Genomic DNA, 71,787 nt, shown 5'->3' with positions numbered 1-71,787 from the left:
GCCTTTCCTCTCCCACCCACTTTTTCCCTTTTCCTCCCCTCGTCAGGCAGGAGCTGCATTGCGTTGCCACATGGCCCATAATTCTTGGCGATATTGTGTGTCTTTTGTGGAGGGAGGCTGACAAATTGTGAAGAAATATTTAATTGATTTGTTTATAAATTTATTTTGTATCTTGCGAGAAATCCCAGGCTGTGAATAAAGGGTCAGGGAAGGAATAAACAAAATTTATAAGGTAATAGAAAAGCACCATCAAACAGTGAATCATGTAATTCAATCTAACAAGGAGGACTCCGCCAGGCCGGTAATAAAAAGGACTCACCAACAGCCTATAAGGCAGAAGACAAATGGGATCTGGAGAGAGCGATGGAAGAAGAGGGAGGGAGGGAGGAAGGGGGGAACAGCTACCCTTCAAAGGGGGTTCGGGTGGCAGCAGTCAGGAGGCACCCAAAGTTCAGGCTTGGCCAAAAAAAAAAAAAAAGGAGGTTCAATGCTGCAGGTGCAATTTTGCAGGGCAATATGGACGTTATGGGGGTGGCAGGGGGGACATGAAAAATGTGTGTGTGTGCGTGTGTGTTTTATGCCAGCAGGCAAGCTTGATGAGAGGCTAGTGGGCTGTTACACCGGGCCGGGAAATAAAAGCTTTGTTTTGGAAAGGCGGGGGGAAAAAAACCTTGGGTTACTGCTTGCTCTTTTTTTTTTTAAAGAGGGAAGAGGGAGGAGGGAGCCCTCCTCCTCCTCCTTTATTACCACTGCTGAGTTCCTCATAAAAGTCTCAGCCATAACTACTGGATGCTCCATCTCGGGAACAAATAAAGTCTCTCCCTCATTAAAAGGGGGTCCTTTCGGCTGCCCCTTCCCAGGTCTCCCTTTGGGCCTGGAATGATGAATGGGGCCGAGGGGGGGGGGGGGAAGGAGGGTGGCAGCAAAATCTGAAATTCCCCTCCCCCACTGTTCTGTAGGGAAAACGAGGCAGGCAGGAACTGAGGCAAGGCAGGTTGAAGCTAACACAACCTTTATTAACTGTATAACATGGCAAAATGTAAGGCAAACCTCGAACCAGCAAACAGCAGCATTTGACAGCTGACAGCCCTTTTTATACCAGAGCTGTCAGAGGCTGAACCAATAGAATGGCTGCATTCTCCCGCCAGCTGGCTGCTCCTGTCTCAACCAATCAGAGGCTGGCAATGATAGTCAATGGCGTCGTAGCCTCGAGGACTTAACACTCCTCCCAGTTAGCACATGCGTAGTCAGCCAAATACGCCAGCCGGCATTGGCTCCGCCCAGATCGCCTTAGTTCAGGGGCAGTGGCCAAAGGAGGAGCCACTGGTGAGAGTCCTGTGGAACATCAGTAGACTGCACAGCTAAGTCAGCGGTAAACTTGACCGCCACAGGACTGACCAGATTCTCAGGTAAACCTGGCAACAAGAACGCATCGGTGGGGGGTGTTGTGTGCGGCTCTGTCCGCGCTGGAGCAGCTGTGTCAATATTAGTTCCCCGGGGCAGGATTGTGCCTGCACCTGGTGTTGGTCTGCTGTGCTGGTGGCTCTCCATCTGAGCTGGTTGATGTGTCGGTGCCACATTCGCCCATCACTGAGCTGGACCTTATAAGAGTAGAGTCCAATGATTTGTCCGGGAAGCCACCTTGGTTTGGCCCCATAGTTTTGGGCGTAGACTGGGTCTCCCACATTAAAGGCCCATGTGGAGTTGCCTGTGGGGGGGCTTTTCTCTGCTGCATAACCGGGGTGTAGCCGGCCCAGGGTTGTCCGGAGCCAATGACCTATAAGTCGTTCTGCGGGACTTTGCTTGGTGATTGGGCACGGGATTGTATGCTGTGCCAGGAGGTATTGAGACAGTTTGTCGTGCCAATTCCCTTGCCCCAGGTGGCCCAATGCCTCCTTAGCTGACCAGATGGTTCGTTCTGCCAGTCCATTTCCGACCGGGTGGAATGGGGCCATCAGGGCGTGTTGTATGCCATGCTGGCCTAAAAACAACTGGAAGGGTGCCGACGTGAACTGGGGCCCATTGTCAGTCACCACCACGTCAGGCAACCCATGGGTCATGATGAGTCTCCCCAGCACCCTAATTACGGCCTCTGAAGTGGCAGATGGCATGAGTGCCAGCTCCACCCACTTCGAGTAGGCATCTACGAGGACCAAGAAGTTCTTCCCTAAGAACGGGCCATCGAAATCCAAATGGACTCGTGCCCAAGGAGCCCGGGGCATATCCCATTCCCTGATGGGCACAGAAGGGGGAGCCGGTCTAGATTGCTGGCATGACTAGCAGGTGGCTACCCAGTTTTCTATTTCCTGGTCAATCTTGGCCCACCACACGTAGCTTCGGCCCAAAGCCTTCATGAGCACAATGCCTGGGTGGGCAGTGAGCAGGCAACTTAAAATTGGTGACCTAAGCTTTGGGGGAGCTACCACCCTATTGCCCCATAACAAGCACCCGTTAAGGATGGACAGCTCATGCTGCCGTATATAATAGGGGTGAAATTCAGGATCTACTGCCCCTGTGGCTACCCCTTGCGCACCCAGTCCAAAACTTGGGCCAATATGGGGTCTGTGGCAGAGAGCCTGGCAATATCCTGGGTGGATACTGGCATGGCCAACTCTTCAATTAAGAGGACCGAAACTGTAGGAGCAGGGTCCAAAACAGTCGCTGGCAGAGGGCAGCGACTGAGGGCATCAGCGTGCCCCAAGTTTTTTCCTGGCCTATATTGTAGCTGATAATTATATTCCGCTAGAAAGACTGTCCATCTGGACATTCTTGGAGAAAAAATCTGAGGAGACTGGTAATCCCCCGCCAGAAGACCCAAGAGGGGTTTGTGGTCAGTCACTAAGTGAAAAAACTGACCATAAATGTAATCATGAAACCGCTTTACCCCTGCTACAGCAGCTAGGGCCTCCTTATCCAGCTGACTGTAACTTCTTTCAGCTGCTGAGAGTGTGCGCGAATAATAGGCAATTAGGGCTTCTGAGCCATTAGGTAGGATGTGACTCAGAATGGCCCCAATGCCATAAGGTGATGCATCGCACGCCAAAGTTAATGGGAGGGGATCACTGTATTGCACTAATAAAGATTTGAATGTAAGGACATCCTTAACTGCCCTAAAGGCTTGGGCTTCTTTAGACCCCCAATGCCAGGGCGTCTTGGAGTCCAGGAGCCTATGAAGAGGCTCTGCCAAAGACGCCTTATGGGGTAAAAAATGGAATATAAATTAAGCAGCCCCAGAAAGGCTTGCAGTTCAGCCTTAGAGGAGGGCGCTGGGGCTTTCTTAATTGCCTCTACCTTGGACGGAGTAGGGTGGATGCCTTTGGAATCAACTAGATACCCCAAAAATTCTACACTGGGGACTCCTATCCTATACTTTACTTGTTTGAGTTTCAGCCCCGCTTGGCGGAAATGGGTCAGGACTGCTCTTAATTTATTGATGAGCTCAGCTTGATCCAAAGCGGATATAAGCACATCATCGAAATAGGGTACCACCCCTGGCAGCCCCTGGAGCATCCTCTCCATTAGGCTCTGGAAAATACCTGGGGCTACACTGACCCCAAATTGCAAGTGTTTACATTTGAAAGCTCCCCGGTGCATTACGATGGTTTGAGCCATGGCAGTGGTTTCATCCACCGGGAGTTGCTGGTACGCTTGTGCCAAGTCTAACTTGGCAAAAATGTTTCCCTGGCCCAAGGAATGGAGCAGATGTTGAATCACTGGCACTGGGTAAGGGTTGGCTTGCAACCCTTTATTAATGGTGCATTTAAAATCTCCGCAAATTCTAATACTACCATCCTGCTTAATAGGTATTACTATGGGGGTCTCCCAGGGGGAGTGGTCTACTGCTTCGAGCACTCCTTGTGCTATTAATTTATCTAGCTCTAAATCTACTTTGGGCCGAAGAGCAAAAGGCACTCTCCTGGGTTTTAGACGTATTGACGCCACCTGGGTGTCCAAGTTAGAAGAAATGGGGGGTCCCATTATATTTACCAAGCTTGTTGTCAAATACGTCCACGAACTCGCTGGCCAGTGTGGCGAAGCAATCTGGAACAATGGAGTGGATGCCGGAGACGTTGAGCCCCAATGCGGAGAACCAGTCAACCCCAGGAGGCTGGGCAGATGGCCATCTACAATGATGAGGGGAAGAGGCTGCTGGAAGTTATTGCTGGCTATGGTGAATATGCCGCAACCCACAATGGGTATTGGCTGTCCTTGATAGTCTCTGAGGCGAAGTGGGCGCTGTCTGAGTTGAGCTTTGGTCAGGCTGGGCACTATCCGTTTGATAGTAGCCCAAGAGACCAGGGATTTGGAAGAGCCAGTGTCCACTTCCATCTTGCAGGGCTCTCCCTCTATGCGCACAGTCAGGTATACCTTATGGGTAGGCTTAGTCAGGGATGCATGGCTGATAGCCCAATCAGGGTGCTGCTGGTCACCTGTGATGGCAAAGCAATCTTAGCGGTGTTTGAGAAATCTTTTTATGAATTGTCTAGACAAGGCGCGCTCCGGAGGTGGGTCAGCGATTGGCATGGCCGCTCTGCAGACCTTGGCTAAATGTCCTTTCCTGTCACACCAATGGCATATTGCGGCTTTGAACCTGCAGACTGACCTTGCATGGTTCCCGCCACAACTCAGGCAACCCACCTGAGGTAAAAAATCAGCCTGAGTCCGTTTTTTCCTGGTGGCCAGTTTGAGGTGGCTAATCTCTTTTTCCTCATCCGAGAAGTCTTCTTCGTCATCTTCTTTGTGGTGGACAGCATGGCTCCTGCTGGCATGGGTGGCCAGTGGCAGAAATCTCTGAGTTTCTGCCGTGGATTTGTCCAATGTTTCATATGCAGTGGTTTCATCCATGGCTGCCTGAAGGCTCAGCTCTTTTCATGCCAGCAAGCATCGCTGAAGTCTGAGGTCTTTGATACCACAGATCAGCTGTTCTAACAGGGCATCATCCAGCACAGGAAAGTCACAGTGCAGGGCCGCTGTTCTGAGGGAAGCCATGTAATCGCTCACAGATTCCCCTACTCTCTGGGTCCTCTGCCTAAACACATAACGTCTGGCTATGCGCGAGGGAGTTGGAGAATAATGATTTTTAAGTTTCTCCAAAAGAGTCTCCCAAGGCATCGAATGGATGGATTGAGGGGCTGCTAAAGCCCTAGCTGTTCCAAACATCTCGTGGCCACATGCACTGAGAAAATATCCTCTTTTACGGCCACTGGACAAACCGGTGAAGTCATTTGCCTCCAGGAAGCACTCGAACTGCTTGAGCTAGGCGTCCCATGTTTCAGTGGCTGCGCTGAATGCCATGAATGCCAGTAGATTAGCCATCCTTAGAAGGACGGAACTTGAGGAATTAGTTTTGGAGTGACTTCTCGTCGCCTGTGACTTGAGATAGCTCTTATTAGTGACTTCGCTTTTCCTTTACCTCAGTCCTGATCCCATCCTCGGCGCCAGTTTTCTGTAGGGAGAACGAGGCAGGCAGGAACTGAGGCAAGGCAGGTTGAAGCTAACACAACCTTTATTAACAGTATACATGGCAAAATGTAAGGCAAACCTCGACCCGGCAAACAGCAACATTTGACAGCTGACAGCCCTTTTTATACTAGAGCTGTCAGAGGCTGAACCAATAGAATGGCTGCATTCTCCCGCCAGCTGGCTGCTCGCATCTCAACCAATCAGGGGCCGGCAATGATAGTCAATGGCGTCATAGCCTCGAGGACTTAACACCCACCGGGAGGGTGTGCATAATAACTATATTTTTATTGCACCTGTGTGTGGGTGGGTAGGTGGGTGTAAGTGTGTGTGTGTGTGTGTGTGTGTGTGTGTGTGTGAGAGAGAGAGAGAGAGAGAGAGAGAGAGAGAGAGAGAGAAAACATATTTTACTTCTCGTGTATCCCAATATGCCCTTCCACCTGAGAAGCCATTTTACTTGAGGGGAAGGGAAGATTTCCCCTCCCCCACCTGAAGGCAGATAGGAGGGCGACATTCACGGAGAGATTCAAAGGTCTCCGGGGAGTATTCAGGGAAATGATGAAATGATTTGATTCACAGGATTGTAAAAACCCCAATATGAGGTACAACTGCTCCCAGGTTTTCCCTCTACCACCTAGTCTGCCTCGGCAACTTCTATATTTACCAAATTATTTTATCTGGAAAAGGGTCTGGAATGGGGATGGGAAGCTGCTGCTCCTCCGTTGGAACCCTGGCTTACTTAATGCAACACTGCCTGGATGGGTTTTGTACCAATTCCTCAGGTTTTCAGTTGAGGGTTTCCCTAATCCTATCTAGGAATTAAACCAGAGGCTTTTTTGCAGGAAAAACAGGTCCTCTCCTGCCTAAAAAATTCTTCATTTGTTTGAGATGAAACTACTCGTTTCCATATTAAAAGCACTTCCATACGGGTACCATCATCATTTACCAATCTCTCGCTCACAGAGCCTGTCCTTTTGTTTTATTCATTTATCACATTTTTATCCCACCCATCTCCTCCACAAGCTGACTCTGGGCAGTTTACAGGTTATAAATTGAATAAAACATAATTAAAAAAAATAAAACAACACATAGCTATTGTGGGAACTCAGGACAAGCCTGCCAAAGGTGACCAGTGCTCCCTCTGGCTAACCCCATGCCCTTGTCCCCATCCTTGTTTTTGTCTTTCATGATAGGAAAGGATAAAATATGCAGGTTGCTAGTTACAAGGACTTTGGGGTGTTATTGTGGCTTAGTAGTTGGGGGCTGAGGGAGAGAATCAAGGCACCAGAAGATGGGGATTGGCAGGGAGATTGCAGCCCACCCCAAAATGTGGGCTCCATCATGGCAAATTTTACCGTTGGAACTGGGCTGCAACTAAAAGAAAATCTGCTCAGTTGTCCATCAGTTCTGAAGGTGTGGGATTATTGGGAGGTGATGTTAGCATAAGTAGAACAAAAGTCCTTCTAGAACTGCCCTAAATTAGATTAAGGCTGCAGATTTCAGAATAATCACTAGTTGGAATTTTCTGCATGCTTTTGCTGCTATCCAATGGAAATGGGGATTTTTACAGTCCAGATCTGCAGATAAATAAATAATAAATAAATAAGAAATACGGCTGGTCCTAGCTTTGAGCAGATACTAAGGTCACAATTTCATGGCATGCTCACCAGTGACTAACTGAAGAATTAACCTAGTTGGCTGAACCCTGTTGGCTGAGTTTGCACAACAGGTGTTGTGCAAATCCAGCCTATAAATACATTGCAGAACAGGTAGTGCATATGAATCATGCTTCTTACTCTTTAAATCTCACAATACTCAGAAAGATAAGTACTTCTGATGAAAAATCACATACCATAGGAATCGCAGTGTGTGTAATTGTGTATGATGTTACGCATTCCTTCTAAAATGTCAACACTGTCTAGCTATTTATCTGGTTGGGTTTTTTCAACATGAGTAATTGGTTGCTATCTTTTCAATCAATGCAACAAGCTAACAGGGACTAGACCCCTTGGAAAATCTATTCTCATAAAATACTCTATCTATCTATCTTTTCTTTTTATATAGATGTTTAACTGTTTCAGATACTGAAACATGAATGGCTTCGACCCAAGATATTTTTATGAGATTAAAAGTCTATGAGAAAACACACATTATTTGACTACACATTAGTACTGGTGCTGCCTAGAACTGAAGATGATACTGTAATAATAATGAATGCTAAGTAACATTAAAAGAAATGTTATTTGGCCCAGGATCTAATGTGAGTTTTTAGGCCTGTTTTAGGCATGAAAGCTGGTGGGGTGACTTTGGCCAATCATTCTTATTTTATTTTTATTTATTTATTTGTTTTGTCAAGCATGTACAAGATAATAGATATAAGTATATACAAGATTATGAATACATGAAATGGATACGAATAAATGGGATTATTAGGACAGGGACGGTCGGCACGTTGGTGAGCTTATGCACGCCCTCTTTACGGACCTCTTAGGAATGGGATGAGGTCAACAGTAGACAGTCTAAGTAAGTAGACTAAATAAGTAAGTAAGTAAGTAGACAATCTATGTCAACCCAACCAACCTCACAGGTTTGTTGTAGTGGGGAAAATAGGAGGCAGGAGTATTAGGGATGTTTATGCATTTTTTTCCTCTTGGCTCCGAATCCTCTCTGGAATAAATAACCTTGATTTCATAGGATCTGTTTCCCACATACACATACATAGATTTTTAGACCAGCCTTCCCTCAAATTGGGGTCATAAAAATACTTTGGGCCTTCAACTTCCAGAATTCTCAGCTAGGATGGCCAACCAATTCCGGGAGTTGCAGGATGCCAGGAGGGTTTAACCCAGTTACATAAACCTTCACAGAATTATATTTGTGCCAGTTGAACAAAACAAATAGCTATAATCAATGACCTTGGTAACCATATTAATTTTACAGCAGACCACAATTGTGAGGAATGGTTCTGGCACAGGAACTCAGTGGAGGAAGATTTGCCTATGAAGGTTGTTTGAAGCTTAATGGTGAGCAGATGCTTCTGTGCAGAAAGGTGTACTTCCAAATAAGGGGGAAACAGGATGTACGGTAGTAACAACAGCAGCAACAGCAAGAATAATTAATACTAGATTGGGAACTGAAGATTCTAGAACCGATAAGAGAAACTCTATAAAAGGTCAAGAAGTGGCCTTGAAATAAGACTATGGCATAAAGTGCATTCTATTTTACTGTATATCCATTGATCCATTTTTAAAATAGGTTAAATAAATTTGTTTTTCCTTGAATGATGAAGATGTAGTAATAGGAAAAATGTTCTCTGAGTAGTAAGGTGAGATATAAATTGAATAAATAAGAAGCCGTTGTAGTAGTAATATTACTAGTAAGGGTCAAGGCTTCTTAGCTCACTTCAGTAGTATTATAAATCACATTATTAAAAAAACCATGTCCCTTGCCTGCCCCTGCCCCTAGCCATTATGGAAAAAAACACATTTCTCTCACTCTGACTCCTATTTCATAATCACATCCCCCACACATCAAGCTGTATGGATGAAAGCTTCACAGCACATTTATTTCCCCTCTTCACCTCACTTCTTCGCTTCTTTAATCATTGTATATGTCTACAATGTAAACCCAAATCAATTTTACATCAGGTTAGTAATAATTAACAACTATCGAACCTTAGAATGGGTTGGTGAGTGGCTTGCAATCTTTTCAGGACTACACAGCCCAGGATTCCCTTTCAACAGGAGAAAGAAAATGACCATCACTTCAGAAATGTTTGTAAACATTTCTGCCTTCAAAGATGAAGGGGGGGGGGCATATACTGTATAGAGTATCCTTCTCCACTTAGTGGTATTCTTTTGTGGGAAGGAGAAAAATCCAAATTCTCAACCATGCTGACTCAATTCTGAAAATTGCAGTTCCAATATTATCTGGAAGACTGCAGGATGGGAAATCAATCAATCAATCAAGGGCAGCTTCATAGCTGAAAGAGCGAGTAAATGCTCATTGCCTCTTTCCCAGTTATAACGTTGCTATTTAAATTGGGGGGAATATGGAGGGCTGCACGTAATCAATCCTCTGACTGTAGTTATGCTGGCTGGGAGACAAGGAGTAGTGTAATCTTACAACATAAATGGAAGCCACGTCTTGTCTCAATCTCTAGACTTACTTTTGACCTCAAATATAATGGTAATGCTAATGAATAAACAAGTTGGTGAGATAATGTGCATATGACAGCTAATTACTCATGTTGTAGAAAATCAGATAGATAGGTCGAGTTTGCAGTTTGTTGCCGCTCTTGCTATTTGGCACTGACTGTACCAGCATTTGTTACTGGGGCTCTTGATCTTTGGATAGTCCTAGAGAGTGAAAGAATATTTGGCAAACGCAGTTCACATCCTGGTTTTCATGCTCGAGAAAATCTGCATAGTAGTTTCTTCACCTTTGTGCAATTACAGAATCTCTGGTGTTGAAAAGAGTAGTGATACTAACAGTTTGGTTTTCAGGAACTACTCTGCACATTTTTCTTATTGTATCAGTTACTGCATGGTTGCTATCTAATTCAGTTATATTTAGTTTATGTGGGGTTTGAGAAAAGTGTGCTTTCATTCACTATTATTGATCGATACTCCTTTAAGGCAAGCAAATACCTCTTTATAAAAAAAGAAGAATGTGTTGAAATGATTTCTCAACCAGAAAAAAATCTGAATGTGCCTTGCCATTCCACTAGTTAAGAATGATCTAAGAAGGCCAAATGGGGTGGGTTTTTTTTTAAAGCAAAACAGGAAAAAATCAATTTTGAAGTTACAATAAAGAGAAGGCACTAAAATCTAATTTGAACTTCTCTAAGCAAGGGAGGAATCTGTCATGTCAGTGTTTGTCCAACCTAATTTTTTAAAATGCTGGATCACAATTTTCTGTATTTCAAATCAAACTCTGCTTGTCTGTATGTGGTGAACTGCCTGTCTTAAGTGTTGAACTTCATCTGGATAGTATTACTATACAGAGTTGAAGAATGACAATTGAAATAGTCTGTTTTGAGTTCTTGCCCATTTAATTATTCTGGGTATGGGCTAATTGATATCTTGCCACATAAACTCACATACTACAAAAGACTTTGAATCTGTAGTTCTCCCCCCCTCCCCCTCCCCCTCCCCCTCCCTCCCTCTCTCAAATTAAAACAAGCTCAAGCATGGTGGTGGACACCTAAGCTATGTGCTGGGGATCCAGTTGATCCCCTATCAACTGGATCCCCAGCAGTATCTTCACGTTAGGATAGTGGAAACAGAAAGTTGTTGGGATCTATTCATGGCCCAGTTAGTTGCAAGAGAGGAAAACCTCCAGATCTAAGCCACGTTCAGTTTAGTCGCAAGGTATCGAAGTGGAAACTGGAAACAGTATTTGGAGAAAGCTTGTTGAGTTAGTCAGGACTACAATGTTTGGGGATGCCTTTACAGGCCCTGGTTTACAGTATTAAAACTGACCACATTAGAGCACCTTCTTACCCTAATGGAGGATGCATCTTCTGTAACCCCATCAATTTTTCCTGCCTTTCCAACCATGGATCCGATCAGGATTTTTGACATCACTGCCTTTGCCAGTTCCTTCCCAGATACCATAGGCTCTCCTTTCCTTTTCTCTATTCTTTACGCCCTGCAACCCCCCAACATTAGGAGTTAGTCAGGAATGGACACGCTGGCTCCTTAACAGCCCCTGATGGATGATACAGCAGGAACGATATTGATCACTTCTCATTAGAAAAGCTTTTTCATCACCCAGGCAGAGTGTTTCTCTGCTCCCCTGACAAATAGGAGTGTCACAGGGTACTGACGACATCATATATCCTTCTCCCCTTGTAGCCATCCCCTCCCACCTGAGGCAGAGAAAACAACATGCCAGAAAAACGCACATTGGGGTGCAGCGCAATTGGATGGAGGAAGGAAGTGTGGGTGTGTATGTGGGGGAAATGCCACTAATCAGTGGAACGGATGGGAATTCTACAGAATCAAAGGTGGTAATAGAGTAAGAAGGAGAGAACAGAGCATACTTTTAGTTTGGCTCAATGAGAGAACCAAAGCATTGAAAGATGACATTTTCCCAGGATGCACTAGAGGACAATGTGCTGAATTTACTGGATTTGGGGTAATGCTGTTTGCTTATGAAGAGGCAAACAAGTCTTAGAGGAAGTGAAGGTGAGGAATGATTAAGAGGTGAAGTTATGTATGTGTTTTAAGAAAAGAAATAGTGTTGTTCTTGAGGAAATTTTTTCCACAAGGATTACTGCAAATATGCTTGTCCACTGCTAGATTTCCTTCACATAAATACGTGACCTGCCACCATTTAAACAGCAATGGAGTTTGGCTTCCTTTATGAGATGGCCTTGAACGAACCTTTATTGCCTGATAAAGGAACAGGATTCAAGCCCGTTTTTGAATTATCCCATCTAGATTTGCTGCTAACTTCTTTTTCATGGGGCACCTTTCATTCCCTCTCCATTTCTTTTCTATTTATTGTTCTAGAAAGGGTAGCTGTAATCTGCCGTTATATCACCCCCTTTTAACCCCACGTGAAAGGATTGCAATGCTTTTGCTCGTGCCTTCAGAAATCAGTTCCATTCAAGGGGATATAAAGATATAGGATCCCCCACCCACATGTGCTAGTTGTTCCCAACTAGTTGTTTGAACTGCTAAGTTGGGAGAAGCTGGGACAAGTAACAGGAGCTCACTCCATTATGTGGCACTAGGGATTCAAGCCACCGAACTGCCGACCTTTCTGATCGACAAGCTCAGCGTCTTAGCCACTGAGCCACCACGTCCCTCTCAAGGGGATATACCTACAGATAAATAGGTTTGGGGTTACAGTCTGACAGAAAGACTCCTGCTTTTAAATGCAACTGACAGGTAAATGATTATAAAGTGACAACACGTATTCCAGCCCTCCTCAAGCTGACTACCTTCTGGATATGCATAGATATTTGGGAGGGGCAAGTGTCACAATGCACATACTTGCACCAGAGATTGGAAGCCAAACATGCATCATGACATTACCACATGCATGTCATCATTTTTGTGTCGTTGTGGTTTGCATGCAGGTATTGCTTTCCATTCCTAGAAATCCCCTTTCTGAGAATGTTTCCAAAGTTGACATTCAAGAGTTATTTTCAAGCTGAGGAATGCTGCTATGTTTTATTAAAGATGTCCTTCACTCAAGCGCCTTCTAAGAGCTGTTATAACCTGTGCTTCATCATCACAGTTGATGAAAACCGAGTGTGCTGTTCCAGCACCTTCTGGGATTAATAAAATACAAAGAATATAAAAAACCCTTACAGTACATAGGTACTTCTGCATTGGGATCTCATGGAAAGATCCTGATGATCTTTTTAATTTGTGCCACATTGGTACCCTGGAATCATTTTAAGTTCCATCAATATCTCAAGAGTAGTGACACTTTTGAACTTTGGTGCTGGAGAAGATTAGAATATGTAGCTGAGAATAGCACACATAGCCAAGAAAACAAATACATTCCTAAGTGAACCAATCAATCTGCAGTTCTTACTCAAGGCATGAAAATATCATACAATAGATGGCCTAATTCTCTGAAGACATTTTTAATGCTAGGAAAGGGGATAGAAAAGAGAATGAGGATAAGTAGCAGCAAGAAAAATGGACTCAGTTATTTATATTTAGCTATATCTCTTTATTTTTATAAATAGCTCAAGACAGTGAACATACATAATATTCCTTCCTCCTATTTTTCCAAAAGGAAAAAGGATTAATTTGAGAGAAAGAGTGATTGGCCCAAAGTTACTCAGCCAGTTTTCATGCCCAAATGCAGGACTAGAACTCAGTCTCCTGATTTCTAGTCTGATGTCTTAACCATCAGACCAAATTGGCTCCTTTTATTGTATCACCAACTATAGACAACAATGGGGACACTTTTGGAAGACCCAAAAAATGATATTGGGGGCAGTTTGTCCTGGAACTTTATGGTCGCTAAGATTAGGATCAATCAATATCCCAAGATCTTTTTCCCAAATTTCATTTTCAGTGGAACTGCCTGGTACAATTGATAATATTTAGTGGTGTGTTTTCAGAATTAGATTTTAAGTGTTTAGCTAGTGCTTTTTTTCTTATAGCATGTGATTTGGGGGACAGAGGAAAGAAAAGAAGTCTACCTGAGGCTACCTTTTCACTCCAGTTTACTTGGGGTTTGAACATAAAGAATGTACTGAGTAGCTATAGATAGGATCGCAAAAACATCTTGGCCAGTTCTCTCAAGTTCACCTTCAGATACTTTGGGATTCAGCTTCCATAATCTTCCAGCTAGCATGGCCATTAACCTGACTCTCAAAGGCTTACACTTTGAGCTGTTAAGTAGTGGTGTAATGAAGCAGGAACACTGGGAAGTGCAGAAGCTAATAAATTGGATATTACAATATGTATTTCTGCACTTTTGCTTCAGATTAAATCTATGACAAAGTATGTCCTTCAATTTTCAGGGGTTTTCCCTAATCAAAAAGACTTTTGTTTAATTTTTCAGAGTGTTTCAGAACCTACTTTATTCTTGCAAGGAGATGGAAAATGCTGTTGCTTGTGCCTTTCTTAAGCGGGTAAAACTCAAAGAGAACATTTCCCACATGATTCCTTTGGAATTTAATTGATTTTGTGTCTGAAGATGACCAGAGAGAGATGATTATATGATAAAAGAAAGGTTATGATATAAGGGGCATTCATACATAGTACTTGGTCACAACGTTAAGTTTCAGGAACCCTGCAAAGATCTGCGAGAATTTCTCTGAAATATTATTTTCCTTTAAAATATTTTTGAAAACCCTTCTTTTCAAATCAAACTGCAGAAGAATGGCTGGGAGAAAAGGGGCATTCTCCCTTTCCCCTCTAGCTAGACATGCAATAGATTTGCACAATTTTTATTTATTAAATTTATTTGCTGCCCATCTCACAACAGCCAAGTCTGGGTGGCTTACAACATAAACAATTGACTATCCTTGGGATGCAAGTCTCCAACGCTGTCACCTTTAGCTATTGCAGTACAGAATTTACCTCTAAGACTCTGGCCACTTTGTTTCAGAACAGATAATAAAAAGGAAGATACCTTGACTCGTTGCAGAACTGAATTATTCCACAAACTCATCCAATTCATTCTGTGTAAAGGCATTCTGTAAGGTCACCCGCTTGTTTAATGTTTAACCTATGGGGAGAACTGAATTTTGAATGTATTGATTTTGTATTGACTGGGTCCCAGGGTCCAATGTCCAAGCAAGTATGCTTAAGTGCCTTTCTCCTATTGAAATTAGTAGACTTCACTATACTTGTTTTGTGTTTCAGTGGCATTAAGGGACTTTCAGGCACACTGTAGTGATAAATTATTTTAAAGTTATATTCCTGTCTTCTCCCTCTTCCTAGTTTAGAAAGCAGCTGGTACATTCCTGAACCACCCAAATACCCAAAGAGCATGAGAACAAGTTAAATCAAGGAGCAGGCGTCCCTTGGCAAGCCCTTGACTCTGCTTGTAAATAAATCTGAATCTATTCTGAGAGAATTCTCTTACAAGTCCTATGTTTGGCACCCGTTTCTTATCATCCATATTCTCCAGCCACTGGATCACCCTTGTAGAAATTTCCCAGCACAGCACCTGGCCTCTCTAAAGCCAGCTGACTGCCCCTCCTGCCCAGCTCAGTTTCCATCTTATTCACCCCGGATAATTGCAGCAGCCATGAGTCAGGTTGTATTAATGATCTATAGATCCCAGGTCACCCATTGCGCTTAAGACTTGGATTGCAACACTCCATTACTATTGGCTATACAAGGGCAGAGCTTCCATCCGTATAGCCATAAATCTGGCCTTGTTGGGCCATCACTCAGCCCCACTCTCCCTGTCCATCTTCACCTGCCTGTGGGTCTTTTGTATTTTACATTTCTAATTAAATAAAATTACACACACAGACACCCGAGACAGACACACACTGGGAAAGAAAGGGCGGGGGGATAATGAATTCCTCAATGATTTGCTGTTATATTTTAAAGGGTCCATAAAAGCCAAGGGTGATAAAAATTGATTTTGTCGTTATCTGCTCCAGTGCTGGAACAGGAAAAGCTGTTCCCTCCTTCCCAGGCATGCTGGTTTCCCCAGCTGGGATTTGGCTATGGTGAGGGGTTACAGCAAACTGGGACTTACTGGTGGGAATTAACAGGCATGGCCGAAGCAGTTTTTCTGGACTAGGCCAGAAACACTGCTAAGGACTTCTCAAAATACCAGAGAGCAAAGATGGTAGAATGCAGATACTGCATAAATATGAACTGCACAGTTGAAAGAGCAAATAAATACTGAATAGAATGCAATGATTTGCTAATCAGAATTTTATATCTGCTGCTGCTGCCAAGGATGAGGATGATGGAGAGGATTCTAGATGTGCTAGATTCCCTGCGGGACATTCCTTGATTCTTTGCCTCCTTCTGCATGGGAAGCGACTTGCTGAGAAGTAGGATTTCCCTCACTTACTATTGAGGCCCGTTGGCTGCCATTCTCAGCTCATCTGTGCTTTCCAATTGTGTTTGCCGCATGCAGAAACACACTGACTGAGGGCTCTGGAGGTAGGAGTGGGATTCCTGAAGAAACTCAGGCTTCCCCAGGGGTTGATCTACCCTATCCTCTTGACCTAGCTTGGATTGTAGGACAAGGCACAGATTTAAAGTCCACATATCTAGAAATCAGAGGTGGCATTCAGCAGGTTCTGACCAATTCTGGAGAACCAGTAGCAGAAATTTTGAGTATTTCGGGGAACTGGTAAATACCACCTCTGACTGGCCCTTCCCCCATCTATTCTCTGCCTCCCGAGTCCCAGCTGATCAGGAGGGAATAGGGATTTTGCAGTAACCTTCCCCTGGAGTGGGGAGGGAATGGAGATTTTGCAGTATCCTTTCCCTGCCAGGCCCACCAAGCCACGGCCACAGAACCAGTAGTAAAAAGTTTTGAATCCCACCACTGCTAGAAATGGTCAAGGTTGAGAAACATTGAGGTGGGCCATCTGCCAGAATGAGTAATATGGAATAAATTTATTTGTTTGCTTAATTTACTGGCCGCCTATCTCTCTGTGGGGCTACTTTATGTGGCTTACAACAATAAAAAGAAAGAAATGAGTGTAAACAGAAGTAAAATAACAAGAGCGATAAAATAAACAATGAAATAGAATGCAACGAGAATACATCAATATCATAACCAAAGGGATGAATGGGTGGAGAGCAGTGTGTGTTTCAGAAGTGAAGCCTGCCAGCAATCCAGCAGCCATTTCCTGGGTGGAACTCCCCCATTTGGTCCTCAGGACAACTGGCAAAGCCAAGCCTTTAGGCCAGGGGTTTCCAAACTTGGGAATTTTAAGACTTGTGGACTTCAACTCCCAGAATTCCCCAGCCAGCATGGCAAAGCCAAGCCTTTAGGCCAGGCCTTTAGACCAACTGGCAAAGCCAAGCCTTTAGGCCAGGGGTGTCCAAACTTGGGAACTTTAAGACTTGTGGACTTCAACTCCCAGAATTCCCCAGCCAGCATGGCTGGCTGGGGAATTCTGGGAGTTGAAGTCCACAAGTCTTAAAGTTCCCAAGTTTGGACACCCCCGCTAAGATGTTTCAAAGGGCAGGTGATGCAGCAGAGGAGGCTCTTCTTCTGGATTCTGATAGTCGGAGTTCTTTTGACCAACTGGACCCGAAGTAGGCCCTCTCTGCCAGCATGAGCAGGACAAGCTTGTTCGTTAGGTTCCAATTACAAGCAGCCTTCCCTTGAACCAAAGTCTATTGGCAATCATAGTTTCTTGCCTGGCTACATGAGAAGGAAAAGGAATGCCAAAAAGGAAAAAAAAAACTCTCACCCCCCCTTCCCCCCTTCCAGTCCAGCTGGAGTCCAGCTTCCTTCAGCCCCACTTGCCATCAGCAATGTGCAGCAGGATCCTCAAACAGAAAAATATATATCACATTTTCCAAATCATAATTTGCTCAAATAAAAAACAAAAACCAGCGAGTTGCAGAAAGACCGCATTTTATTAGAATAGCTGCAACATGTCATATAAATATAAATATAAATATATACATGTATATATACACCCTATACATAGACTTGGGGAAAGGTCAAGGCTGGGTAGAAGGGTGATTATTGCTCTGAGCGGCTATTATATTTAGTGGGGGGAAAAACCCTCAACTGTTTAGGGAAAGGAAAAAAAAAACAGATGAGGAGAACACAAAGCCACAAATGCAGGTAACAATGGAAAAGATTTTTTTAAAAAATGTGAATGTATAGCTATCAAACCTGTGCTGTAAGTGTTTAGTTGTCTGATAGATGGCAGCAAAGATACAAAAAAAAAAAAAAAAAACCACCTCTAACTCTTTGCTACCATCTAGTGGTCATTCTGGGTCTGATAGCTGTTCAGGCATGAAGAGGCATTTTGTAGCATTATATCTTCAAAAGGCACAAGTCCCTAGAGAGGTATTGTCTCTCTCCTTCTGTATCGACACAACAGGACCTGGATCTTACATTCCTCTCTTGTGACTCAAATGAGAGGTCAAAAGGCAGAAGCCAGGAGAAACTGCAACCCACCCATCCCACCTCACAATTAGAAGGAAGCAAATGCAAAATTCAGCAAGTGCGGGAAAGGGAATATATATACAAGGGCTATGATGTCAAAGGAGGCAACTAAAGCCAAAGGTGCAATCTCACAGAAAGGAGACACATGCATCAGTAGTCACAAGGCAGCAAGTTGAGAATGAGGCAAGAGATTCAGCACAGCATTGGGAAAGAGCAACTTAAGAGGTAAGGACAAACAAACAAACAAAAAAACAACCCCCAAGTCTACTTAAGGAACTGTGGCTGGTTGAGAACCACCTTCACATTTCCCCCCTTGCACTTGTCTCTTCTTGTATGTCTTGGATCTCATTTACTCATGCAGCCCTATCATGATTGACAGCTTCTTCTACAAAGAACCAGATCAAATGAACGATGCCATGTCTCAGGTTCCAGTGCTCCTCCAAACTCTCTTCACATCGATGTATTAGGTGCATTATCCTAGAACCTTTTCCACTGTCACGCTGCGAGTTGCCATTATTATTATTATTATTATTATTTTGCACAGAGGGAGATATGTTCATGTCGCAACATGTGAACATAGGTTCCCTCACTCGCAGTTTTAAATGGTGAACTCCATCGCTAAAGCCTCAGATTACACCTCCATAATCAGGGGGTTTAGCTTCAGGCATTATCCAAGAGATGGAATCCTTGCTGGAAGAAAGATACTCATGGGTGGGCCTCTAGACGCCTACCAGTCAGAGCTAGCATTGCATACGGATGCATCCCCAGTGCCTCACCTGAGGTTTGCACCAAAGGCTACGATCTGAAGGGGGAAAGAGCCTTGAATTATAAACCACGTCTCAGGGAGTAACTACCCATACCCAACAGTTCAGAACTGCAGATACAATGCACACACAAGAAATAATCCCTATGTTTCTAGACTTTTAAGGCAAAAGAATCTGAATAGGACTGGCAAGGTTGCTTTAACTCTCTAATCCGTGAAGTTCTGCATTCCATGCAGTTGGTGTTGGCACTCTTCATAACTTGATCTTTGGCTATTTGTAGAACATCCCTTCTCTTCACATCATTTAACTCCAATTTCTGCCTTTTTCTGCTATTGACATTCTTTGCTACATTGGGTTTGCGTTATTTATGATGAAATTTGTGCTAATATAAATCTATTGTATATATTTGTGCTAATATAATGTATCATAAACATTTGTGCTAAATATAAATTGAGTAATTAAGCTAACCCGGGACTCTATATCTTATAGTAATTTAATTTGGTTTTTGTTCTGAAACAGGTACATTTGCTATCTTTTATTCTGGAAGCATAATTTATTTTAGTATGAGCCGACTTGCATAATGGGCCTAATTTATTCTGTGATGAGAAAATGTAAATCTGGAGCCAAAGTACATTTACGCACAGCTATGATCAAAAGCATCGAGATAAGCATGCTTCAATGTTTTCTGCAGATGCATTGTCCCCTAGCTCAAAAATATATGTATTTCTGCTTAGTACTAACGCCGTGGCAAAATGCTACTCCTGTTGCTAATTCTTAAGAGTGAATTATCTGATCAATTAATTACATGCTGCAAAGTTCTCATGCAATAGCCAATGCTATTTGTTCTGCTCTTTATTCATTTTGGTTCCTTTTGGAAGGAAAATGCACCGATTGCTGTTCTGGTGGGAGGTAAAGAAAGCTAACTTGATTAAAACCACCTCAATTAATTTCTAATTTAAATATATCTCTTAGGTATCTCCTTTCTCACCACTTTCCATTCCCTGAAAGAAATGGAAGTTACTGTACATTGCTGTAATGTCCTTGCCTCTCCTTCTCCACTTTAAATAATATCGTTAGAATATTTGAGAATGGGAATTACAACAGAATAAACTTGCCTTTTGCTATTTATGTAAAGGTAACAGCCACATTTAGGAAAGTTATTGATCATGTTTAAGGGAGAAAAACAACCTTGCCTGTGAATTTGTATAATTTCGTTCCCTCGTGGTGATGAGACATGCAGAAAAAGATTTTATGGTATCTCTTCACTATTTTATTCTAATTTACATGTCTGCGAGTCTGGTTGCTTTAGCTTTTATTTTAAAAAGCCCACATACATTGCTATATAATATATAAATATAAGCAATAAAATCCTTTGAGGTTTTGTTGGAAGAGTTACCAGTAGCTAAACCAATAAATAGACAATCTGTTCATTTGCATTTCATTTGTTTTCTTTCTTTTTACATACTGAGGAGTTAAACTCCTCCTGGACCAAGCTTTCCTCTGCTGTTCTGTATTTAACACTGAGAAGAGAGAGAAGTACCCTCTAAACATGGACATTTTTGCCCCCCGACTCCCCCCCCCCCAAACACTTGTTTTGTAGATAAATTCCCCCAACTATTTATAACCAAGGAATTTATATCCTTAATTTGAGAACTTCCCAAATACTGACTTTTGGTTAATTCCAGGGGTACAGAATTTGTGCCTCCCCAGGTATGGCTGGATTCCAGCTGAAATCAGCCACAAGGAATCTTATTAAGTCTGGAGGCCAGGGATCAGCAGTCCTAATAATAGGAAAACCAAATACGGTGCTGCATGGTTGACTGTAGCCTCAATACCTACGCAACTTTTAAAGACTTTCCTTTCCCATTCATCTCAATTCAGCTGCTACAGATCAGGAAACTGAAACCTCTTCTTCTTCTGTCTCCATTTGCTTGTTATTGATCAAACTCGGTGGTCCAGTGGTTAGAGGGCAGTATTGCAGGCAAACTCTGCCCACAGCCTGGAGTTTAATCCTGAGGGAGTTCAATCAGCCTTCCATCCTTCCAAGGTCAATAAAATGAGGACCCGGGTGGTTGAGGGCAATAGGCCAACATTGTAAACAGCCCAAGAGAATGCTGTATAGCTGTAAAGCACTATTTTGTGTGTGTGTGTGTGTGTGTGCGTGTGTGTGTAAATAAGTCTATGTGCTAAGCGCTATGATCATATCTCACTTGCAATTGCTCCTGAACTTCTATAAAACCTACAGAGTCCTTTCAGGGCAAAGGTCAGAATATCATTACCTTCCATAGTGAGGAGATCTGATCGTCACTGGACAGTCTGGGCAGATGCGCAGGGAGGACCTACATAAACTTGATGGGTTTTGTGGATACATGCATTTTCAAGAATTTTGCAGCACCCGTACATTGGCAGGCAAACAAGAAGGCAAAGTCGTTGTGGGTATTTGTAAAAGATCACACAAAATGCCTGGACAACTACCGCTCTGTGGCGATACACAGCCCAACCCTCTCTACTGTTTAATATCACCTAGTCCCCATCCCTGAGGATACGACTCCTGATGCAAGGTGGCTCTGACTGTTCGACCTTGGAAAAGGTCCCTGGAAGACAACAGGTTTTTTTACAGCCGTCAATGACCCAACGACAGAATTGTGCTAGGATAGTAAGAAACTCCCTATGGAAGCAAGAAGAGAGGGAAGGAACCAGCCTGAATCCTACTGAAATGACAGAGGGAGTGGGGGACGACGACAAGGGGGCATGATGGTGGTGGTGATGGAGACAAGAAGCTTATTCAAAAGTGAAGGGGTCATGGGTGCTGAAAAAGAAGTGCCCGTCCACATGCGTGTCAACTGTTTCCTTGTCACTCTCGGGTGGGAAGCGCTCGTGGCAGATGGGACACTCCTTCCAAAAGCCTGGAGAGGGCAGGTCCAAGGGAGATACGCCCATTCCGGATGGTTCTGACATCTGTCGCCCTGTCAGCCCGCTGAGCACGGAGGAAAAGAATGGGGAAGAGAGAGAGAGAGAGAGAGAGAGATTTTTTTTAAAAAAAGCATTCAAAAATTGAAATTTCATAAATTGATCTTCTGAAATGGGGCTGAATGTATCTCCCATAGGAAACACTGTGCAAAACCAGAGCAGAGTGAAGAATTGCTCAGGCACTCAAGGTCCAAAATGCCTAGAGTCACAGAATTAAGGTCAGTGAGAGTTGACCCCCAGTGTAGGCCAAGATACATTCATCACAAATGAAGGCAGGGGAAAGGTTTCATCCTCCAGACACACAGGGCCCCTTAAGCTAAACAAGTCCTTCACTAAGCATAGAGCTAACACCTGTGGCAATCCGCAAGGAGAGAGAAGAAAAGCAGTGGAAGGGAAAGAGACACCTGTAAATGCGAGGCTTAAGGGTGCAGAAAGGATGGGAAGGAAGGGGATACTGAGACATGATGAATTTACAAGAGATAAAAATGGGCAGAGGAAAAAGGAGCTTACCGTATTTTTCGGAGTATAAGATACAGCCCTCCCCCAAAAGAGGGTGAAAACCTGGGTGCATCTTATATACTGAAAACAGCCATTTTTGGCCTTCCAAAACCCTGCCCTGCATATCCTGTTTTTTGCAAAAATGGATGTGCAGGCTTGGGAGCCTGCAAAGTGGAGAGGGCAAATATGGGTGAACACGGCCCGTTTTTCACAAAAATGGGAGTGTTTTTGCCCTCCCCAACCCCCCAGGACCACTCTACAGGCCTCCTAAACCCTCTGCAAACCCTTTCACACAAAAGGGGGGGTGTACAGAGGGTTTGGGAGGCCTGCAAAGTGCTTCTGGGGACCAGGGAAGTCAAAAACCTTTTTTAAGAAAATAATTACCCTTCCAAAATATTGGTGTGTCTTATACTCCGTTGCGTCTTATAGTTCGAAAAATATGGTACATACCAAGGAGTCAGCTTTTTATTCTGAAAAAATCTGGGAAATCTCACGTTTCCACAGCTAAGGCAGTGTATATTCTTTGTGTCATTAGATATAGAGTTTGGCTGTTAGACAATCCGGACTGGCACTTTGGGCGACTGGAAAATGAAACCCTAATTAAACTGGGTACATTTGCAAGCATTTCTTATTTTGCATAATCAGCATTTTCTTTCTCTCTTCAAACCATGACCTGTCTGGCTTTGCAATTTTTACGAAGTGGCTAGAGAGGAGTGCAGATTACTCAATTACTGGAACACTAATTTGGCCAGGTCCCTGGGTTCTGAGCTTTTGACAGGTACCATCTAGAAAATGTTCAGACGTTGCTGATAACACTTTCCCCCGACCTCACCCATGAAGAAAGCCAAGATTCTTGCAGAGATAATTGCAGTTTCTATATTTTCATTTTATTCTTCAGCATATTCCCAAATCTGGCACTTGCCCAGAAGCTGGGTGCCAGGAGTGATTACAGCAGTGGTGGGATTCAAACTTTTTTACTACCGGTTCTGTGGGCGTGGTTTGATGGGCATAACATGGCTTGGTGGGCGTGGCAGGGGAAGGATACTGTAAAATCCCCATTCCTTCCCGATCAGCTGAGACTCAGGAGGCAGAGAATAGATGGGGGCGGGGCCAGTCAGAGGTGGTATTTACGGGTTCTCCGAACTACTCAAAATTCCCGCTACTGGTTCTCCAGAACTGGTCACACAACCTGCTGAATACCACCTCTGGATTACAGGTATAGTCCAATACATCTGAGAGAGGACAAGGTTGAAGAGAAAATGCAGTACAGGTGGAATAACTTCCCCTCACCTGGCCACTTCACAGAAGCCATTACCCAGTTCTGGAAGGAGTAGATTGGTTTCTTCGCCCCCACTCTGAGCAGCTGCCATCAGAACTGCCTTCTCATCTTCAGCTTCCTACAATGAGAAAAGAGGCATGTTTTCAATATATTTGACTTCGACTCATGCTCACGACAACTGGCCTCTTCTTCCTATGCTGGAGGGCACCACAACTCCTATGCCTCAAGTTATCTCCAATATATGCCTGCATACAGAATCCTCCTTTCAGGACAGCTGATTTGAACAAAAAACTAGGTTCAGTCTCTCCAGCTAAAAGAATTATGGCAAGCAGATGAAAGAGAGTCCTTGCCTAAAATTCTGGAGAGTTGTAGCTAATCAGGCTAAACGCCATCGGAAGATGGGTACAGATCCAGGCCAATAGGCACTTCTCTTGGTGCTAATCACATCTCTTGCCCCTTTTGCATATTATTAATTATTGTTTCTCTGAATTCACAACATTGGAAGCTGGGTATCATGGAAAGTAAGCACATCAACCTTTAGTGCAGATGTCCATGCGTGTATAGCAATAGAAATAGCACTTATATACCGCTTCACAGTGTTTTACTGCCCTCTCTAAGCGGTTTACAGAGTCAGCAATATTACCCCCAACAATCTGAGTCCTCATTTTACCCACCTTGGAAGGATGGAAGGCTGAGTCAACCTTGAGCCTGGTGAGATTTGAGCTGCCAAATTGCAGGCAGCCGACAGTCAGCAGAAGTAGCCTGCAGTACTGCACTCTCTCCACTGCTCCACCGAGGCGCTCTCTCTCTCTCTCTCTCACACACACACACACAAACCCATAATGCCCCTGGATCTGACATATAAAAACGAGCCTCTGTAGTGTCCCCCCCCCCCCTGCAAAGATAAAAAACTAAGCCAGTGTGATAGGAAGCATCCTTTAGGAGAGGCCAGTGGGTTGATGGGCAGCATTTGTAACACGTCGTCTTCCTAGTGATTATGCTCCAACCATAAACATTTTGTGAAAGTGCCAGGCCTCCTCCAAGGATTCCACGGCACTCAGGTACTCACAGTATGCTTTCAAAACCTCAAAACATCCTCCCTATCCCTGGGCTAGATCATCTCTTCGCCTGGATCCCCAAATGCAACTCTTTCGCCCTTCGCCTTGGACAGTATATCTGGGCTGGGTCCTTCCTTGCTTCTCAGGGCCTCACCGAGTCAGAACTGGAATCTTCGGGCAGCTGTTTGATCTGACTAGCAAGAGGAGTGGGCTGGCTGATGACCACTGTGTGAGATAACCCATGGGCGCAGGGAGGCGTGGTGGTCACTGCCCGGGTGTCACACAGACTGTAAGAAGTGAGCTGGGCAGGCAGGCGCATGTCCTCAGGGCATTCGTCCTCGGAGTCAGACAGGGAGTCCAGGGAGCCTAGAAGACGAAAATGAAGGAGATGACATTAGGTGTGTGTGTGTGTGTGTGTGTGTGTGTGTGTGTGTGTGTGTAAAAACAAATCTCTCCCAGAAAGCAATGATGCTCCCAGTAGAGACTGACCTTGCAGAAAAGAAACATTGCTCAGTTTGCTCTAGTTAGCCTCTGAGTAGGGCTTGAACCTGAAACTGACTGTCTGTCCAGGATGTAAATCTGCCCTCCCATCCATTGGTGCCCAAGCACATGCTTGTTGTGCTAATCCAGAGTTGCTGGGTAGGATACTTCCAATTCCTGTCCTCCAAAAGGAACTTAAAAGCAAGGTGCTCTGAGGAACAAGATGTCAACTCTGAAGCAAACCTGGCTGAAGCCATCTCTTGCTGTCTCATAGTTGCTACAAACTCTGAAGTGGGGAAGGGAGGGGGAAGTAGATAGAGTGGTTAACGGTCAAAACAAAAAGTTTTCTTATGGGAATCAAGGTCATCCCAACAGGTGGCAGTTGAATGAGAAGAAAAGTGAGCAAGCAACCTGCCAGTTACTTTAATTGGACGACGTGACCGGTGACATCTGAGGAAGGAAACATTTGTTCTTTTAAGCAGGCTAAAAACCGCGGGAACTTTTAGACTTGGTTTTTACTAGCTGTGCCGATATGATGTATCCAATAAACATGTTCTTTGAGGAATCTACCTGCCTCGGAGTTTTGCTTTTGGCGGATGCGTTATTCGGAACACTGACACAAGAAGGAAGGAGCCCTCTAAAAGTTGAAAAATAAGGGCCTTTCACACTGTTGTTGCTGGGCCCTGCATATTGGCCTTTTTGTTTCATCACCACTCTTCCCTTCCTCTACTTCTTCACATCTGAACCTGTCCTGATCCCAGGAATTTATCTGACATTTCCTGCTTTGGTTGCCTTCTCCCTCCTATCTTCTTGTCAACAGAATAGAATTGATTTCGGATAAGTGGATAGTGAACTAGCCTGCTGTAGTGGTTAGAATATTAGGCTAGAAACTGAGAAATCATGAGTTCTAGTCCTGCCGTAGACATGGAAGCTGGCTGTCCTTGGGCCAGTCTTCTTTCTCAGTCCTAGGAAGGAGATAAGGACAAACCATTTCTGAAAAACCATGCCAAAAAACTTGCAGGGACTTGGCTGGGCAGTCCTCAGGAATCAATGCTGACTTGTGTTGTGGCCCGCCAGCAGCCAGTAGAGCTGGCAGCAGATTCGGACAGTGAGGAGGTTGGGGAGGAACCTGGGCCAGTCCTGGAGTCTGGGGAAGGCTCTGATGAGGGCTCTGTGTCGGAGGCAGAGAGGGGGCCAGAGCCGTATGCCAGTTATTAGCTGACTTCGGAGTCAGACATCAGTGAGGCAGACGGACAGCTGGAGCCTGTTCCCAGTGTGTTCATCCGCATAGTTGCCAGATGAAGCGAACAGCTAAAGAACAGGGGTCAACTTGGGAGTAAGGCCACAGGTGGATGATGAATGGCCCCTCCCAGAGGAAATAAAAGAGGAGCGAAAGGGGAGTGGAGTTTGCAGGAGACAATTAGTTCGCTTCATTGGTTCGTGACTCTTGGAGACTCCTTGCCAAGTTTGGCAGATATTGGCCGGCAGCTCTCCAAGCCAGATAAGGTCTGTGATTGTAAATCCTCCGTTGAAAGACTTTGCTGGATGTGAATGAGCAGAATTCACAGTAAATGAATAAAAGGGGTTTTTGTCGGGACCAGGAGTTTGTTTCATGCTCTTGGGAAGCCTCGGTCAGAACAACTTGAAGGTAAGAAACATAAGGAATAAGAAAAAGGACAGTAAATATTTCCTAATGTACCTGTCATGGATTTGGGAAAGGGAAGCAAAAGGCTCTCCTTTTGAACGTTCCTAGGAAAGGATGTTCCAGCCACACAGAAGAAATATCTGACAAAATCTAAAGTATGACTTTACAGCTTCATTATGGAGTACTCCATAGAGTTCCCATAGGTGTGAGAAAAGAATGGAAGAATTACAAAGTGCACCAACAGGGACAAATGTTCTCAGTTGTTGCCCTACCCACCAGGGTAGTAAACATTTAGTACTCAAGATATTGCTGCACTGCAGCTCCCGTCATTCCTCACCGTCAGACACAGATTCATAGGAATTAAAACCCACCAAACCTATATTGCCCATTTCAGAACAAATATGGGAAGAGAAGATTTAGCTAAGCAAAATTCTGGAGAAGCAGCTTCCACCTCGAGGTAAACTCCATCAAGACCCCCGACCGCTCTGTTCTGAATAAGTTTAAAGATGCTTGAAAATTTAGATTCACAAGGCTAGTTTTAGAACTCAACCAAGTCTGTTGATGCCCATTTCCTTTTGCCTTTGTTACTGATAGCATGGACCGGGGTCACTAAATGTAATTGGCAGGGCTGCTAACTGGTGGTGGTGAACTAACCGGGAGTATCCAGAGCTCTCTCCTCTTCGTCAATCAGAACCGATTCACTCCATTTGTCATCTGCTACTTTGTCCAAACGCTCTTCAAGGCAGCGTATGTACACCAGCAACTCCTGAAGGCAGACAATGGGCAAACACATCAGCATGGAGCTGCAGCGCCTTCCTCCTCTCGCCACTTCGCATCTCTTCTTCTCATACTAAATTTGGGCTTTGGTCAGCTCTCCACTTGGACGCCACACCCACCTGTTTTTCGGACTGCAGTTGTTCTTTCTCCTTCTGGGCAACCTGCAGGGCAGCCCGTAATTCCCGCAGCTCTCGGCGGCTCTCGGAGACTTGAACCTGGTGAGGGCAAAAGTGGCATTTGCCAAAGAGGAATTTTAGAATAACATATAGAGAGAGTTATGAAGCCCACTCGGGAACTAAACACAGGTCGTCCCTTCGGGGAGAGGGGGCGGTCTAGAAATCAAATAAAATTGAAAAATTAAAATAAAATAGGTAGTCCTCAACTTACAACAGTTCGTTTAATGACCGCTCAAAGTTACAAACGGCACTGAAAAAAGTGGTTTAGGACTGTACGACCATTGCAGCATCCCCGTGGTCATGTGATCAAAATTCAGATGTTTGGCAACTGGTTCGTATTTTTAATGAAGGTCGCAGTGTCCCGGGGTCACGTGATCCAGCCGTTGTGACCTTCTGACAAGCAAAGTCAACGGGGAAGCCAGATTCACTTTACAACCACGTTGCTAACTGAACAAATGCAGTGATTCACTTAACATATTGGGGAGAGGGGGCGGTTTATAAATTTAATAAACTATAAAACTATAACTATAACAACGGTGGCAACAGAAGTCGTAAAATGGGGCAAAACCCACTTAACAAGTGTTTCACTTAACCACATAAATGTTGGGCTCAATTGTGGTCGTAACCCAAGGACTATCCGTAGTTAATGCTCATGCCCAATGCTGGGATTTTGAGGAAGCTCCTTTCCTTTTTAGAAAGCTCTGACCATTTTCTAGTGCCCCTATTTTATTCATGGGGCGGAGCCTCCCCTTCACCACTGACCAACTCCATTTCCTAAAGGACTTTTAGGCTTCTGTTTTGATTTATTGTCACATTGCACCAGTGGTGGGTTGCAGAGGGGTGTACTGGAGCCTGCCCAGAGCACCGGATACCGTTCCGGTACGGTGCTCCAGAGGGCCCACCTGCCCGCCAGAGCTCCTTACCAGTCTTTTAAGTCTTCTGCACTTGCGCATGGCGCGTACAGCACCTGCGTGATGCTCCGCGGAGCAGCTGGAGTGTCGCGAAGGTGCTAAGATGCATGCGCGCACTGCGCACATCCATGTGGATGCCGCCGGGCCTGTTCCAACCGTACTGGTTGGAACGGGGTCCAGAACCCACCACTGCATTGCACTCACCTCTTAGAGCAGGCCTGCATAACCCAGAGAATGAACCCTGATGAATTAAAAATAATTGTGGGCAGCAAAGCAATATCTGGTGGGCCAATCAGCTGCTAGTAGGGAGGAGGGAGCGCTTGAACAAGGGGTAGCAGTGAGGCCTGAGATGCCCAGCAACACACCTTTTTGGGTGGTGGTGAATTTAATGACTTTTTAATAAGCAGCATCAAACCACACAGGGATGTTTGATGAGCCTTGTGTTTAAGCCTTTCCTAACTTGGTGGTCTCCTGATACAGTGAGACAACAATTCTTTGACCTCCTGGCCAGGATGGTCAAGACAGATCTAAAGGAGTTGCAGTCTAGAGAGCACCCAAGTTAAGACGACTTATTCTGTAGATAAAGGTAAAGGTTCCCCTTGCACATATGTGCTAGTCATTCCCGACTCTAGGGGGCAGTGCTCATCTCTGTTTCAAAGCCGAACAGCCAGCGCTGTCTGAAGACGTCTCCATGGTCATGTGGCCGGCATGACTAAACGCCGAAAGAACACAGAACACTGTTACCTTCCCACCAAAGGTGGTCCCTATTTTTCTACTTGCATTTTTGCGTGCTTTCGAACTGCTAGGTTGGCAGAAGCTGGGACAAGTAACGGGAGCTCACTCTGTTACGCGGCACTAGGGATTCGAACCACCTTTCTGATTGACAAACTCAAGGTCTTAGCCACTGAGCCACCATGTCCCCTTCCTAGGTGCATCTAACCAAATAATTGGATATCGAGGATTGTTGAAGGTCTGGACAAAAAAATTATGTGAGGACTAAGGATGGTCAGTGACAACAGGATAGTGACTGGCAAATCGGAATAAAAAAAGAAGAGGAATTGAAATGGAAGGATAGGCTCTGTTAGCCTTTAGTCAATAATTTCAAAAGTCACAGAAAGAATCATGAATCCTGCAAGGGAGGAAGAGCCCCAAGAGTTCTTTTCAAAACTTTCTCTTCTGGTGATCCTTGCACGATAAAGAGGTCTTGCAACCCATCTAAACAGCAGGCAAGGGAGTAAAACGTCTTCCTGGAATCTTGGCAATCTTAATCTGTAAACGGCTCCTACTTATGAGAGGACTGAAACCACTACCCAAAGTCTCTGTTTTCCCTCCCTCCTTGAATGATGGAATCCTTTTCCCAGTGGAGATAGTTTACCAGACTGGCATCCCGTTCCTGTACCAGCTCCATACGCAACCCCTGGCGCTGTGCCCTTTCTTCTTGCAAGTTGTTTTCAAGACGGAGAACCTCAGCACTCAGCTTTAGGATCTTATCTTTCTCGGCCTAGCAAAATATAAATTTGAAAGGAAGCGTCAGTGCAGGATGAGATTACTAACACCTCCCTCCCTCCCCCCTCTGCTCTATGGAAAGCTATTAAACTATTTGGCAAGGTCGGATTTTTCATGAAATATGCAGAGCTGGAGAACCCAAGGAAGTATAGATGTTACTTAACGACAATAATGGCCCTCACTACAGTTTTAATTGCTTTTAATAAATTATGTAAACTTTGTAAATTTTGTTTTAATTGCGTATGCTGCCCAGAGTCGCGTGAAAGTCAGATGGGCAACTATATAAATAGAAATTCAATAAATAAACGAACAATTCAATCCACCAACTCCTCAGTAGGACCATGTTGACAGAGCTAGCAAAGGTTTTAGTTCAGGGACATCTACAACTGTAAAGAGCAGCTAGATTAGGAAGGAGTCATCTATAGATTTGTCCATAGACTTAGTTATCCCAGCAATTCTGTCCCTGTCTTAACAGTGTGTGGGAAATGCAAGAAAGGAAGAATGAAAGAATGAAAGAAGGGAGGGAAGGAGGGAGGGAGGAAGGGGGAGGGAGGAAGGAAGGAGCGAGGGAGAGGGGAAGGAACGAAGGAAGACCCCAAGGAGGACTCAACATAGTTAATAGTGACAGAATAGTTCTCTACAAGATCCACGCTATTGATAAAAGGGATCCCACAGAGCAAACTAGATCGCTGAACATTTTGGTTTGTGATCATACTGGGAAAAATTGGCACACGTACAAAATTCAAATATAAAATGAGATTCCTTTTAATAGTTAAGTAAAACACTTCAAATTTGAAACTTTCTAGGCAAATCATCCCAACTGGAGTTGGGAACAGCTACTCTTCACTGAATGTTTCAAAACTCTTTTGACCTTACCAGAAGTGTTTGAAATTCGAACTAGCCCCACTTTAAGCTCAAAGGGCCAATTCTATAGGATTGTTTTAAGTTCAGAACACTTTCAGCCAAAACACCCACCTTCAAATTGAAACGTCCCAAATTCCTACACATAAAATCTGAAATGATGGAAGCCTGCACCCTTTAATGCATCCCTCTCACTAAGACTTAGATTTAGCTTATAGAAGATAATGTAGTGCAGTATACTAGGAAAAGTTTATCCCTTGCTAGAAACATTCCCCAGAAAGGGAATGTGGGGAAGCATCGAAATGCTTTAAAATACTGTGTGGTACTTGGTGTTCTTTCAGCTTGCTTGTTTTCTTGCAGTTTTTGTTATCAAACTAGGCAACATCAGCAGCATGAGAGAGCACCAAGAACCCACATTCAACCCTGAGCTACAAATATTCTCTTTTATCCCTTTGAAATACAGAATAATTTAGGTCCAAAGCCATATCATTCTTTTTCTTTTGAAACTCCCAAACATTCAATCTCGGCAATTCAACTGCTTTGGGATTTTGTTCTTTCTGCATGCACAACTAATTTAAAAACTTCCCCAGAGCTTAATTTCAATCCAAAATAAAAAGATCCATGTTTGCATCGATGGATGTCAGGATCCTTTTGCTTTATTCCCTCTCTACTACAAAGAAAATAGGCAATGCTTATGTGGATTGGGGAAGGTAGCGTTATTTATAGTGCTGAAAATGTTGGACTAGGCGTGAAGGGGGTCTAGTGTCTAAATGCCACTTGATTATAGATAATTCTAGACCATTTGCTCCCTCTCAGTTTAATCTCAGCCCTGGATTGCTGAGAAGGTAAATGATGTGAGGCTTCCACATGCATGGTGCAGACTTCCCACAAGGCAGAAGAAACATAAATGATGAAGACAAAAAAAAAAAAAAAAACCCCACAGAAGTTGGCTCAACCATAGTTCCATTTTAATCCTCCTGGCAATCTTTTAAACTTGTAATTTATATTGGGGTATTTTAATTTTAACCTTATTATTACTATTTCTATGTATTGTAATGATTGTTGTGTGATTTTTATACCTCCTCCGTGTAATGTTTAATTGTATAATATGTGCTTTTTTATTTATTGTACGCCGCCCCGAGTCCCTTCGTGGAGAGGGAGCGGCTAACAAATCTAATAAATAAAAATAAATAAAAATAAAAAATAATAAAAATAAGTTTGCTCAACTGATTTGGGGGATCACATGCACAAGTGCCCCACATACCTCTACATTCTGCAACAGCATGGCTTTCTCCTTCCACCATTGGCCTTTGCCTTCTTTCCACTTGAGGGTCATGTCAGCAAGCTTGATGTTCACCTCAGCTGCCTCAAGGCGGCTCTTGTGGAGATCAGAGATGGTGCGGTCTCGGATGGAGGCCACACTGGCGAGCTCTTCCCCCAAAAGAGCCACTTTCTGCTGGCTGGCAGCCAGAACATCCTGTGTGGTGCGCAACTGTTCACACAGGGATTCCATCTGTGCCTAGAAAGAGAGAGGACTGAGAGGAAGAGGGACAAGAGAAAGTGGAGAGGCCGTGTCCAACCTTCATGGTACTAGGAGAGCCCCAGGAAGAGAATAAGGGGTCTATAATAGCAGCCATTAGGATTCAACAAACTTTCTAATCCTGAAGTGGGAAATCTGTCCCAGCAAGTACAAGCATGGATTATGGAAGGTGGTGTGTCTTCCGATACTTGATGTTTTCAAGCTTTAACCTATTTCTTGAACAAAAAAAAAACCTTTCCTGATTTTTGCAAAGAGAGATATTGATCTAGTTTCTTTCCCTGGGACAAAAATAAATCCCTGGGTTCTGGTTCCCACCCATCCACTCCTCTGCCCTGCAAGTCCTGAGAGAACAAGTGGTTTTGCTTAGATCAGGGCTGGCTGATTTTTGTCAGTTCTTTCTTGTTCTCTAACAGGAAACCAGCTCTGTTGGCTGTAACTTTGTTCCAAGCCTATTTACAAAACGAAGCGCGTGGGTTTATACCTTATTTCTCCTAGAATTTTTAAAAACTTAATTCACGAAGTGTCCAGTAGAACTGGTGCCATTTTGTACATGGATCTTCTTCCACAAAACACGTTTGGAGAAAAAGGGTTGGGCCTGAAGCAACATCACCCTAGATTTTTTTGCCTATGACATGTCCTGATCTGTGCTTTGCTTGTTCAACCTTGTTTTTTTATCAGTCTAAACCAGTGGTTCCCAACGTGGGCCCCACACCCCACAGGGGGGCAATTTGATTTTTAATGGGGGCAATTTGAACCTTGTTTAAACCAGGTTAATGGCCTTTTAGGCATCCTCCCTGTGAGTAGAATTCACTTTTTGAGTAAAGTAAGAATTATATGTCACGGGAGGGGGGGGGGCATCAGGTTTTTAGAGATGCTTAGGTGGGGCAAGGACAAAAAAAGCTTGGGAACCACTGGTCTAAACTATCATTCTGAACTCCTGGATACCTTCTTGTTGTAAACTACTATCTTTCTTTTGGTAATGGAAATAGCATAACCCCTGGATTAGGGATATCCACTGGATGGCTATTTAAGGTTCCATACTCAAGGAAATTAGACGGTTACTTGCATTTAGGATGGGCAAAAAGGGGTTCCTTGCATAAGAACAGAAATTACTAGGTACTGGAGATAGGTTATCAAGACTGGGTGTCTTGAGAAGTTCTGGGAGAACAGCAAAATCATCCCATTAGAGACACCATTAGAGAGAGCGTGCTGGACTTGATAAACCTTATTTTTAATATCCCTAGAGGCTTCCAGTCTTCGGGTACTGTCAGGGTTCCAAAGGATGCCCTAATTAATTCATGAGCCTCGAGCCAAATTTCAAAAGAAATCCAGTTATTTATTAGGCACAACATGTCAGCACTGTTCCCATTTGAGGTCAACTCTGCCGCACGTGATTTACAGTTCAACTGTGATCCTGTTTCCCCCCTCCTCCCAGAGTGTGTCATTAATCACATTGTCCAATGAGACACTTTGGCGGACTGTAAAAACCATGCCTTTCAGGCTGGCTTCGGTAATCTAAGATCCGACCTTGAGGAAGGTATGCATGGAATGTGCTTCTCAACATGGCTGCTGAACAGCTCCATCAGTCCTCCCCCCTTCTTGCCCATGGCAACTCGAGAGCAGATCATGATTGCTTTGCGAGTTGACATTCGGCTCCCCTCACTTCCTGAAGGTGACCTGTGCAAAACAAACAATTTGAGTAGAGTTATAGGATTTATGGATGCGACCCTCCCCCCAGGCTGGTTTGGATTTTCTGCATGGAATTTTGCTATAAGATGACCAGCCTGTATATTCCTACTCTTTACTCAAGATGCCTCTGATAAGGGGTAACCCTTCTACTTAATTAAGTATTAGAGTTGTCTCTTGTGCCACCTTGAATCAAGGATTTACTGCACCTCATAATGGGTTTGGCCCCTGATGACCATGGGATCTGGGGGCTCGCGGGGTAGTGGCTTCAAGGTCAATCCGACTATGGGTTTTAAGAGGCTACTATGGAATACTGGGTGTATCTTCCCTAACAGTCGGGGCAACTTCAATTGAACAGTGACTGGGTTGATGATCTTTACTATGGGGAATGGTCCCATAAACTTTGGCCTCACTTTCTTGCTAGGGAGTTTTAACCTCAAATATTTTATGGAGTGGTTGACCTTGTCCCCCAACTGGACTGGCCATTGCAGAACTCGGTATTTGTCTGCCTGTTTCTTATAGGTTTGTGACACTTTAGTTAGTGCTTTCTTGACATTATCGCAGGTTGCTTTCAGCGTTGACATCCCATCAGTCAAGCTGACTGAGGAGGGAGAATCCCTTGGATACTTAGGCATTGGGACAAATTCTATGTCGCTACCACTTTGAATGGGGTTAGTCCCATGCTACTATGAGCAGCTTTATTGTACGCGACCTCAGCAAAAAGCAGGAGGTCCACCCAATTGGATTGTTGATAGTTCATGCAACACCTCAGGTACTGCTCTACCATGGTGTTAAAACTTCTCTGCCCCCCCCAACATTGGTGCTTGGATGAAAGGCTGAGCTAAGGCCCTGGAACAACCCAATGGACCGCAGGAACTCCCTCCAGAACTTAGCCATGAACTGGACTCCTCTGTCTGAGATAATTCTCCATGGTACTCCATGCAGGTGGTAGATGTGCTTCAGGAACAGTTTGGCCAACTGGTGGGCTGAGGGTAGTCCACTACAGGGTATGAAGTGCGCCTGTTTGGAGAATAGGTCTATTACAGTCCACATCACCATGTTTCCCCCACTTTTCAGCAACTTCACTATAAAGTCCATTGTGATTTCCTCCCATGGTCTCGTTGGCTCTGCTAATGGTTGCAGCAGTCCAGGGAGTTTTCCTGGTCATTTTTTCATTGTGGTGCAGATGGTGCAACTTTTCACATAACTGTCCACGTCTTTCTTTATGGCGGGCTACCAGAATTGCCTTTGTGCTAAGTGTAAAGTCTTTAGGAACCCAAAGTGGCCTGCTGGTTTGATGTTGTGGCTTCTCTGGAGGATTAGGGTGCATAGGGATTCTTAGATGTAGAGTTTCATCTCCTTCCATGCTAGGTCATCTCTTTTTATCAAGATGTGCTGATTGTCACGGAACGAGGGGTCTGCTAGCAGACAGTTTTTGTTGGGTACTGAAAGCCTCCAGATTTTTTTGGTCAGTCCAGACTTCGAATGGTCTCTGGCTCCCTTCCAGCAGGTGGCACCAGGTTAGCAGTGCCCATCTCACTGTGAAAGCCTCTTTTTCCCATGCAGCCCATCATCTCTTTGTGTCCGTGAGCTTGCGGGAGGTGTAGGCACAGGGCTGTAGGTTTCCTTCGTTTTTTCGTTGTAGTAGCACTGCTCACACTGCCACATTGCTGGCATCTGCTTGGATAACCAAGGGCTGTTCGAGATCAGGATGCTTCAGCACTGGTTCCTTTGCAAACATTTCTTTTAGTGTTTCAAATGCCTTTTGGCAGGTTAGGTCCCACTATAGAGGTTGTCCCGGATGGGTTTTTTCCCCTGGGCCCCCTGTCTTTAAGAGGCCCATCATGGGTTTGGCGATCTTTGAGAAGGAGGGATGAATTATCTGTAGACGTTTGCGAACCCTAGGAAGTTTTCTAGCTGTCTGCGGTGCAAGGGGGTTGCCAACCTAGGATAGCTTGTACTTTGGCTGGCTCCATCTCTATGCCTTCATTTGACACTCGGTAGCCCAGGTAGTCTAGCTGTGCATGGTGAAATTCACGTTTTGAGAGCTTGATGTACAGGTTGGCTGCCAGATGTTTTTCCAGTACCTGGCGGACTAAGGGCATGTGATCATTCATGGTCTCAGTGTAGATGAGGATATCATCCAGATAGATGAAGACCTCCTTGTAGAGGTGCTCATGCAGTACTTCGTTTATTAACTGCATGAACACTGCTGGGGCTCCTTGCAGCCCGAAGGGCATCACTTTGAATTGGAAGCTCCCTAGGGGGGCAGTTGAATGTTGTTTTCCATTCATCTCCCTCCCTGACGTGTATTAGGTAGTATGCTTCTCTGAGGTTCAATTTGGTAAAAACTTTTCCCTTGACTAAGTAAGATAGCATGTCCTTCATGAGGGGAAGAGGGTATAGAATGTATATGCACACACAGTTTATCCCCCTAAAGTCCACGCATAATATAGTTGTCTTTTTTTACTTTGAATAGGACTGGCGCTGCGACCCATGACTTGGCTGGCTCAACCCTTGCTAGGTTTTTATCTATGTATTTGTGCATTTCTTGCCTTTCCAGGAGCGTCATAGCGTACAGTTTGGGCTTGGGTAGTTTTGCCCCGGGAATGATTTCAATGGCGCTGACTGTCTCACAGTGGAGAGGCAGAATGTCGCAAATACTTCTGTGAGGTCCTGGTATTCCCTCAGGATCTGTTCTGCCTCTGGGGTTTTGTTGGAAGTGGTTGCCAGTTGTTCTGGTTGGCTCTTTGGGAGGGTTCCCTGTGTGGGCGGTGTTTCTATTTCCTGGTGAAGAGGGAATTGGGGCCCCCTTGCTATCCTCAGTCTGCGGCTGCCTCCTTGCCACCAGATGGTCGGTCCCCGCTTGTCTAGCCAGGAGAGTCCCAGTATAACTGCATCTGTCATTTTGGGGGCTATTACAAATCAAATTACTTCCCAGTGATTCACTAGCTCTAGCCTCACTGCAGGGGTGGGTTCCTGCCAGTTCTAACCACTTCTATAGAAGAGGTTCCACAAATCTACCGTGCCATTTAGAACCGGTTCCAGCTCCCTCCCCCTGCCCGTCCGCACCATGCTTGCCCCGCCCACCACTCACTAATTGGCTGGCTCACCAATTGCTCCACCTGTCTCTAAGAATCCTATCTAAACCTTAAAGTCTTAAAGCTGTCAAGTTTGAACATTCCTGGGTTTTTTTTTCTAAAGGGTTAGGGGTGCAAGGGTTTTGTAACTTGACAGCTTTAAGACTTGTGTGCTTCAAATGCCAGAGTTTCTGAGCCAACATGACTGGAGGAGAAATTCTGGGAGTTGAAGTCTACAAGTCTTAAAGCTGTGAAGTTTGAACACTCCTGGGGGTATTTTTTCTAAAGGGTGAGGGGTGCAAGGGTCTTGTAATTTGACAGCTTTAAGACTTGCTTCAAATGCCAGAGTTTCTGAGCCAACATTTTGGTTGCTAAGCAAGAGCGTTGTTAAGTGAGTTTCACCACATTTTACAAGTTGGCCACGCCCACCCAGGCACATGACTGCCAAGCCACTCCCACCCAGTCACATGGCCGGCAAGCCACTCCCACAAAGCAGGCCACACCTTCAGAAGAGGTTCTAAAAAAATTTGAAACCCACCACTGCCTCACTAGTTCGGTCAGGTGGGTGGCATAGGCTCCCCCCACTAATGACCTATCGACCTGTCCGAACTGGATCGGGTGGGTCAGACTTTTTGCTTTGATCCCCATTTTCAGGACTGTGATAAGGTTGACCAAGCATCCAGTGCAGCCTGAGTCTTGGAAAGTCTCCTGGGTTCCCGTTTTTGGGGCTGTGAGGCGTATTGGGAAAATGAAAGGGTGAACTGGTTTACTCACTATTGGGTCATTTTTGCCCTCATAGGATTCTGGCAACTGGTCGTCGTTGCCTGAGGTTCCTCCCCCTTTAGCTGGGGGGCGGGAGGGGCGTCTGCAGGCTGGAGGGCCTGTTGGTGGTGTGCTTGGGGCCTCATTCTGGTTGTGCCCTGGGTGGTGGGTCTGAACTTGGCTTGGGGGCTGGGGTTGCGCATGCTGGCCTATCCCTCCACATCTGTAGCATTTCAGCGGACTTTGTGGGAAGGCTGGTTTTGGGACCAGCTGTGGTGCTGTGGTTCCCTGTCGGCTGGATGGTCTCTGGTTGGGTTGATCTCTGTCTTTGGTATCCAGTTGCTTTCCTATGTTGTTGGCACGCAATCCACCGTCGACTTTTATGGCTACTCGGAACCACTCAGAGAGTTGGTTTGGGATGTCCCGGTAGGCAGTTACCTGGGTGATTTGCTTGTCCAGACTTGTTCTGAAAAAATGCACCAACAGCTGCTCTGGTAAAGGAGGCAGCTTCCCTATGACTCTCCTAAATTCACGGATGTGTTCTTTGATGGGTCACCCCCTCTGCCTTAGGTTTCTGAGCTCATCTTCCGCATATGGGTCCTCCTCCACCTCCTCAAATATGGCCTCTAGCAGTTGTAGGAAGTCATCTACGTCTTGCAGCTGGGGAGCTCGCCTCTTGTGGAGGGCTGCTAGCCATTCCCTTGCTTCTCCCTCTAGCCCTTCGACGATGGTATTCACCATGGCTCTGGGGGATGGGTAGAGATGTCCATAGCATTCTAGGTGGATCTCAGCTGAGTCAAGGAATAGAGCTAGTTAGTCTGAGTCCCCATCAAATTTTCCCCTGAAGCGGGGGGGTTTGTTCAGCATTGCTCCTCCCTCCTCCTGTCGGCACCTGTAAGCCCATGCTTGATGTGGATGCCCATCTTCCTTGGCTCTAGTTTGGATAGAGGGAGGGGATTGCCTGCCCTGGGTGGGCTGCCTGCTGCGTGGGAGAGGCACTGGCTGCAGTTTCGGGCTCCTTCTACTTCTAATGGGTGGAGAAGGGGGGCTGCGCTCCAGTCTGCGCCTCCTCACTTCAAAAGGATCAGATGTCCCTCCCCCCTATTTTGAGCGGCATAATGGCCCCTCATCACAAATGGTGGCCCGGTAAAATTCCTCCCGCAGTTGCTCTATTGAACTTCCCAGGGGTTCCATCGCAGGCTTTGGGAGCCTGGTTTGTGCCCAGTCCCACATCCAATCCACTCTTCCCAGCTCGCTCAGGAGTTTTCCCCTTTTCTGGGCATTGGGGTGAGGGAACTCAACTTTGGCTGCTTTAGTGGTTAACTTCCACCAATACTCATGCCTTCTTGCTTCGGTTGCTAGAGTAGGCATCTCAGCTTTGAAGGCTGGGGAGGGCTGCACTCTGGTTGCAATCAGGCTGTTGGGTCCTGGGATTGCAAGGTTGGAGGAAATCTCTGCTTTCCTTTTGGTCGCTTGGAGCAGGGTATCTTCGGATAGTCCGTCCTCTGCTATGGTTGCCTGAATTTCTCTCAAAGCACCCCAGATGTCGGGGAGCGATTGGACAGCCAATTCCAATTCAGGAAGTCTGGTAATCTTGATTTAAAAAGAGAGTTGACCTGCTGTCAGGGTTCTGACGGATGCCCTAATTAACTCATGAGCCTCAAGCCAAATTTAAAAAGAAATCCAGTTATTTATTTGGCGCAACATGTCAGCACTGTTCCCGTTTGAGGTCAACTCTGCTGCACGTGATTTACAGTTCAACTGTGACTGTTTCCCCAACTCCTCCCAGAGTGTGATTGTGTCATTAATCACATTGTCCAATGAGGCACTTTCGCGGGCTGTAAAAACCACGCCTTTCAGACCGGCTCTGGTAATCTGAGATCTGACGTTGAGGAAGGTATGCATGGAATGTGCTTCTGAACATGGCTGTTGAACTACTCCATCAGTTCTCCCCCCTTCCTGCCCATGGCAACTCGAGAGCAGACCATGATTGGTTTGCGAGTTGACAGTACTTACTGTGCGGCGGTTAGCAGCTGCCAGCTTCTGCTGCAACTTCTGAATATCTTCCTGCAGCATGAGAGCCTGGGAGATTTTCTCGCCGTGACGAGTCTTGGCTTCTTGCAAGTCGGATGCCAGGCTACGGCTCTCCTCCTTGGAAGCCTGCAGCTTGACCTGGAGAGGAGAGAAGACTTGTTTCCAACATGCCAGCTGCTTGGCTAACGATGCCAGCTCTGGTTTCCTGCTCCTCTTTGTTTCCCTCTTTTCAAACCTGTTGCTCCATGCTCACCTGGTACTGCTCTTTCTCAGCATTCTCTTCTTTGAGCTGATGGTGGATGTGTTCCTGCTCCCTCAGAAGTGACTTCACTGTGTCTTTCACCCTGCAGCAGAAATGATCCAAACAGTATATGAACGTGTGAGGAATATTCACTGTACTCTTTCTACTCAGGAGCATCTCTAAAATAGGTCTGTCTCTCTCTACCTCTACCTACCTACCTACCTACCTACTGTACCTATTTAGAAACCACCCTTTAGTTCCATCTTTGCATCATCCTCAATATAGCATGAGCATCCATTAGCCCAGCAGCCTAATTCCAAGATGATGCTTTAGCCACAACCTATTAATTTCCAGGCATCACTAGGTTACTAAATAGATCAGCTTCTCTGTATGAAAACATTCCCCAACATAATCTAATTCACTGAGAGTGGGCTTGTTACAAACAATGTAAAAATCAATATTGATTCCTAAATTTCCTACATTCCTCTACTTCCTCCATCTACATTTAATTCATGATCTGAATGATAGTGGATATCCGCTGATAAAACCAAAGATATGGAAACTAGGACACAATATATTAAATCCTGGGACAATTCCTTGAGATTGAGTTAGAATGGCACAGATAACTGATTCCATGATGATCCTGATTCCCCCCAATCTGATACCCCATGGCTGTGTTGCTCCTAGAAACTTCTAATAGTCTGAGTTAATACGAGTTCTAATCAAAAAATCAACAATTGCCTATCGGTAGCTCAAAGACATTGTCCCCCCCACTCCCATCTCTCTCTCTCTTCCTCCTTCTTTCCCTCCCACCACCTCTCTCCCTTTTGATTGTACTTGAGATGCTTTCTTTGACATGGCCTTGACCTGTCTAATTCCGTCTCCCTCTGAAGCATCTTCTCTCCAATCCCCTGGATATCGCTCTCCAGTTCCTGGATTCGGGCCAAGTGCTCAGTTTCTTGAATGCTTAGAGTATCTCTCTGCTTGGAGATTTCCGTGTAAGAATTGGACAATTCCTGGTTGAGGGTAGAGAGGAAGAAAAGTGAGTGATGTCTATAACATTTGAATAAAATAAAATAAAATAAAAAACAGCAGCTAGTTTTGCTGACAAAATTGAACACAGCAACATATGAATAACTCTACTGGATGAAAGCAAGGCTCATTTTGATCCAGAATAGTTATTTCTCACAATGCTCAACCAGATGTAAAACTATGAGATGGAGACATACACCTTTCCTACTAATGTTCTCCTGAACCTGATATATGGAAGCATGTTAAGCACCGCATGCATACGAACTAATCTGATGCAAGCATTGAGGCAGAGGGGCATCACTCTGTACAGAAGGGATATCCAGATCTTGCTTCAGGCTTGGAGTCAGATGTTGCACAAAGTTTTGTGGCCACCTGAGTTTTTGCTTATTAAGATGAGGGGAACACAACACCTTTCCTGAAGCTTGGGAGGTGGGATCTGGAGGAGCTGGCAAGTCCTACTGCAGAACCTTGCTTTCTGCCTTGCCTTATATTGTGCAGCCAGCTTGGTGTGCTCATCACGTAGGGAGCTAAGTGCTGCTTCTAGATCTGCTGCGCGGCTTCTCAATTCTTGAACCTCTTCCTTCAGGCGGCAGGACTCACGCAACAGGGCTCCTTGTTCCTGACGACTCTCTTCCAGCTGAGTCTGTGGGGAAGTAGAGAGAGAGATACTGTACCGAAGTACAAAGTCAGAGGACACGTTCATTCAGTGGGCTGGATTTTACCGTCTTTGTATTGCTATCCTAGGATTAAAAGCTGATTAAAATTTAAATCATGATATAATCTTTCCAGGCTGAAATATTTCAAGGCTATTTGTATGCTGCATTGCTTCTTTCAAAATAGGTTTGCATGAGGAAAGCTCAACGTGCCAGAGAAAATCATTTATCTCAATCTTCAGATACTTAGTTTTTTATACAGCGAAGCCAAAAAAGGAATGTCTCCGTAGCAGCTTAATGGTTCTGGTATAATTCCAGAAGATTGAAAAACTCTGCTATCTTGGCTTGATGAAAGCAGAAGGTCAACCATTTAATATTGGATGGATAGTCCAGGACATCTTAAAACTCTTGCTCCATCTCATTCATTTTGGCACCTTAGGAGGACAGACTGGGCACAGAGAGGTTGTTGGACTACTTTTTAGATTGCTAGCCAAGTTAGCTCAGGTAGATGGAAGTTGGAGCCCAAGCACACGAAGAAGACCAACCTCTGACACCAATACTGTGGAAAACATCAGGTCATAGGTCAAGGCTTTAATTTGTGTCATGATGTACCTCCAAATTTGAATGTGGAAAGTGAAGATGCTGACTCAAAGGAAGCAACTAGTATATTTTCCATTAATAATCACCAGGGATAGGACCGTTCTCTCATTGCTGGTATTGTTTAACCTTTAATTATATCAGAAGATACTGTATATTTAATATGGAAATGATAACATTCCCTTTGTATTAGAGATGATATGGAACAGAATTAAAACCAGGAATCATTGAGTTTGTTGCAATTTATTTCTAAGCCCTCCCTTCTCTAGAGGGCGCTAAGAATGTCTACAATAACCTCACAAAATAGGCTGGGTTGAAAAAAATGTAAACAGGCCTAAAATCTAGAGCATTTCATAGCTGAGTGAAAGCCTGAATTTAGAATTTCCTGAGTTGAGTTGAATGCTATAGTTAGGCAGCAAGCAACTAGTCATGAAAAAATAATTATACTCACGGAAGGAAATACACCTCGCTTTAGGGTCAAGAATGTTGGCTTACAGAAAGAACTAAGGGTTGCTTAGAGCATCCTACCTCAAGTAGCGTGGCCTTGGGAACTACCAGCAGCATGTCAGTTCCTCCTCCTTCATCGCTGGCCTCCTCTAGAGTGACGAGCTCATCCATGGGACAGGGTTCGCTGAACTGGAAAGAACAACTTTGGCCACGCACCTCCCCATGGCGATCCACATAGCGAAAGTGATATTGCTGCGGTCCTGGCTTAGGTAAATAGCTGGCTGTGAAAGGACAAATATATTTACTGTATTACTTTTCTGACTTCTGAATATGAAGGCTTCCTTTTATTGCTTGGCTCCTAATGAGTCACAGATAAAAGGAAAACCAGAGGTGGGAAATTAGGATCTGTTTCGATTAACATTCTCTTTTCTTAATTTCTGATGAAGCTAAATAACTTTTTGCTTTGCTTTTAGTACAAAATGGCATTTTATTTTGCTCCCAGTTTCACTGCATGGAATTGATTTGAGCACTTTGGGCCATTGCTGTTTTGAGTAGCTGTTTTGAAAGGGCAGGCCAGATAGATTGCTGAAATCAAGTTCAGTAAGACTGGTTGTTCTGTTTATCTACTTTATCTTGTGTCACCATTCTGCTTGGGCAGGAAGTCATTCCTCAAGTGTTACTCAAAACATTTAGCCGTGTATGCTTTGATGAATCTGCTCTGAATCACTCGAAACATGGCTTACCTTGGAACTGGACACTGCAATGGAGGGTTCCTTCAGAAGCTCCACCATCTGGCATTACGCCCCACACAAAGGTATAATAGTCACGTACCGAAGAAGCATCCACCTGAGGCAAGGAATGGGAAAGGTAGCATTAGAAGATGTAGTACTTGGGTAACTCTCCCTGAAGGTCCACCATTGCAAACCCAACAATTTGGGATGGATCCAAAACTCCTATCCTAGCTCACTTTTGTTAATTTTAATCATCAAATGTTTTAATGTTTTATAATGTTGTTTTTATCATGTTGAAAATCGCCCAGTTACTTGATTGTGAGATGGGTAGCATATACATTTAATAAATAAATAGAATTCTTTATGAATTACTAACTGATAACCCGGCGTTGTCTGGGTATTTATTTATAGGGGGAAAACGTCCAGACCAATTTCTAGTTGAATTTTCCCCCTTACCAGAGGGAGCCCTCATTTGGAGTACTGTGAAGCCGTTACCATGGCAACTCCACTGCGCTGTACAGTAGAAGCCATTTTACGGCATTACAGTAGAAGCCATTTGAAGGCACAACAGGCTGTATCGTTAACAGAATTCAGACCACAGTATTTGTTTCCAGAGAGTAATCTTGTCTGTGGTTTTTTTCCTATTTTGAATGCTGTTGTTGAGAAAAAAATATGTCCATTTCCATACAAGAGGAGTTGGATTTGAATGAGGCTTCAGCTTTTTACTATACAGTTCCTGGGTGCTGTCAGAACTGCAAGTAGTAAAAAAATAATAGCTAACAAAATGTGTGGTGTTCATATACACTTGATAACATTTTCTTCAAAACTCCTGAAATGTGACCATACACATTCAAACATAATCATCTCACTTGTCCCCATTTGCAGTACCTTAAAGATCCCGATCCAATCTCTGGTTGATGGTTTCATGCCAGGTGGCAAATTGTAGTGGCACTCCACCTTGGCGTGGGGTATGTAACTTGAGGCCACATTCAGGAAAACTACGCTGGGGTGGGACTGCACCTCTTCCATCTTAGTCACTTGGGCTGTAAAGTAAATGGAAGCAGTTGATCATGCAAGAAATATGATTTGGTGCTAAATCAGCCAGAGGGGCACTTAATGGGCAAACCATCTTGTAGTGCAGCTGAATTGTTTTACATTCTGCCCTTAGTTGAAGAAGGGATGTCTTTTGCAATGCATATTATTTAACTTACCTTATGATGTCATAAGGTAGGCCTGCTTTGATTAATTAATTAGTTCTGTTCTTTCTTTAAAGATGGGAGACCTAACTTTCTGCCCCAAAGACTTGCTCTACTGGCTTCCCTGCAAATGAGTCTCAGGACATGACCTGAAATATGAGGAAGGCTAGTTTTACGCAGCAAAACAGTGTTGACAAAGGCCACCAGTCAAGCACTGCCACCTTCAGTAGCAAAATGGAGGAAAGCCTTTCTTCCTGTTGAAAATCCTTGACAGCCACTGCTAACTGGAGCAGAAATACAGGAAAAAGGAATCTGTCTTAGGACAGGAAATTATCAGGGAAGAGAACAGGACATCTGTAGTTATATCTATACCCGTGATGTCGAACCTATGGCACGTGTGCCATGGGTGGCACACGGAGCCATTTGTTAGGGCACGCGAGGCATTGCCGTCAGCTGACTTTGGCCTTCTTTTGAGGCCGTTTTTCGCCCTCCAGAGGCTTCCCTAAAGGCTCCCGAGGGCGAAAAACAGCCCTATGGCCAAATCAGAAGTCAATTCCTGAACTTCCGGTTTGCCCGTAGGGCCGGTTTTTCGTGCTCCGAAGGCTTCAGGGAAGCTCCGGAGGGTCTCCAGGCGGGCAGGGAGGCTATTTTCACCCTCCTCAGGCTCCTAGGAAGCCTCTGGAGGGCGAAAAAAGTGTGAAAAAAGCAGGGGGGAGCGCTGGTCTTGCGCGCAGAGGGAAGCACACAAATGTGTGGTATGCCTGCGCATGACCCCCCCTGCGTTCCCCCCACTTTTGGCACGTGAGATAACTGATCTATACAGTATCTATAGGAAAAAGCTGAAATTCTTATTATTTCTGATTATTCCTGGAGAATTCTATTCTGCTGGGCATAGAGTAGGTTGGGTATGTGTGAAAGTGCATGCTCTAAAAGTAAATATGGAAGAGTCTACTACATCTACCCACTTGTCATTCATCGTAATATTTTCCCTGGCATTATCCTCAGCTTTACAAGCCATTTTTTGCCCAGTATTGCTTACAGATGGGAGACACAAATTAAATTATGTAATTGCATGAAACTGCTTACTGCACACATGAATGTGTTTAATCCACATTCTCTGGTCCTAAAGCTTATGTTCTTTTTCTGAAACAACAAAGAGCGTTTAACAATTTTTGGGAGGGTTTTTTTTTTTTTTTTGACAGGAAAGGAAATAGGAATAAGCATTAGGAGTGGCAGCGTATGTACAATGGAACATGGATGGAAGCCAATAGGAAGGGACTGAGCCAGGATGGCCTTCTTAATCTTTGCAGATTGTTTTTCCATCACCAGGATACCTCGGTTAATTATTGATTGTTATAATGATTTATTTATACCACACCGTCAGTTTACATGGTACATTGCAGCATGTGTATGTATATATGTGTGTGCGTGTGTATGTATGTATGTGTACACACACACACACACACTCACACACAGAAGGTACATAAAAAAAAAATCTTTGTCCCCAAGGCACTTACAGTCTAATCAATGATGGAAAGAAGCAGCAGAGAGATGGGGAGGGGGAGGTTTTAAAAAAATGTCAGCCAATGCAGTTCAGAGCCATAAGAACAATGGCTTAATTTCAGCAAAGGGAGTATTGCAGAGTTCAGGGAAAGATAGCAGGAGAGCCAATGGTTCAGAGGATGGATGTAGAAGGGACAGAAAGAGAATGAAATTGAAAGAGAACAGCTCTGGAACCTTCTTTTTCTTATTTGCCTAAAAAAGTCTGAACATAGATTTGTCATCCTTTTCGTTCCCTAAGCCCCGAGGGACGCTTTCATACTGAGATTGTTTAAATTGCCACAAGACACTGGGAAGCCAGCTAAGCAACTAGTGCTCCCTCCCTTCCTCCAAGAGGAGAGCATTAAAAATGGTGGCAGCAAACACCCCCTAACCCCCCCCCCCTTTCCAATTTCACCGATTTGATGCTTTAGAAAAACATCGCAGCAATTCCTTAAACAGAAGGGCCACTCTAGCGGCATTCTTGCGCTCGCCCTTTCACTGATCCATGGACTCTAAGATGGTATTTGAATAGAAAACAAGCACCGGGAAGACCCAGCGTGTGCGGGGGGGGGGGGACTTCCCAGCCCCCTCCCCCAACCTCCCTGCATTTCAGTGGGATAAAATTGGACTCGCAAGTTTTGAGCTGCACTGCATTTGAGTCAGAAATGAATTACTGAGTTGTTAACTAGGAACATTATTGTGAAGTCACCAGGGAACACAGATCTGATCCTGGAGCAGCATGAATTTATTTATTTATATTTTATTTCTTTAATCATTTTCTATAGCCACTCATCTCAGTCAATGACTCTGGGCTGCTTACATGCTATGTATGGAAGCAGCCACATAATCTATAAGGTAAAGGTAAAGGTTCTCCTTGCACATGTGTGCTAGTCGTTCCTGACTCTAGGGGGCGGTGCTCATCTCCATTTCAAAGACAAAGTGCCAGTGCTGTCCGAAGAGGTCTCTGTGGTCATGTGGCCGGCATGACAAAATGTCAAAGGCGCACGCAATGCTGTTACCCTCCCACCAAAGGTGGTTCCTATTTTTCTACTTGCATTTTTACATACTTTCGAACTGCTAAGTTGACAGAAGCTGGGACAAATAATAGGATTTCACTGTTATGCGGCACTAGGGATTTGAACTGCCAACCTTTCTGATCAACAAGCTCAGCGTCTTACCCACTGAGCCACCGCATCCCTTACAGAATCAATAGAGGCAGACTAATCCTATCTATAGATGGGCCGAGGAAAAGCAAGAAACTCTAAACCAATGGCAGGTTTCCCCCACCACAATTATACCTCCACATGGAAAGAGGATGAGAAACCACACCCAACAGTTTATTAATTCTTCATCTATTAGTAATATTATTCTTTCCCAAGGATCTCTCTTGTGCAGAACTCGTATTCAAAACGCCTCCTTGCCTGTCCCTGCAAGGGTATTTCACCGCTGAACAAAGACTAGGATGATCAATGCCTTTCCAAGTCTTACTGTTTTGCTGCAGTTCACTTGAGCTACAATTGGGACTGGCAAATCGGCCATTAAGTAAAGTGATTGCTAAGTGAAACCACCATTGTCCTTACAGTTTTACTTCAGCTTTGCTTTGCTTTACAGATCTTGCGAGGATTGGTCACAAAGTTACTTTTTCATTGCCGTCATAACTTTGAACAGATGCTAAATGAGGCAGTCACTGAACAAAGATTGCTGGTACAAGTATGAGACTGGTAGGGAAAAAAAAAAAACCCATGCAGTGGAGCTTGTGCTTTCTTATAGCTTGCTTAATTGGTGCCAATAACAAATACAGATTAAATCTGATTTTACATGAATTGACTGCAGCGAGAATAGTATTTGCACAATAATGGACAAGTGAAGAAATCCCAACAGATGAAGATGCGATTAGAAAAATATTAGAATGTGCAGAAATGGATAAGCTAACACTTTAAGGAAAAGAAAGAAGCTGAATATTTTTTGACTTGGGACTTATTTTATCAGTGGCTAGCTGATAAAAACAGGAGCTAGAAACAAGGAAATATATGGAAGGATCAGTAATATAAAGAAGATATATTAACTTGGTTAAAAAATTATTATTATTATGTGGTTAATCTTTGGTGAGATTCACAGCCTTTGGGGCTGGTTGGTAGCTCAACAACTCGAGTCCTAACCAAGGACCTAGGAACTGTTGTTGTTGTTATTATTACTATTGCAATGAATATTGTTTCACTTTATTTCCTAATTTATTTCCTAAACGATTTGTACTCTGACAACACACTGTTCAATTGAAAATTTTATATGTTATAAAATAAAATTTTATTATAAAAAAACAAAAAAATAGAGATTAAATGTGGGGCTCTTTATATTCTGCAACTGGTTCCCTCCTCGAAATCGTACATAGCGCTGCCCATTTTTCACTCACTAAGCCTGAGAGTAGAAGGCAATGATGCTATTTGACAGTTTTCCTCAGCTTTCCTCAGTTTTCCTCAGCCTGGAAACACAACCAATGTGTGGACTTGTTGCTCAGCATCATGGATAATGAATTTGAGGAACTAAAGAAGTCCTCCAGTTTGGGGAGCACTTAGGTTGGGAAAGGCTGTGCTATGGGATTTCATTTCAGAGGAGGAAGGGGGAAAAATAAGTCAGATTAGAACAGTCTCCATTTAACTTGGGGCCTTCCGGATATGTAGGATTACAATTCTTATCTGGCACAGCCAGCACGACCAAAGAGCAGGGATTTAAAAAGCTGCAATCTGATAATAAGATCCAAAGGGCCACAATAGTTCTTTATCTTTTTTTCTATAATCTCAGTTTATACATGTAAAATATTTTTAATTTTTTGTTCAAAACTTAATTGCTCTTAAGGAGCCAGCACTTTTCAATCTGGGGTCCCCCCCCCCACTTTTGTGTGTGTTTGTGTATGCATGTTACAAGGGACAAGGTGGCTCAGTGGCTAAGACTCTGAGCTTGTCAATCAGAAAGGTCAGCAGTTCGAATATGTAGTGCTGCGTAACGGAGTGAGCTCACGTTACTTGTCCCAGCTTCTGCCAATCTAGCAGTTCGAAAGAACATAAAAAATGCAAGTAGAAAAATAGGGACTACTTTGGTGGGAAAGTAACAGCGTTCCGTGCGCCTTCGGCGTTTAGTCATGCTGGCCACATGACCACGGAGACATCTTTGGACAGCGCTGGCTCTTCGGCTTTGAAACGAAGATGAGCACCGGCCCTTAGAGTCGGGAATGACTAGCACATATATGTGCGAAGGGAACCTTTGCTTTTACGCATGTTAGACGTTCACTGAGCTCTTCAAGAAAATGAACACAACTCAAAAGTCTGCTTACTGCTGCTTTTGTACAACATCTGTTTCAAAAGGAGGAGCAGCAAGCCCTAATAGTCCACCTGCACCAGTGGTGGGTTTCAAATTTTTTTAGAGCCTATTCTGTAGGTGTGGCCTGTTTTGTGGGAGGGCCTGGTGGTCATGTGACCGGGTGGGAGTGGCTTGGCAGTCATGTGACTGGGTGGGCATGGCCCACTTGTAAAATGTGGTGAAACTCACTTAACAACGCTCTTGCTTAGCAACCAAAATGTTGGCTCAGGAACTCTGGCATTTGAAGCACGCAAGTCTTAAAGCTGTCAAGTTACAAGATCCTTGCATCCCTAACCCTTTAGAAAAAAAACCCAGAGGTGTTCAAACTTGACAGCTTTAAGACTTGTGGACTTCAACTCCCAGAATTCCTCCTTCCCTCACTCAGTTGCTATCGCTGGGGTGCTGCCAGGACAAGCAAGATCTTGGGAGGGATTTTCCCTCTCCCTCCAGAGAGCCCATGCCAAAAGCTTGGGGAAGGGAGAGACGGAACTGACTGCACAGGATTGTGCAGCTGCTGCTGTGAACATGTCTGTTTTGCCAGCCGCAGGACGGAAGGAAAGAAGACGGTCTTTGGAAAGAATCACCCCTCCCCCTTCAGAGAGCCCATGCCGAGAGAGAGAGAGGAAGTGGGCTGGTTTGAACATGGGTGAGCAGACGGTTTAGTGGCCAGTGAGTGCCTCCTTTACTTGTTCGGGCAGGCGGAGAAAGAAAGGAGGCATGTGATAGCTGGTGGCAAAGGAGCTCTCCTTCCTCTTGCGCCTCCTGTCTTGCGCCCGTTGCTGCTGGAGCCACTTTTGCTGAATCCGGTGTGGTGGCCATTGCTGAGAGCATTGCTGGCAGCCGCTTCTTGCCATCGCCGCCGCATCAGATTCAGCAAAAGCGGTTCTAGCAGCAACAGGACATGCCTGGGGAAGGAAGAGCCGGAACTGACTGCCCGGGATTGTGCTTCAGCCACCGCTGTGAAAAGGTCTGTTTTGCCAGCTGGGAGGCTGGCAAAGAAGCCTCTATTTCTCCATCACCGCTGAATGGTCCATGCCCTCCCCCTACGGACTGACGCTGCAGGAGGGAAGGAAACAAGCCGATATTGGGAAGAACTTTCCCTCCCCCTCCAGAGAGCCCACACCGGGAGACAGGAGGTGGGAAGGTTTGAATGCAGGCGAGCGGATGGTTTGGGACCGGCGCCTCCTTCGCTCGTTCGGGCAGGCGGAGAAAGAAAGGAGGCATGTGATAAAGCACCCCGCCACCAAGGGCGAAGGAGAGCTCTTTTGCCCTCGGCTATCACACCCCTCCTTTCTTTCTCAGCCCGCCCGAACAAGCAAAGAAGGCACTGCCGCCCACCCACGTTCAAACCAGGCTGCCTCCTCTCTCCCCAAATGGGCTCTCTGAAGGGGGAGGGAAGGTCTCTCCCAAGATCTGCTTACCTTACCTCACGGCACAGTTCCAGGACGGTGGGATATTCTTTTTTTCGCCGGTACGGGGGTGGAGCCTTGAACCCTGCTTTCCTACCGCCTCCAGTGCAGCCCTGCACAATCTCTCTGCCACCCCACCAACCCGGCTGCAGTTAGCATTCTCCTAGCGATCCTTCCTGGCTGCGCCCCTGCGCCTCACATGGCAGCGGCACGGGAGCAGGGTGGGGCAGGCCAGGGGAGGGAACGTTCCAGTACGGGGCCTCCGGAAAATCAGGTACGGGATGGCACGCTAAATTCACCCATACCGGTGCATACCGGCTGAAACCCACCCCTGACCTGCAGCTATCATGAGCCAGGTGGGAAATCAGAGCACAAGGTCTGAATCCTCTCTAACTTTAAAAGAAATTATGGAAAATCATAAGGCTTTCCTTCACAGAGAAATCAAAAGAAAAAGCAAAATCCTGCAGAAATGCGAATGAAATACACTGAACTAACTTAGGAAGAGAATAAATAAAGGCATCAGGCAATAAATTTAAGCTTGGGTTGGACCAGAATATAGCCTGCATGAAACATCTTCCTTCAAGTTTGTTATCTGGGATCAAAAATGAAGTGGGAGGCACCCAAACTTTTCTTCATTGTAGAGCATCTAGAATCCGTGAAAACTTTTCTTAAGAGACCAACATACAGCAAGGACGTTGCTCTTTATCCCAAGCAGTTCATAACCTTACAAAGTGCTTTAAAAAGACTTTTCCCTCCTATGCCTTTCAATATATACTTGCAATGTAATTTCAAGGCTTTTTTAAATGTAGTGTTTAGTGGAAATGAAACTTTTTGTTGGAACCTCACAATGAAGGGCAGATTTGTTTGAAGGCAACCGGATGGTGGCCCTGGCATTTTAGCACCATAATATTACAAGGACAAGATGAGAAAGATTTGCTATCAACAAGGCAAGGGATCAGCCCCTCACAATGGGATGTGGCCTAGATAATAGCTGCTTGTTTCTGGCATTTACAACAGAAGCAAAGGGTCACAGCAAGTATTAACAAGTTAGGCCATGAAACTGTAATGGCAACCAGCGTGGTTTCTCAACAATATAACTGCATTTGACAATCCTTCTCCTCCTTCAACCCAGGAGATCTAGGAGCAAGCAGGCCTAATGTGACAATTTCCTTCCCTGTGGTACAGCAGAGCACTTCAGAGTTGATATATTGGTGGGATTTATTTTTTTCCAAAAAAAGGAGAAAGCTTAGCTCGATCACGAAAATGATGAAACACCCACGCACACCCACACCATTGTGTGTAAGACATGTACGTTTGAAATATTTAACTGGCTTGCTTTATAAATCAGTAGGAATGAAGGAGGTGGCAGGAAAAATAAGATTTCAGACGTATTGGATATACTCTTTTTTTTTTTTTTACACGATTCCCAAATCCACTGACTAGATGTTCAAAATGATGGTGGGGATGGGCCTGAAATACACAAAAGTAAATGTTTCTCAGCACCATGCTGGGTCCAGGACACGGCTGCATTCGAATTAATTTTGTCTACATAAAATCCACTTTGGTGCAACTTTCTTTGTTTCAGCAGCCTGGTTTTATGCCAGCAGAAGACTATTTCTATTGTTGATGTTGCCCAATCGGGAATTGGAAATTTTGGGTACTCTACTTCAAGTTAAGAGATCTACTAGCAGAGCCAAATCTACCTTCTGCTCACCCTGATTCTAGGCCATCAAGTCAACTCTCTGCCTGAGGCAGGAAAGACGGGGTTATATGAGGCATATGAGCTCACAGACGGAGCACCTGGGAAGACGTCTGGCTAATTGGAGCGCCAGGAAAGCCAAACCGAACTATAGCCTTCAGGACTAATCCACCCATAAACTCAACCGTGGTCTCCATCATAACCCACTTGTGAAATTAATTTCACCAGACCAATGATGGCTAACCTTTTTCTTGTTGCGTGCCGAAAATATACACGCATGGCACACCAACACTCCTGCGTGCCAGCATCCATAAGGCAATGCACGGCCTCTGTGCATGCACAGACCCTTCCATGAATCTTTCCCCATGTGCATGCACACACCTATCCCGCATGCTTCCTCTCCCCCCCCCCCCTGTTTTGGACCAACCTTTGCCGGCACAAATGGCCTGCTTTTGCAGAGGCGGCAGCAGCTCCTCCTCCGGGCAGCCTCCGTCCAGCCAGCCATGCCAGCCGGCAGGACCATGGAGGAGCGAACTGCCCAGCCTGCTGCTGGCATGCCGCCCTTACAGAAATGCTCCTCTGTGCCCATGCAGCCTGCCCCTCTCGGGGACCACAGCTGGCTTGCCCTGCAGGGCCAGTGAAGAAAGCAGTGTCCCAAGTAATGGCGCGGTGGTTTGCAATCTCAGAGCTGCTTGAGCCGAGCTCGACCATGTCTTCACTAGATGCACAGTACCACACCATGCACCCTAGTTTGCAAATTCAGCCCTTGAAAATTTGCTATGCTGGACGCTGCCCAGTGAGGCTGGCAGGAGGAGGAGCAGCCGGCTGGTCACGTATGCCTCCCTCCCTGCCTCCCCGTGCGCCTGAGCAGCCCTTTCGTCTGCAGCTATTGCTGCTGCTGCTGCCATTCTGGGGCCTTGCTTCTCCTCCCCTGTCCCCCACAAACCACTTCAGACTCACTCCAAATTAGATAGAGGGAGGGGGATGGTAAAGAAGAGGTGGCAGCCCTGCGCACAAGGATTCCTAATCCTTTCTTTTCTCTCTCCGGCGTTCCTCCTGCGCAACTCTGCCGCCCCAGAAGGAAAGCTGCAGTGACAGGGGGAAAGGCAAGAGTGACTGGCCGGATCGGGCGCTCAAGGGAGCAAGGCAGCATTTGCTGCCTGGACTGCCAGCTGCCCCTCCCGCTGCTCCTTCCACTAGCCATGTTGAACTTTAAGAGTTCGAGTGGCAGCTAAATGAAAACAAACTGCATAACAAAGTGTGGTTGGGGGCAAGCAAGTCCAACATGGCTAGGGGAAGGAGCAGCGGGAGGGAAGCAGTGAAGGAGCAATGGTTGTTGTCCCCCCTCTCCTCTTTCCAGAAAACACTCCCTCCTTTTTGCTCTTCTCTGGACCTGCATCGCCAGACGGCCAGCTCAACTTCAGGAAGCTTCCCATTCCATTGCAGGAGAGGTAGCCAGACAGGCGGGCTCTCTCAGTTGCTGCCGGGTGACTCTCTAAAAAGCCCGCTTACCTCTTCTTCCACCCCCGAGTGGGAATCACCAAGAAAGGGGCCAGGAAAGTGGCGGTACTTGGCTGCAGGCGCATTTGCAAGCAGCCTGAAGTTGAGCCCGCCATCTGGCGATGCAGGTCCAGAGAAGAGCAAGAAGGAGGGGGGGGGGCTTTTTCTGGAAAGTTGTGTACCCTGTGCGCTATTACTGCCGAGTTCAAGTAACTGCATTCATGCATGAGCCCTCACACGGTACACATCCATGTCGCCCTTTAAGGCAGAGGAAATGGGCAAGAAAAGCTGATCGTGGTCCATCTTAATGGCCAAAATCACTTGAAAGAAGCCGGTAGAGATCTCGCCTGCTTCCATTTTTCAAGCCAAAGGCACTTAGGAGGCACATGCACACCCAGGAAAGGAAAAAGTCGGATGGAAAAAGGCATGAAGTAGCTATGGCCGTTGTCCCCCCTCCCCTCTTTCCAGAACCCCCCCCCCTCCTTCTTGCTCTTCTCTGGACCTTCATTGCCAGACAGCCAGCTTAACTTCAGGCAACTTGCAAACACGCCTGCAGTCAAGTGCCGCCACCTTCCTGGCCCCTTTCTCGGCAATTCCCACTCGGGGGTGGGAAGAAGAGGCAAGCCGGCTTTTTAGAGAGTTATCCTCACCCGGCAGAGAGAGTCTGGCCACTTCTGCTGCAATGGAATGGGAGGGAGAACTCCCAATCTCTTTCCCAAGTAGCCAACGGGAGCACGTGATTCATAGCGCTTGGAATATTTCAGCTTGGGGATGGCTTTGGCACTCTCTTTTTGCCTCCCCCTACCCCTTTGAGTGGGGCAAACTCATTTGGGGAATGAAAATCCAAAGCGGCTCCCTACTTCAAGTCAAGATTGAGGTCTGATCTTCTGTTAGGAGAGAGCCATCCCCGTCTTTGGTGCCCGGAGGCTTCACAGGGAGGTCTGTTAGCACCAAAACAAGGGTCACCCACACATGCCTGGGGATGGGTTGGGGAAGCACCAAAAATGGGGCATGGGAGAGCCGTGCAGCCCCCCCCGAATGCACGCTCTCCCCCCTCTCCCCACGCATGCACCTGGAACCTCCCCCTACTCACCACACTTTCACACATGTCTCCTGCCGACACCAGAGACCTAAAAATCAGCTGGCTGGCGGGAGGTGCGGGCATGCACAGTAGGTCTGAGCTGGGTGACTGCTTGCGTGCCAGCAAAGAGGGCTCCGTGTTCCACCTGTGGCACACGTGCCATAGGTTCGCCATCACAGCACTAGATGATGCAATGGCTGCTGCTTTAAGAACAAGAAAAAATCGGCCTACTTGGCATGCAAAAATGTATCATCATCATCCCAGCAAATCCTGACTGAAGCAGATGAGATTTATTTATTTATTTACTTATTTATTTATTTATCCATTCATCCGTCATCTGTCCTGACCTAGGCTTCCCAAGAGCATGAAGCAAACTCCTTGTCCAGACAAAAAACCCTTTTATTAATTTACTGTGAATTCTGCTCGTTCACATCCAGCAAAGTCTTCAAGGGAGGATTTACAGTCACAGACCTTATCTGGCTTGGAGAGCTTCCAGGCCCGATATCTGCAAAACTTGGCAAGGAGTCTCAGAGAGTCACAAGCCAATTAAGCAAACTAATTGTCTCCTGCAAACTCTCCTTTCGCTCCTCTTTTATTTCCTCTGGGAGGGGACATTCATCGTCCACCTGTGGCCTTACTCCCAAGTCGACCCCTGTTCTTTAGCTGTTCCCTTTGTCTAGGAACTCTGTGCATGCACACATTGGGAACAGACTCCAGCTGTTCATCTGCCTCACTGATATCTGTCTCTGAAGGCAGCTGATAACTGGCATATGGCTCTGGCCCCATTTGTGCCTCCGACACAGAGCCTTCCCCAGACTCCAGGACTGGGCCATGTTCCTCCCCAACCTCCTCACTGTTCAAATCTGCTGCCAACTCCGCTGGCGGGCCACAACACCATCCATCCATTAATTTATATTTCACATTTCTAAACTGCCCACCTCTCTCAAAGAGATTAAAGATTATAAACATAGGATAAAACCCAAGTTGGTTATGGGGGCTTTTTGTTTTGTTGTTGTTGTGTAGTAAATCACAAGATCAAACACATAAAACAAACTGGAACATCCATGTATATAAACAGTGAACCTTGGAGTACCAGCTTCAAGAGCTGAGGAGCCCTTTTTTCCATATATCACGTTTCCAGAGGTATCTGGTTAGAAACGTTTGGAAGCAGAAACAAGAATAATAACCGTGCCTTTTTCCAATGAGGTCGTACCTTAAGAAGGTAGATTAGGGATTGTTTACCTGAACAATACGCTATTGTCAGATAAATGAATGTATAGCCTAGCGGTAGGACAAGGGTCGGCTCTAGAACTGCATGTGGCTCTTTCATCCCTCTGCTGCGGCTCCCTGTCACCGGTCAGCTCCACAATTGATAGGGCTTTTGGTTAGGACAGGTAGAGGAAAGAGGATGCCACACTAGGAGACTCTATGGTGGGGGGAACCGGACTTCCAGTCAGCAGGGGAAAAGGGATGCTGTGCTAGGTGGAGACTCTATGGTGGGGAAACTGGACTTCCGGTCGGCTCCAGAATTGAACGGGGGGGGGGGGGGCTTCCAGTTACAACCTTTATGGCTCTTTGAGTGTTTAAGATTGCCAACCCCTGGGGTAGGAGAATGTAATTCTCCTGTCTTTACGGCTACAACTATGTGGACTTGACTCTATTTAATTTTTTCTGTATTATTTCTGGAGCATTAAGATGAAACCAGCCTCATAATCTCACCCCATCTGAAGCATGAAATGTGCTTGAAAGAAGTCAAAACCAGAACATGTAGTGGCAAGATACAGTAGCGGTAATTCCTGGCAACTAGCATTCAGAATAGATATCTGATATTTGTGGTTAGACTATATGCCTCCAGATGTTTTGGGCCTGCATGTTTCAGAATAGTTCAAGTCAGGCTGGTTAGAGAAGTGGTAGGAGTTGTAGTTTTAGCAAATCAGGAGCCTCAAAATTGGGAAATCTATATAATTTTAATAAATAAGGCACTTGAAAATGCATCCTGTTTGTAGATCAGTACCCTCTTAGTTGGTGAAATGCAAACAACACCACATTGATTTGCAAAGTACTAATTTGAGCTTAATAGTCTGGGCATGTTTGAGGTGAAATTTTTTTTAGTTGTGTTTATGAGATACAATCACAATGTGTCAAAACTAACTGGTACCATACTGTCATTACTGTTAACAGAGAATGCTGCATGTAGCAGAAATATGATTAAAGCTAAAATCTTAGGTGAAATTTACTAAAAGCATTATATCAAATAGAATAAAAAATATTATGTCAAAGCCATAGTTGTACAAAGTTGTACAAAGCCATGGTGGTAGAACTCATAGCTACAAGTTGGGTAGATGGCCATCGTCAAAGGAAAGGAAAAGTGCAACATGGAATGTAAAGGGATATGTCACGTGTTAAGGAACATGAATTAATGATAAAGGGGAAGGAACAATATATGGTGTACATCTGTGAAACTTAAGGAAGGGGTAGGATGCAATAGATCTGAATAAGGAAGTGGTCTGTGGAATACAGTTGATGAATAAATGCAAGTGAAAGTGTAGGTTAACTATGAAAGAGCTAAAACATATGTCAGAAAGTATGAAATAGTGCTATTTAGGATGTGTCGTATGCAAGTAAAACTTCAGAGTTTGGTGATAATTGCATGGTATGCTCCAATGAATTATGATAACGGAAGGACCGAAGATGAATTTGAAGAAAACCTGTGCAATATTCAGATTGAAAGTAACGAAGGGAGAAAGTATTCTATTAAGTGAATGTTTCGGTTGGAACAAGAAAAAAATTACAGAAAGAAGGATGGTGCCATTCAGAGAAGATAATCAGAGAAAATGGTGATCTTGATAAATGGCTGCTTAGAAAAAGGACTAAACATATTTGCTTTTGAATACATAAGCTTGTTTCAAATGCAAGTGTAAAACATAACTGTGTTTATACATCCATGGAATGAATCAGAGGTGGTATTCTGCTGGTTCGCCCCGATTTGAGCGAACCGGTAGTGGTGGTGGCGGGAGGCTCCGCCCACCTGCCCAGATGTCATCATGGATGCTCTGCGCATGCACAGAAGGTTCTGCGCATGTGCAGAAGCGCCACACGTGAACTCCCGGTTCTGAATGGGTAGCAAAGTTAAGAGGATTTCATGCCTAGAATGAATATAAATCTTAAAGCATTATTCATTTATGATGAAGGATTGAGAGAAAATTAGTGAAGGATACAAGAGTGATGAAGGATTCAGATTTTGGGGGGTAGTTAAAAGTAGGTTTGGATGAAAAATAGATATGGAAGAAAATGAAAAAAGGAAAAGAAATAAGAGTGGAAAAAACTATAGGAGGAAGAGAATATAGCATCCAGTATTAGAAGACCGATCAATTTCCCAGTAGATTGAACAGAATATGGATGTAAGGAATGTGGAGTGTCCTTTAAAAAAAATGTTACTGAGTACTGCATCATGGAAGCAGGTGGAGTTATGCTAACAGTAGCATGAAGAAGAGTGCCTGGTAAAATTATGACATAAAAGAGGTTGTGTTTTGGAAAAACCACTTACAAGAGAGTGATTGCTGCAAAAACGAAGATGAAAAAAACATGCTGTGTAATGCATACGCACAGAATCAGATAGTGCAAAGAATATGTCCAAAGAAAGCTAGACACGGTTAAGAGTCAGAAGAAATGCAGAATAATTTTTATTTAAAAATATAGTCTTTTGAAAATGGATTAAAATTGCTAAACAAAGGGGCCTACAACTGAATGACTGAGATTAAGAGTTAATTTGGGAAGAAACTGAAGTGAGAAAATGCTGGAAGGGATATTTGAGGGACTTAAGTGAAAATGGTAATACGTTGCAGAATTGAAGTGATATAGATACAATCTATGTTTAAAAAAATGGGGAAAAAGGAATCATAAGATGGAGAAAGTGTTGAAAAACGATAAAACTGCAACTGTACATAGAGTAACGAGAGATATTTCATGCTTTTCTAGTCACTTGTAAAAACCCTTCTCTTCCAGAAAACATGTATAAACTGATACGTGTGGAGTCATCAGTGCCAGAATTCTGTGCCAGATTTTTTTTTATTATTTTCATCACTCACTTATAGTTCATACCAGATTGTAGTAGTAAATACGGTAAATCCCATAAATAAATGGGAAAGGTTGTAAGAAGTAAAGGGGATTAGTTGTTGAGCATGCCTGGGAAGGCATTTAGTAAAATTCTAAATGAAAAGATATGAGAAATGACATTGAGAAAAATTTGTAAAAGCAGTGTAGCTTTATGCATTGCAGGTGGCATATAGACCACTTTTTTGGCTCTTTGATAGGTCATTCAGAATTGTGTGGATGTGTTTTGGGCAGAGAAGTATGAGCCATTGGAGTGCCAGCCTCAGAAATCAGCGGGCAATCAGTTACCTAAGGCTGAATCAGCAGAAAATTCAGTAGGAACAGGTGCCAAATAAGTCAGGTGATGAAGGTCAAACTCTGGTATACAACCTAGGCTTAAGATGCACTGGAATCTGAGCAGCCATCAGCAAGGTCATGCTTCCCTATATTTTCTGGAGCATTGCATGCACTTGCATTGGCCCTCTATGCCTTTGTAATTTACTGCAAAACTACTCACCAGTAAACTCCTTGTAAATCAACCAAGCATATGTGGTATAAGTCTGAAACAGAAAAAAAAAATGTGAGAATGTCCATGGATGATTTAGAGAAAGTGGATGATATAATAAATAGGCTTCAATTATAAAGTAAAACACACATCTAATAATATAGAAGAATATATGAAATACTTATTCAACGTTGAGCATGGCTTAAGACAAAAATAGTTGATTGCATTTGTGGACAAAATGTATAAATAATGCATGTGATGACATCAGAAGTATGTTAGTTGAAGATGTGAAATGTATAGATCAGTGATGATGAACCTATGGCACACGTGCCACAGGTGGCACGTGGAGCCATTTGAGTTCACCCTTTTTTAAAGCCATTTTTCGCCCTCCCCAGGCTCCAGAGGCTTTATGGGAGCCTAGGGAGGGCGAAAAGAGCCTCCCCCAGCCCCCCGGAGGCCCTCCGGAGGCTTCAGGGACCATCCGGAGGCTTCCCTGAAGCCTTCGGAACGCTTAAAACGACCCTCCGAGCAAACCGGTTTGCTCGGAGGGTTGTTTTGAGCGCTCCAAAGGTGTCAGGAAAGCCTCCGGACGGTCCCTGAAGCCTCCGGAGGGCCTCTGGGGGGGGGGCGGGGGAGGCTCTTTTCGCCCTCCCCAGGCTCCCATAAAGCCTCTGGAGCCTGGGGAGGGGGGGAAAAGCATGTAAAAATGGGGGGAGCGCCTATAGTGCCCGCATGCGCACTGGGGGAGGTCACACATTGCATTAAGGGTGCGGCATGCCTGCACATGACCCCCCTGCGCTCCCCCTTGTGGCACTCAAGCCAAAAAAGGTTCGCCATCGCTGGTATAGATAGACTTGTATGCCAATGATGCTACATTGCTAACTACACCAAATTTGTTTGCAGAAAATTGCTGACAGACAAAATGGCCGACCTAGGAATGTTTTAGTAACACCAAAGTGAGAAGAACATGTGAGTAGAAACACAAAAGTTGAATGTTGTGGGAATGAGTTACTGAAGAAGCATGTATAGTATAGGAAAACATGATTAAAAGATAAGTGATCAAGATAAACAGGTGATGAATGAATGTGGACTAAACACAAAAACAAATGACCAGTATGAAAGAAGTACATTTTGGTAGCTTGGTTATACAGAAAGAATGAATATGAATCAAGTTAAAAACGAATATAGGAAAAATGAGTTGAGAAGGGGAAGGCCCAGAAAACCATTAATTGGATAGAGCTGGTAAGAGAGAGATGAGAGATTTAGAGTACAAAACCCACTATGAACCAAGCATTGTATGGAAATGGTAAAAACAAAGGTGCTTTGTAAGGTAGAGAGAAATGGAGCGTTATTTGGCTATCTTTCTTATCTCATGTTTTTAATTTATTTGGTTTGCAGCTTATTCCTTTTCTGGATTTTGCGTAACACTGCTTGCTTTGAAAGCTAATAGTATTAAAGTTATTTATATTTGTATGTCCTATCAGGATAACAGAGTGTTTTCTCCCAAAGAATTCTGCCTAATGGCTATGATGATCGTATCATGTGCTGTTGGTTCTGTAGCATCCTGTGGACATTTATTGGGTATCAAGAAACAAGAATGACTTTTCTGTTGAGAATCCTATCCTGAGAAACAGCTCGTTATTTAAGTCAAGATGCATAGTGAAAAATCCTTTTTCATTCATATTTTATTCATCTTGGCCACTGATCATTTCATAAGTTCTACTATTCCATTCTTTTTATTTATTCAAATTGTACAGCTGCCCATCTCACATATGCAACTCTGGGTGGCTCAGTTTCCACTGTTATGCTGACTTTCTTGAATGTTAACATTAAGCTCTGCCTGAAGATGTTTTTCCTGATTACTCATATGATTACCTTCTCTGAATTTAATTGCCTTTTCCAAGTTACTAGGTATCACTACATCTTGTGACAACCAATGTAAGGCCTTTTAAGCCGATGTTCAGCTTCTTGTATTATTTCAACCGCAAAAGGAAAGAGTTCGTTGTCACCTCCTCAGCTGCAGCATTCAGCTGAAAAGACCAATCCTCCTGTCCTTGCAGATAATTTATATTTACAATAGGGGGATGATCTTACATAGGCTGAGAATATAGCAAAGGGAGAAGATATTTTTCTATCTAACCTTCAGCTGGGGTTGGGCGGGCGGAGGAATCTTAAAGGTTAGGATCCTTCCCTTTCAGATAAATAAAATGTATCCTTTCTTTTATATTCACTGAGAGCATATGCACCAAAGACAAATTCCTTGTGTGTCCAATCACACTTGGCCAATAAAGTATTCTATTCTATTCGGGCGTTCTTCTGAAGACCTCTTGGACTTCCATATTCCATACTACGGGGAGTGTGTGTGTGTGTGGGGGGGTGCTTGGACGTGGCAAACCTCCCTCACAAGAGAGGCCTGTTATGAAACCAGGTGGAGCTGGGCTTGCCCGCACTAGATAGTCTCTCTCTCTCTCCTCTCCACCGGATGCCAAGGGAACGAGCTTCCCCCCGCGTGACCCAGACGAGCCACGTGGGCACGAAACCCAAGCCTGGCAGCTCCCGGCACCGCTGCTACATTCCTTTCCCCGGGAGCAACTAGAACCTCGGGGCGGGGCTTCTCCAACACAAAACGCCAATCAGAGACCGAGAAGGAGCCCAGCGATCGCGGAGCCTCTTATGGGAAGAGGCGACGGAGGCGTGGGAAGATGTTGCGCTTCGCTGGCCTGATGCGAGGTTTGCGCAAAGACTCTCCCCTCCCTTCCCGGTTTCTGATGGACTTTTAGGGAATGGAGGCGGGTCTTCATTCCTAGCCCCCTCCTTGGTTTTTTTTTTTTGGGGGGGGGAGAGCTGTAATTCTTCTGCTGCAAAGGCGCCGTCTTCTTGGCGTCACACGGTTTAAGACTGGGCAGCTTCCAGCCAAACAAAAGAAAATGACAGTAGCTTGCAAGAAGCCACAAGTCTCATCACGTCCTGCCTTCTCCCACATAAACACCAAACCGTTCGAACCTCGAAGCTTGGTCGCAGTTACGTTGAGGGTTTGGGGGCTGGGGGAGGGGGCAGACTCTTGGAGTCAAAATGGATCCCGAAGTTAGATTAGTAGAAAGGAGCGATAGATCACAGGCAGCGAATATCTCCAGCAGTTAAAACAGGAAGAAAAGATTTGGGGTGTCCCAACACCGAACAGTGCTTGTCTGTATAAAGGAAACGGGCAGATCGATGTCAAACAGAGGTTAAGAGTTTTCAAGCTTAAATCAGGTTAGGAATTCCCTTTTTCAACCAGTGCTCTTCCCAATTGCCTGCTTTTTTGTGCTGCAAGTTCAGAGTTAAAGGCCCACTGAAGCCTTTCGTTACGTTTTCTCTCCCCTTTCATGCAGGGAGAAGTGAAAACTTGTGCATCCACAGCCTTCTTTTTGATTTTGATTTCTGTCCCGACAAGAAGTACAGTTGATTAAAAACTCCTGAACTCAAGAGAGAGGAAGGGAGGGGTGTTCCCCTCCCCAAATGCACCCCAAATCTGATGCTTCCGAGCAATTAACAAAGATAAAGCAAGGAGGAGAGAAAACAGAAAAAGCCCTTTCCCCGAGTACAGAAGACGTCTCTTACCCAGAGAGCAACCAGCTGGTCCACTAATCTTTTAGTAACAACAATAACAGCCTTCAAGCCAGCTGAGAAGAGGCGGAGGCCGGTGAAGTTCTAAGTGCTGCCGGGAGTTGTAGTTCTCTTTCCCTGCTCGTAAATTAAAGATGAGCGAAGAGGTAAGATTCAAGTTGCCAGGGAGGGCAGAGAGAACGCCTGGGATTGTGGGTTTGGTAGTTTCGAGGCCCAGCGAGAGAAGGGGAAATAGTGCCAGTGAGACTCCAAGTTCCAGGGCGCACTTGGGCTTCAGGGAGATAGGAAGCAGTTCACGGGGAAGGAAAATAAATTATTGAGAAAGGGGCTCAAGTTGCCAAGGTGGTAAATCTAAGATTCTGAGAGTTCGTCTCAGAATATTTTCTGAGGTTATTTTCCTAAGTACTATGAGCAATTTCCCGCACAAAATCCTCCGGGATCTGACTAAAACTACAACATAAAAATTCAGAGATGACAACAACAGGGCTATAAAATGCACATGAACATTTGAATATACACACAGGGCAATGAATATGTAGAGACATCGTATACAATGATCATGATCCAAAGATAAAAATAGGAAATTAATCATGGGCACTGTGCCAATAAATAGCTTAAAAAGATGTTCAAGTGAGTAACATCAAGGTCAGGAAATCAATCTCAAATGCATACACATAAATAGAGAGCAAATACATCAAGGAAATCCCTATTTTCTGTTACTTCATTGTTGTAAAAGTCCAACTGCAGATTTAATAACAAGACAGCATAGATTTTTGTGAACAAGACAGCACTCTACTTGCCCCTAGCTGTGTTGTGAATATTTTAAATATTTCAATTATACAAATATTTATATGCTGAAAACTCCTAATACTACATAGTACAGGAATAAATCACCCGGGAAGCTACAAAACAGACAATAATTAAACAGAATCAAATAAGCCATCCCAGCAGTGACTCTCTCAATTAGATGCTGCCATTGTTATAGATCTTTCCTTTCCAAGTACTATACTACTCTGTTGCTCTGCTTTCAGGAAAAACAACACATTTTAACCTGGGGGGGAGGGAGCAGGTGGGGGGGAACTGTTCCAGAGTGAGGGGAATGTATTAGAAAAAGCCAAGTCCTTCCCTTACCCCCGGTGGTAGAAATGTGACACACATCTTCTTGACCTGCACATATTACACAGACAGATTATAGTTGGAGGAGTGGTCCTAAAGATAATGAGAACTAGAATCATAAAGACTTTTATAGGAAACAACTAGTACTTTGAATTAGTCCCAGAAACCTCTCAGCAACCAGTACAGTTACAATATCTGATGATCTAATGAGAGCCAATTTGGTCTAATGCAGGGATGAAATTCAGCAGGTTCTGACAGGTTCTGGAGAACCGGTAGCGGAAATTTTGAGTAGTTCAGAGAACCGATAAATACCATTGGGGATTTTGCAATATCCTTCCCCTGCCGCGCCTACCAAACCACGCCCACAGACCCGGTAATTAAAAAAAAATGAATTTCACCACTAGTCTAATGGTTAAGGCACTAGCTAGAGAGCAGAAGATTGAGTGACCTTGGGCCAGTCACTCACTCTCAGTCCAACCCATCTCACTGGATTGTTGTTGTGGGGAAAATAGGAGGAGGAAGTTGTGTTGGATATGTTTGCTGTCTTCAGTTATTTGTAAAAATGATAAGAGCGGGAAATAAATAAAATATGTATCTTTGCTGTACTGGGTTCCATCGGTCACTCCATCGGTCAGCAACTGATGGACGAAGCCATCCTGTTTACCAGCTATAGTTTCCATTGTGTCCATGTAAATTAAATTGCAATAATCTAACCAAGAAAGTACAAGGTCATAAATCTCGGTAGCCAAGATTTGTTAGTCCAGGAAAAGTGAACCAACTGAAGCTGCCTGGGATATCCAGAATCCATGCATGGTCCTTCAGTGAGAATGTTACTCAGTCATGAACTAAAGATGGAGTTAGCCTAGTACTAGAGCAGGGCTGTCAAACTCCCGGCCTATGGGCTGGATGTGTCAGAGGCTGGCTACGCCCATACCCAGTTTAGCGAAGGGAGAAAAAGTCCTGATACGTCACATGACGACACCCCTGTACTAGAGGGTTTCTGAATAAAGTAGCCCTATTTTGATGGGGTTCTTTCTGAGCCTGTCCAATCCCATCGAATCTGTCTCAGGTTTGAACAACCAGATCAAAACTTGCACTTCATCTTCTGCTTGGCCTGGGGTAGAAACTCCAACAGTGCTAATTGGAAGCACCCACTCATGAAGAAGCAGAACCTCTGAAAAAATGTCTCAATCTCCAATTCTTGCAATGGTCCAAAAGGATATTTTAATATATGGGAAATGGTGGGAGAAGGAGGAATACAGCCCCCCACCCTTAATTTCTCTACAATTCTCAACAATGGTTAGTATAATTCTTTTTTCATGCCTCCTGAAAATCTAAGAATAAGTAAAGTAGCCCTTTGTGTCTATCAATCAAATTGTTGTGGTCCTAACATTGAGTTTTTTGATGTGAATGGTTCAGCAAGCCATTGGGGGGTTGGGGGGGGTATTGCATTGCGAAGTATTTGATGCTTTGCCCTGGAAACAATTTGGCATGCTTCAATGAGCATTCTGTTGCTGTTCACACATAGAAGCATATATGGTCCTTGAAGTCAGCATCATGTGGCTGAGCAGTGCAGCAGTGTCTAATGGTGAAAGCTAACCCTTTATAGTCTTGCCAGTTTTGTATATTAGTCAATTAAACAGTGGCCTGTATCAGGACTTAAGAAGTATGCCTTCTCTGTTGTGGTGCATTAGTTCCAGAAGTCTTTAAAACTTGGCTGTTCTCCTGGGTCTTGGGATATGATGTTTGTGGAGCCCCAGCTGATTGTTTGCAATATTATATAATGTGTGGTTTGTCCAAACATATAATTCTTTTGATTGCATTCTATTTTTAAGCATAAGATACCCACAGTTATTCTGGCGTTGGGCAGTCTGTAAAATCTTAACATAAATAATAATGCTATACTAAAATGGAGAAGAAGGAGTGTAAAAGTTCACTAGTAGTCAGTGTGAGAGATTGCTGCAAATATGACTGGACTGCTACAGCTCAAAGTGAAGGATAGAATTTGTCCTTTTATGCCAAAAGTCTTTTCCTTAAACATGGTGTTAAATGTCAATGAAACCAAGTGTTAGAATTGTAAAATTATTTTGAAGAGAGGATGGGAGGAACTCAGATTGTCATAATAGGGGTCAACCCTTTAACAACTAACCCTAACCCTTTGTCTTCAGCCACTCATTACTCCAGACCACAGGGTCTCTGGTTCTTCTGTCCACGTTTATGCGTTGTTCTCACTGTAGAGAGAGATCAAAGAAAGGCAGAATGAGAAATTATTTTACCAATGCAGGTTGAAGTGATTTTATTTGAAATTCTCATGTGTATATTTTATTGTGCATTCTTAATTTCTGTTACGTAGCTCTGGTAAACTAGTATTTCAGTGCATATAAATAGCCATCTAAACTGTGACTGAAATCTCTCTGTGGGTTTTCAATGCTCATTTTGTTGGATGAAAATTTAATAATTAGAACTTGGAAACTTGCAGCACGCTTCATTAGTGGTGTGCTCAAATACTGTTTTGCTAGTTTACGGATGTAATATGTCACTCTTTTGTCAAATTTTGGCAAGATCATGCTTTCCCTGGCTTGATGGTTTCCTAACATACTGTATCTTTAATTCCTACTATATCCTATAGATTATTCTATAGATACTCAGTGATTTTAATTCTCTTGTGCCTCTTTTTTCTTTTCATTTTCATTTGCTTTTAAACTGAGGAGCATTTTTTTCTCCGTCTGTCTGGGCAAACTCAGAAATGCTTTTTCTGTATATTTTGGTGAACATGGCTGCAGGGGTAAGTCCATGGCAGAGTGACTAGGAACTCTTTCCTAATTTTTACAATTTCAACATGAAGAGATGAGTGAAAGAAAAGAAGAGGGAAGTGGTGCAGACTTAGTAGAGGAGGAACATACTGAGGTCCTCCAGAAATCAACAGAGGCCTCCTGTGAGCTTAACCATCTATTAAACCTTCACAGTTAACAATTCCACAGTCCTGATTTGCTGTTCCTCTAGAAAATATGGTCGATTGAGATCTTGGTGTTGCTGGAGAGAATGGCACTTAACCATGTAAGTGACATTTTAAGATTTAAAGAAGTCTTCATTATTAAAGCTATTCCAAAAACTTTCTCTCTTTCTTGTCAATACGGCATAATTTGGAGATAATGTTTCAGATTGTTGTTTTGCTTAAATATTCAAGCTCTTTTAGCAGCAGTTTCTTCACTGAATGTAGAACATCGGTTTGAAGACCAAGAAAAGCCTCTGCCAGTACTGAGCCCAGACTGGTCTCTTCTACAACACAGACGCCACAATAATTAAATGCCCTGCTGAAAAGTTTAGCTGATGCTGAACAGCTGTCTACAGATTCACAGTACACATTGCATATAGAACAATGATTTGATGGGAGAGTTCTCAATAGAAAATCTTTTCTCAAACCTCATCATAAGAATCATGGTTTAAAATATGCCAAAAAAAAAAAAAAAAAACCCGATAAGCCTCAAGTGCTTTGGAATAAAGTGCTTTGGAGGAACGAAACAAACATAAAATACATTTGGAGGAAAAAAAGGGACAGGTACTGTTGCTTTGAGCTTATGTGGTGCCAGTGGCACAAGAAATGTGATCCAGAGGGAATTAAGGATGGATTCAAATAAACATCAATTTGTACTAGGAATTAAAAGTTCCACACTCAGTGAAAAAAAAAACTGATTTCCAAAACAACCTTTTAGAACTTAAAGGAAAGAACATAAATGTTTTGGAATAGCCTTCCAGGTCCCCAGATTTGTGTATTAATGAAAAATGTATGGGATGATACGGTGCACACAGAAAGATCTAAAATTATTTTTGAGTTACGAGAGTCCTTTTTCATGCTAGGGCTGAAGTCATGGCCTAGCCCTCTACTTCATGGCTGTCATCTATGCTGCTGCTGAGTGCCTGTTGTTCTCTCTCTCTCTCTCTCTCTCTCTCTCTCTCTCTCTCTCTCTCTCTCTCTCTCTCTCCCTCCCTCCCTCCCTCCCTCCCTCCCTCCCTCCCTCCCTCTCCCCCTCCCTCGCCCTCCCTCTCTGCATGTGTGTGTGTGTGTGTGTGTGTGTGTGTGTGTGTGATTACTGTTCTAGACCAACAATATATAAATGTCTTAACCAGAACGTATGGGTACCTATTGTATTCCATTTCCCCCCCTCTATAACAGATTTTTGGGAGAGGCAAAAAGACTAAAACAATGCTTACAAAAAAGAGGACACCATTGTACAAAAGCTCACCTCTTCCCTATTCGTGCCTCCATAAAGTTCTCTGAATGTGAGAGGCCGATTAGATATTAAAAGCCTCATCGAAAAAGCACCCTCATCTCTTTCTGCCAAATTGCCAAAGCAATTTCAAGACAAATTGTTGGAGATTTCTGCCACAGGCAAGTGGGTTACCTTTTAATTAGCTTGCTCACCTGTTGGCCAGGATATTAAAAAATAACAGTTGTACCCAACATCACTATTGATTGATATATTCTGTTAGAAAAAGCCACTCAGCATTTAAATGAACCCACCCGCTTCCTCCGATTAGTGTATAGATAAGCTACTGTTCCACCTTGTCCACTTCTGTTGGGAGGGGAAGGGATGAACTGCTACTCGGCTGACATATTAATAGAATTTAGACAGCTGAAGCTTCATGCATTACATTATTTCCACACTAAGAAGAAGAAGAACTTGATCGGTTAAACATCAAGGAGGTACACAGATTGAAAGACAAAAACAGAGCATGTCAAATATTGCAATAATGTTAGATGACTGAGATGCGGGGAAAATGCTTTTAGGACTGCATCTTTGAAAGAAATAGATCCGCAAACCCCTTCTATCCAGCACTCCATTCCTCCATGTGTTGCATTGTTGGTTATATTGAACACATTCAAGGGAGTGGGACAAATGTTATTTATGTATTTATTCATGTGGTTTATATAGCCACCTATCTCACACAAGTGAATTGCAAATAATAAAATACAAAAAAACCTACCACACATAACCCTGTAATCTATTTGTTTATTTATAAAGATTTTTGGCTGCTCAAAGTAATGGTATGTGGGAATGATCTTAGGAGGCAGGAGGAAGACTTGGCAATGGTCAGGTAATAGGCAGATGAGTCGGCAAAATGAATGGAATACGGCAAAGGTCTCAGAAGGGAGCCTTCCTAGTTTCTTGGAAGTGGAGAGATATAATTTCAGGCCTGCAAGATTCTGTCAATGTAACCTTACAATAAAGATATTGCTAATATTCTGAGTGTGTTTCTAATCTGGATTCTCACAAGATTAATACACCCCCAGTGCAACAATAACCTCCATTTTTTTTCTAAACCGCTCAGTCACTGAGAGTGAATGGGCAGCCATATATGTTTCCTTAAATAAATTAATAAACACCACCTATTAAAAATGCACACCATTAACAACCGAGCTCATCTAGCTGCCAGACTCAAATAGCTGTAGAAACATCCAAATCTTCAAAGCTGTGCAAAAAGCAAACTGGGGCTGCCTTTGTCAGTGCCTTGCCTGCACTGAAGTGCTGACTTTATTTTTAGGCCTTTTCAAGCTATAATTTGTTTTTTTTCCATCTGCTTCAAATTACATAAAGTGATCAGTAATCTAAATTATTGACTTTAAACCAATCTCTGCTCAACGTTTGGTACTTCTCAAAATCGTATTTGTTTCTTAATGGCCCAATGTGGCCTCTTAAAACATAGTACAGCATACTGATTGAGGTTGAGGCCTACCTGTACAAGCATAGTATTAAAATAGCTCTTTTGTTCCCTGCAAAGTGAGCTTTGTTAGTAGCATTTTGAGAAAGTAAGAGAATAGAAAGTACTGAGGGAGAAGGAGAGGGAGGGAGACAGATAGACAGACCTAATATTTTGGCCCCACCAGATCGTGAAAAGCTTCCTCACTGCTTCTTTGATATGTCCCACCTCAGTTATTCCAGTGTGAATGATGCTGGTTTGTGCAGTGGAAGGGAAGCACAGGAGGCAGTGTCTGCTATGCTGAGCCTTCACTTTTACAGCTACTTGGGGCTTCATAACATAAAACACAACAAGAGTCTTATTTGATTTAAAACAGGAACTGAAGTATCTTCAGAGCGTGCTTTTAAGATCCCACGGAGCCCCGTGTCAGCAAGTTTCTCAGTGGCACGAATGCGTGTGTGACAAGAATGCACGAATCTGTGTGCGCCCTGTAGTGCGTGGGTGGGCGGGTGGGGAGGAGGGTGTGTGTGACAGAGAACGTTGTTGCTTGCGCATAAAAATGTTTTCTGTGCCCCAGCTTGCTGCAGCCATTTGGAGAATGGTGACGCTGCACAGTGCTAAAAAAACAGAGACCACTGCTTGAGAGGGACCTAATTAAGTCTTCGATCCGGCTGGCTCATCTGCCTCTCTGATGCCAGGCCTGGCATTAAAATGAACAGAAGGGGCTGTTGGCTCTGCATTCTGCGGCCAGCCCCGCACTGTGTGCCAGCCCGCCTTGTCGCGCCAGGCTGATTTTCTTCTCCCCCTGCCTGCCAATCAGTGGGTCTAAAGTGAACCTGCTCATCAGAAGAACATTTGGCTCGCACATACACATACACATATCCATAACTTCCATTTGTGAGTCAGATGATTTGTTGTTTTTCTCATCCTTCATTAAAAACAAGCGCAAAACAGCGTACGTGCAATTCTGCTCTTTATGCTAGGTCTTCTTGCATCACGGTCCTTTTCAGATCTTGTTTATGTTACTCTTTTGACTTTGTCTCCCTTAAACATCCTCCTTTTGTTCACATGCTGAAGTACTGGTCGCGTGCCTTGGGAGCAAGGAACTCTTTGGGTGGCTTTTTTTTTTAAGCACCATTGACAGCAGGAGTCTCAAACTTGTGGCTCATAGGCCACATGTAGCTTCCAGGTCATTTTTCATGGGCTGCAAA

At 44.3% G+C, this 71,787-nt stretch overlaps 1 protein-coding gene across 2 annotated transcripts; it reads right to left on the bottom strand.

Annotated features, from left to right (window-relative positions):
- Positions 1–17,488: 17,488 nt before the first annotated feature.
- CALCOCO1 (calcium binding and coiled-coil domain 1) lies at positions 17,489–63,871 on the bottom strand. 2 transcript variants are annotated; one of them, XM_081971108.1, is made up of 16 exons: positions 63,755–63,871; positions 60,167–60,209; positions 44,665–44,819; positions 43,789–43,891; positions 43,127–43,326; positions 41,833–41,991; positions 41,184–41,332; positions 40,329–40,419; positions 40,058–40,213; positions 32,238–32,492; positions 29,982–30,107; positions 27,639–27,734; positions 27,397–27,508; positions 24,772–24,983; positions 23,571–23,677; positions 17,489–21,789 (listed from the first exon to the last, which is right to left on the bottom strand). In XM_081971108.1, the coding sequence occupies exons 3-16, from the start codon at positions 44,803–44,805 to the stop codon at positions 21,594–21,596; spliced, it is 2,103 nt and encodes a 700-aa protein (XP_081827234.1). In that variant the 5' UTR covers positions 44,806–44,819; positions 60,167–60,209; positions 63,755–63,871; the 3' UTR covers positions 17,489–21,593. The 2 variants fall into 2 exon arrangements, with proteins under 2 accessions (XP_081827234.1, XP_081827235.1); XM_081971109.1 differs by lacking the exon at positions 60,167–60,209 and having other exon boundaries at positions 63,755–63,849.
- Positions 63,872–71,787: the final 7,916 nt, after the last annotated feature.

Source organism: Natrix helvetica (assembly GCF_964273705.1).
Source record: "Natrix helvetica genome assembly, chromosome: 1".
Lineage (NCBI taxonomy): Eukaryota > Metazoa > Chordata > Lepidosauria > Squamata > Natricidae > Natrix > Natrix helvetica.
Note: the sequence above shows the minus strand (reverse complement) of the source record. Positions and strands in the feature narration are given on the sequence as shown.

What these genes read in the sequence shown, in the direction of transcription:
- CALCOCO1 (XM_081971108.1), bottom strand. Translation starts at nt 44,805, where the DNA reads ATGGAAGAGGTGCAGTCCCACCCCAGCGTAGTTTTCCTGAATGTGGCC. An exon ending in CAGCTGCTAACCGCCGCACA is followed by an intron (nt 32,493 to 40,057) that starts GTAAGTACTGTC and finishes CTCTCTTTCTAG; the next exon opens with GCACAGATGGAATCCCTGTG. An exon ending in GAGAGCTCTGGATACTCCCG is followed by an intron (nt 24,984 to 27,396) that starts GTTAGTTCACCA and finishes TTCGTCTTCTAG; the next exon opens with GCTCCCTGGACTCCCTGTCT.